At 34.7% G+C, this 71,300-nt stretch overlaps 6 protein-coding genes and 1 long non-coding RNA gene across 8 annotated transcripts; 6 read left to right on the top strand and 1 right to left on the bottom strand.

The window, feature by feature from the left end:
* Positions 1-9,394: 9,394 nt before the first annotated feature.
* LOC104114822 (bifunctional aspartokinase/homoserine dehydrogenase 1, chloroplastic-like) lies at positions 9,395-23,169 on the top strand. Its single transcript, XM_009625360.3, has 18 exons — positions 9,395-9,585; positions 10,534-10,592; positions 10,681-11,055; positions 11,531-11,619; positions 11,732-12,035; positions 12,225-12,277; positions 12,364-12,578; positions 12,708-12,795; positions 12,874-12,987; positions 14,366-14,464; positions 15,177-15,371; positions 16,688-16,770; positions 17,694-17,919; positions 18,233-18,378; positions 18,583-18,718; positions 20,328-20,411; positions 20,493-20,585; positions 22,580-23,169. Exons 1-18 carry the CDS (start codon positions 9,431-9,433, stop codon positions 22,823-22,825), a joined length of 2,760 nt encoding a protein of 919 aa, XP_009623655.1. The 5' UTR covers positions 9,395-9,430; the 3' UTR covers positions 22,826-23,169.
* Positions 23,170-25,959: 2,790 nt separating this feature from the next.
* LOC104114824 (protein PARTING DANCERS) lies at positions 25,960-29,331 on the bottom strand. Of its 2 annotated transcripts, none has more exons than XM_033660936.2 (8): positions 29,144-29,331; positions 27,973-28,097; positions 27,802-27,890; positions 27,631-27,726; positions 27,441-27,535; positions 27,327-27,367; positions 27,159-27,239; positions 25,960-26,431 (listed from the first exon to the last, which is right to left on the bottom strand). In XM_033660936.2, exons 1-8 carry the CDS (start codon positions 29,205-29,207, stop codon positions 26,282-26,284), a joined length of 741 nt encoding a protein of 246 aa, XP_033516827.1. In that variant the 5' UTR covers positions 29,208-29,331; the 3' UTR covers positions 25,960-26,281. The 2 variants fall into 2 exon arrangements, with proteins under 2 accessions (XP_033516827.1, XP_033516826.1); XM_033660935.2 differs by having other exon boundaries at positions 27,159-27,242; positions 29,144-29,326.
* A 618-nt stretch (positions 29,332-29,949) lies between these two features.
* On the top strand, positions 29,950-30,972 carry LOC138894710 (uncharacterized). The gene has a single exon (XM_070179438.1). It carries the CDS (start codon positions 29,950-29,952, stop codon positions 30,970-30,972), a length of 1,023 nt encoding a protein of 340 aa, XP_070035539.1.
* A 2,340-nt stretch (positions 30,973-33,312) lies between these two features.
* Positions 33,313-33,902, top strand: LOC138894711 (uncharacterized mitochondrial protein AtMg00820-like). Its single transcript, XM_070179439.1, has 2 exons — positions 33,313-33,626; positions 33,803-33,902. Exons 1-2 carry the CDS (start codon positions 33,313-33,315, stop codon positions 33,900-33,902), a joined length of 414 nt encoding a protein of 137 aa, XP_070035540.1.
* A 3,082-nt stretch (positions 33,903-36,984) lies between these two features.
* LOC104114825 (uncharacterized) lies at positions 36,985-45,744 on the top strand. Its single transcript, XM_009625363.4, has 7 exons — positions 36,985-37,631; positions 42,987-43,039; positions 43,437-43,529; positions 43,603-43,826; positions 44,408-44,474; positions 45,139-45,249; positions 45,402-45,744. The coding sequence occupies exons 1-7, from the start codon at positions 37,187-37,189 to the stop codon at positions 45,423-45,425; spliced, it is 1,017 nt and encodes a 338-aa protein (XP_009623658.1). The 5' UTR covers positions 36,985-37,186; the 3' UTR covers positions 45,426-45,744.
* A 5,313-nt stretch (positions 45,745-51,057) lies between these two features.
* LOC104114828 (transcription factor bHLH18-like) lies at positions 51,058-54,439 on the top strand. Its single transcript, XM_009625367.4, has 3 exons — positions 51,058-51,537; positions 52,422-52,814; positions 54,189-54,439. The coding sequence occupies exons 1-3, from the start codon at positions 51,103-51,105 to the stop codon at positions 54,282-54,284; spliced, it is 924 nt and encodes a 307-aa protein (XP_009623662.1). The 5' UTR covers positions 51,058-51,102; the 3' UTR covers positions 54,285-54,439.
* Positions 54,440-65,116: 10,677 nt separating this feature from the next.
* Positions 65,117-65,750, top strand: LOC138893407 (uncharacterized). Its single transcript, XR_011408833.1, has 2 exons — positions 65,117-65,244; positions 65,465-65,750. It is a non-coding gene; the product is annotated as an uncharacterized lncRNA (long non-coding RNA).
* The last annotated feature ends 5,550 nt before the right edge of the window (positions 65,751-71,300 follow it).

Consider the following 71,300-nt stretch of genomic DNA (forward strand, 5'->3'; position numbering starts at 1 on the left):
CTATAAGAAGTGGGATGGAGATAAAGTTACATTTTTGGTTTTGTACGTAGATGATATTTTGCTCATAGGAAATAATGTGAGCATGTTGAATTCAGTAAAGGAATGGTTGTCATCACGTTTCGATATGAAAGACTTGGGACAGGCGGCACATATCCTTGGGATCAAGCTTATGCGAGATCACAAGCGAGGGATATTAGGCTTATCCCAAGCACTTTATATTGACGCTATTCTCATCAGGTTTAGCATGCAAGATTCCAAGAAAGGTTTTCTCCCTTTTAGACATGGAATCTCTCTGTTGAAAGATCAGTTCCAAAAAATGACTGATGAGATAGAAAAGATGAAGGCAGTCCCTTATGCTTCTGTTGTAGGGAGTCTCATGTATGCTATGCTATGTACTAGACCTGATATCTGCTTTGCTGTTGGCATGATTAGTAGATTTCAGTCTAACCCTGGACGAGAACACTGGACTGCCGTTAAACATATAATCAAGTACTTGAAAAGGACTAGGAATTATATGTTGGTTTATCACTCAGGTGATCTTGCACCCATTGGCTATACTGATTCAGATTTTCAGTCATATAGAGATTCTAGAAAATCTACCTCAGAATATGTTTTTACCCTAGGAGGTGGAGCCATAAGTTGGAGGAGCATCAAGCTGTCAGGTGTTGCTGATTCCAACATGGAAGCTGAATATGTGGCTGCATCTGAGGCAGCTAAAAAGGATGTTTGGCTCGGAAACTTTCTAAAAGAGCTTAATGTAGTTCCTTCGGTTCAAGTACCGATTGTACTTTATTGTGACAATAGTGGTGCAGTTGCAAACTCGAAGGAACCAAGAAGCCATAAAAGAAGTAAGCATATTGAGCGTAAATATCACTTAATTCGAGACATAAATCAGAGAGGTGATGCAAGAGTGTTGAAGATTGCGTCAGAGGACAATTTGGCAGACTCGTTTACAAAGAGCTTGCCAGAGAAGATTTTTGGCAAGCATGTAGAAGGAATGGGTGTTAGAGTAGTAGACGCATGGTTATAAGTCTAAGTGGGAGATTGTTGGGATATACTGTTAACCATATGGTTTAGACATAGTATTTTATTTAATTCTTTATGGAACAATTATTTATTTAATTTATTCAATTCAATAAAGTACTTTTTTAAATAGATCATTTGTTACATGTGTGTCCTTTTAGTTATGTAGTAGACAATTTAGTGCATGGAGTTTTAGCTCATGCATAGAAGAGTAAATTATCGGTTCACATAATTAATAAACTATGTTCACAATCAAAGATATTATTGGACAAAATATCTTGATGATTGTAGCACAAGATTATAGTATAATTTGTCTTGATTATGGGAGTGGCTTTACGCCAATTTCTTGTGCTAGAGTGTATATTGAACGGACCAAGTAGAGAAAAGATATTTTTATACTGAATATATATAAAATATTTTCTCTAATTCATTAAAATGAGCTTATACTCCTAATCTTGATATAATTATTATGATCAATGTGATTTGTTTATTGTTTTGATTTATCAAAAGGTACAATTCTATTCAGAGTTAATGTATGCCTAATAGATTGGACAATAACGAATAACATTTGTAAAATAATAATTAGTTGATAGAATCTATGACTCGGTTTTGAGTTTGATGATACTCCTTTCATGTAAGCTTATAAGTTTTCATGTGAAAACCTGGCCGGTGGATTTTGTATCTGTCACATGAAATAGTTTAAGCGAAATTATAAAGGATTTAATTAGTTGATTAAATTAAATTTTCAGTGATTTAATTTAATTAACTGGTATTTGGGATCTTAACATGGGGAGTTAAAATAAGTGTTAGTGAATTTTTGAAATTCTTATTGAGGAGATCAATTGCAGTTTTTTAGTGGAATAAACTGCAATTAATTATAGTAAGAATTAATTCATGCAAAATTTTGAATTAATACTATAATTAGTATCCTCTTATTATTTCTGTGGTCCCTGCTATACCTAGTAAAAATCTGGACTTACCTGGGTAAAAAGTGACTTGGGAGAAAAGTCATCCGGTAGAGTTAGAGGTGCAAGTAGAATCCTATACGTTTTTGAGAGCCTTATTTTGGCTGAAAACGTGTCTACTTAAGGAAGACAATTTTCACCCAATAACTCACCTTTTAGAGTTGTATTGTTCTTGCCCACTCAAAGCATATCCGTCCAAGGTATTACGAGGATCATAGCAGAAGACTGCAGCCCTGGATTCTTGCTGTGTGAAGAACCTTTGCAACGATTTCAAGAGATCAGTGCTTCTAATCTAGCAATTACATCATTGTCTAGTTTACATGTATTTGATGTCTGGTTTATATGCTTGTTTCGTTGCGCATGTTCTAACAGATAGTTCTTTCAATCACCAAAATACACAGCCAACTAAACATTTCCAACAAAAAGAGAATATGAACGATTCAATCGCACAGTTATAGAAGTATAACAACCAAATCAGAACAACGAGCTAATAATACCTTGTGTTTCACGAGGGGTGGGACACGAAGAAGCTTGATTCTTGTCAAACTTACAATAGAATAATCATAGAGAAAAACATTTAGATTTTGATTGGGAGATTAGTAAGCAATGGCAAAAGAGAGAACTTTTTACAAAGACTGGCCCGGATATAGACAGCTCAACTAAATGAAATATGGTCGTGCGAAATTGTTATGACCTCCCAACTCACAATTATTATCTTTTCAAGCTTTGTGCTTGTCCCTTTTCAACCAGATCTATCATTAATAATTTCCTCCTATTAACATAAAAGAATTGTGAAAAAACATAAGCCCTTATTTAGTTATTTTGTTCCGCTATAATTTACATGAAAACCCGTAATAGCAAGGATTCCCAAAGAGAGGTTGAGATAGGATGTTAATGTCTTTGCTATGAATAAAGAAAATGAACAATGGTATTGAAATGTGTAAGAAAGCACCATACTAAGACTCAGATAAATCATTAAATTAATGTTTCTTTGCTATAATTATCACTAAAATTGATGCAAAACAGTATTGTAATAACATAAGCTTGAAGAAATTACAAACTTGTCATCATAGTTACTGGGAGAGGCAGAGGCCGGGGTAGGGCCAGAGTTCCTGCTAGGGGCCGCACTGTTACAGCAGAGGTGGAGCATCCACGGGAGCTCGTGACCATGCCAGGGCAATTTGCAGCAGACCCACCTATGGACCAGGTATTAGACGAGCATGTTGAGGCTCCAGTGCACACCCAGCAAAATTTTCCCATCTTTCGACCCTTCGCCGCCAGAATCAGACCAAAACTCCTCCAAACTTCTCGCCTTTCCACTTTTAATTTTGAATTTTCCAGAAAACCCACTTCACTTTTACCATCAAATTCCCCGAATTTCCCATCTTTCGACCGTTTACTGCCGGTATCAGAACAGTGGCGGAGCCACTCATTGGCTAGGGGAGTCAATTGACACTCCGTCGGGAAATTATACCGCGTAGATAGGTTAAATATTTTATTTTTATGTATATATATTATGTGTTGACTTCCCTAACTTTTTCATATGCTTATTTATTTATATTTTGACTCTCCTTAGGGATAATTCTCAAAGTTTCCCCTTTCGACTTCATGATACTTCAATTTCTTCAAAATCTACTTGTAATTTTGAGGAAGGGAAAGAATGATTGTTGGACGAAGTTACCTCAAATTTTTGCAAGCAGATATTCCAGTTTTATGACTTTTGGAAGATAATTAACATTTCTTTTTATCATTGCAAGTCGAGTCAAGAAATTAAGCAGAAAAAGGAACCTTTTTTTTTCCTCTTCATCCATCACACGTAAATCAAAGAGATTAAAGTATTTAACGAATTAAGGGTGTTTTATAATCAATATAGCATATATTAAAAGATCAATTTATTCAACAGTCAAGAATATTCATAAGAACAGCATTTCTATCATATTTTAATTAATTATAGTGTAGTTTATTTGCTTGTTAATTTAGTATTATCCCGCAAGTGACCGACGAGGAAACTGTAGAGCAATATATGAAATAAAAATAAAATTAGTGTTAAGAAGACATAGGAATTACGAATAGTACATTGTTTTTTTTTGCTTCTTTATCATTAAAGACGTACCCAAACATCTTTTGTAAATTTCAAAAGCAGATATTCGAAAAAGAAGAATAAGGTTTTTGTTTTTACCCATACATGTATTTAAGATCCTACAAAGAAATATTGATGTCATCGCCCCCTATCTCCATCGTAGCAGTGATTTAGCTAAACTTAGCCTAACATCACTTCATAGGGAACGAACCTGTAATTTTACATAAATACTTAATTTTGTTTCTGATAGAAAACGGCATCCACGTCTCAGAAAAAATCTTAGGGATTGTTGGCGGAATCTTCAATTCGATTCGAATGGCATGAAAGTTTGGTTTGAGTTCTTGCCATTCATTTATGGGCAGCTAGCTACTTCAGTAACAACTATTTCAATTTGTTGGGCTTAGTTTGAGCCGGTAAATTTTTTAGAAAGAAATAAACTTTTTTTTTAAATATATTATAATATTTGTGTGGTTATAACACTTTTAAAATTTGTAACTTTATACGTGTTATAATATTTGTGTGACTATAAAATTATTTATTAAAGGAATATGTTATATATAATTGTACGGATGAGAGTCCGATTTGTCTCTCTACTATCATAAATAGACCTTATTTACCCTCCGTTTAAAAATTTTATCAAAAATATCCTTACCGTTAAACATTAGGTTCATATTTATCTCTTACATGTTAAAACATGCTACATTTGTCCTTCGTTATACTTTAGGATCATATTTACCCATCTACTCTTCAAAAAGGGTTACATTTGTCATTCGTTATACTTTCTTGACATATTTATCCTTACAATTATACTTCAGGATCATATTTGCCCCTCATCCGTTAGATCGTCATGTCCCACCTTTGTTTTCCTACATGGCGCCTATGTGGATTTCTTTTTCTTCCAATTTAAATATGGTCACATATTTAAGATAATTTTACCCGCCCACCTAATTTAATTAAGACACACTAACTAAAATAAATGAAAATCATAATTCCCAATCCCCTCCAACCCTCCCCCCACTCGTCCATCTCTCTTCTCCGAGTCAGCTCCATATTTTTCGGAGAGCGAGAAAATTTTGGATAGTGAGTGAACGAAACTATAGTGTTATCTCTAATTGATTTATTTAATTATTTCACATTTGTCTATGTTAATTTGTTTCCTTTTAATACTTAGAAGTTAGGAGACATGAATCACTCAATGTCACTCAATGATGTTTTGAAGTGTTTGTAGAGATAAAACTATGTAAAGTCTAAACTGGGTCAATTGACCATGATTGATCCACGAAAAGCAATTTCTTGATACGACATTTATGAAGATTGTGCGAAATACAATAGTTATAGCAACGACAACATATTGACAAACAATAACCTATCTAATACAACTCACAATTATTACAGTAACCAAAGTAAATTACGAGAAGTTGCACAACAATGGAATTAATGAAGTCTTATTTAAATTAGGTGGACATGTTAAATTATCTTAAATAGGTGATCATATTTAAATTGAAAGAAAAAGAAATCCACATAGGCGCCATGTAGGAAAACAAAGATGGGACATGGCGATCTAACGGATGAGGGGCAAATATGATCCTAAAGTATAATTGTATGGATAAATATGTCAAAAAAGTATAACGAAAGGCAAACGTAACCCTTTTTGAAGAATAGAGGGGTAAATATGATCCTAAAATATAACGAAGGGCAAATGTAACATGTTTTAACGTGTAAGGGGTAAATATGAACCTAATGTATAACAGTAAGGATATTTTTAATAAAAATTTTAAACAGAGAGTAAATAAAGTCTATTTATGATAGTAGAGGGGCAAATCAAACCCTTATCCGATAATTGTATAAGAAATAGTGAGAAACAAAATGGAAGGGAATATGAAATTGACTCATATATTCATTTGGGGGTTTAACCATCTGGTATCGAGAACTCATTAGCGCAACTAATTTAAATTTGCAGCGTGTAAATGACCTATTTAAAGAAAAAATACTTCATACCAAAAACTGGGTAAGAGTTGAGAAATTCATCCATCCTACAACATTTCTTGGCAGTTAGTAACACCAACCCAACATCTATGAAATTATGATTCCTTTAGCCTAAGTATTGAATAATTAACTAGAATAGCAACTCATTTCAGCAATAAACTCAAAATAGCCTCACTTTTTCTAAACTGCCAGATTTAACTCTTCTAAACAATTTAACTTTACTTAGCCAAACCTTAAACCATCATTTTTCTCTCTCTCAGGCGTTGAATCCTCTCTCTCCCTTAATTTAGGATTTTATTTTTTTATTAATTGTTAGCATATCTCTCACTGCTCGATCAAAATTACATCTTTTCCTTCACCTGTCAGCTAATATTTCTCTCTTGAATAATTTAGGCATCATATACATACTTTTTGCTTATTGATTTTGATTGAGCGAGAGATAAAAAAAACATGGAGGCTTTTTCATCTAAAAATTATGAAAGTGGAAGGTCCTAAAAAATGGAGAAACGACCGTGCTAGAGGTTCAGGTGGTTTGTAAAGGCATATTTCCCATTCTTTCTGTTTGGTAGTTTTGATTATTCTCGGTATTTCTTCTTCGTCACGTTCTCCGATGTTCAGCTGTTCGTTATATAATTAGTGTATAAGTATTGTAATATGTATATTAAGAGGATAGACAGAAAAAAATTATTATATTGTGTAATTAGTTATAAGCCCTGTATAATATATATATATTTTAATATAAGAGGAGAGAGAGAAAAAAAGTTGTTTCTATATTTTGTAATCAGTGTATACTCACTGTATAATGTATGTATAATCAGTGCATATATATTAAATTATTTGTTATACACTGTTTTATGCATTTTTTATATACTAGTATATAGGGTACGCGCGTACTTCCGCTTAATGAGTATAAAACTTTAAAAGAATTATATAAATTTTATATTAAAGATTTTGTTCGAGTTATTATAAATAATATATATATATATATATATATATATATATATATATATATATATATATAATAATTACATATCTTAATAATTTAATTACTCAATAAAATAAGACACTCCGCCCAACAGAAATCTAATATTTTTCTATACATATGCGATATTTCTCTATTTTCAATTTGTACATGAGCTTATTTTTATTTTAGCACTCCTATTAGGCGTGTGCATAGGCCGGGTTAGTTCAAATTTTTAATTACCAAACCAAATCAATGATGTCGGATTTTTAAATCTATAAATCAAACCAAAACAAAGTCAGGTTTTTAAAGTGGCAACAAGGCTGCAGAATTTGAAAAACCCCAAGCATAATGGTGGGGGAGTAATTAGAAACATAATGGGGATTTGGGTAAGAGGGTACATAGGGAAAGTCAAAGTGTTCAAATACCCCCATTATGAGCTAACAACTTTTTTTGCAAGGCCTGAAAATGGCATCATTAAACAATCTAGTGCCCTTGGAGGCCACCTTGAACTCAACAGAAGTAGTACAATGCATGAATAAAGGTTATTTGATATATGATCCCTTAATTTGTGAATGTAGGTCTCTCCTAGGAGTGCTGGGCCATCCACTAATAAACCACATAGTCAGAGAGGCAAATAAAGCGGCGAACAAGCTAGCAGCAGAAGCAGGGAAGCAGTTGAATGAAGGAATCAACTTTTTGGTAGTTCCTCCCGTGTTTGTCAATGAAGCACTATGGGCGACACCCTAGGAACTATTTTTGAAAGAAACAGTAATATTTGTAATATTGTAAATATAGATTTGGACTACTCACTGTTTGGTACAATGGACGCAACTCCTCAACTGCCCAATGTAAGAACAAGTTTAAATTAGTACTCCTATTATAATATAGTATCCTCTCGACCAAAAAAAAAGTTACAGAAATAATGAATTAATATGTGGCTAGTACTTAAAAAGTAACTATAAATAAAATCGAAGACATGTTGTAAACCTGTAATACTACTTGTAAAATAAAAAAATTGTAGTGTGGAATCTTGAAATTTAATTGTATATTAGCCAGACGTAACTTTATGACTATCGAATTTGCAGCAACTGTGCTCAGTACTGCAACTAAATTAAAGGAAGAATGGTATGAAATAGAAAATAATATTTGATTACAAATTCAAGGCGTATAATTTGCATTTCAAAAATTAAGTCAAGGTTAGATTTATGTAAGGTAGCCGATGAAATAATTGAGATCTATGCAAACTGCATGAATATTATTATCATAAAAAAATGAACAACAAAAAATATATTATTATCTGATTATTTTTGCATAAAATTAAAAAATACTGCTAACTATCAGTCGAACCAATCCCACCACTGAACCTACGTGTTGAAAAGTAAAGCAATTCGAAAAAGTAATTTTAAAAAATAATACTCCTCCATTCTATGTGTTATTTTTTTCTTTTTAATTTGTTAAAAAAAAATATCATACTTACTTAATTTTAATTTTTTTTATTTTATTCGTAATGAAATAATTTATTACTATAAGAATATTTATAATTTATGAACACAATTTTATTTAAACTTTGTACTTAATCAAATAGGCAGGATGAAAGGAATGGTATTTGTTTAATAGCTTGCTTGGATGGTTGTTATGCCTCGTTTCATAATGTACCGTATAATATTATATTGTATTGTACTGTATTATTTTGATGTATACAATATTTGGATAGATTCACGCGTCCTCCCTCCGCCTCGGCCGCCATGGTGAAACACCGATAGACTATATACTCGCCACCTGGCAAATCTTGCTTGACACAATTGTCACACGAGTATCCATCCACGTCAGCAAAAATATCCCATTGGGACCCACCATGGCACGTGACGGCCACGCTGAACTCAGCTGGCTCGAAACACGTCAGCACCCTCTTGATCAACGGCTCAAGCCCAATGGACCCGAGGTCTAACCCCATGGCTTCATAGCTGGCATAACTATCATGCATCAACAATATGAAAAATAAACTTGTAATATTATAAAAAAAAAAAGTAAGTTACAAGGTAGAATTACTATATAAAAATGTAGGATAAATGATAAGATAGAATTATTTAATAATAAGAAAGGACAAGATAATATAAAAAGAAGATAATGACACGATCACATCAAATCAATCATTTTAATAATATAATATAATAAAATTTAAATAATAATTAAAACAAATAATTATATTTAAAATAACAACTCGATATCCTACAACTAAGTAACAACCATAGGGGCGGGGGTTGGTCCAAGTGTAAAACAGTAGGTAATTAAGTAGAGCCGCCAAATATTTTAACAGAGAGAGAGAGGGAGAGGGAGTGAGAGAGAAGTATATATAGTGACCCACTCACTGTGGTACTTGTCACACTCATTTTTTCTCAATCAACAAAAACAATGGCGTTATCATCCTCCATTTCGCCATGTTATTCATGTAAACTCTTCTCTAACCCATCCTTGTCACATTTGAAGGCCAAGGGGAAGGAAATGGCTACCCTTAACAGGACACATCCATTTTCACTCCTGCAACTGCATTGCTCTTCTTTTCTCAAGTAAACTTCGCTATTTCTATTTTTCTTTTTCAACTCTCTAATGTATTTGGGGGTGCTAACTTTACGTCTATTTATGTTAGTGTTTATATATATATATTCTCTGTCACATTTATGAATTATCAACATTTTAGAGAAAAAGGTCCAAATGAAGTATCTTAATTTTTAACTTTGTTATATTTTGGGGCTTCTCCACTACAGTATTTCTTTTCCAAGGTCTATCAGAAAGAGAACCCTACTTGTAGGATTGCACTGAGTTTTTTCTTGTTGTTGATACCTTTGCTATTAGCAATTCTTGCCCTTAAACTTAATGGAGCTCCAGCATCGACTGGGGAGCTGTAGTTATCATGTGTCAAAAATTCTTTGGAAAAACTACCAAATTTATCCCTCTAATTTTGACTATACTTTAAAATTACCCTGTTACACTTCAGTTAAAAGTTTTTATTTGTTTTTTTGAAGCTTTTCGGAAGTTTTTTAGGCTTCAAGATTACACTTTGTAATATTGTATATGAACATGTTTATGGAATTATTGCTATATGAAGTGATCCATATTTTCATCCAACTAATGAGAAGTGTTACAAAAATTGTGTCAACAAGCTAATTAGTTGTCTCAACAGTAATCTTATTAAGGTCTGAGGTATCTAAGGCATGAGAATGGACATATTCAATTATCCTAATTCCATGTTCCATATGTGATAGTACAAAGATTTGTTTTTTGTGACGTAGAACCAAGATTTTGCTTGGGCATATTCTTGAGTCCAGAGCAACTGATGAATAATAACCTGTTTCCTTTTCAACTATCATACAATTGTGAGGTGATCACACGATTCAACCGTGAGTAATGGGTATCCCACGATATGATTGCCAATTTTTCTTTTTATTTTGAGAAATTTCTTATAGCTTAATGTTTTCTATACTGCTAAAGCCTTTCTTTGTTTTAATGATTTTTAGTTCAAAATGGGAAAGAGGAGAGTTGAAGTTCGGCATACGTGCTGCTGTTACAAGTGAAGGTTAATATATGTTGAAACCTTAAATATCATCCTTGTGTGATTTTCTTCAGTTATTGATTTCCCATTCTCCCATTTGATGTTTTGGCAGAATACTTATTGGATGGAGCTATAGAAAATTCTCAGCTTCCTAGAGGTGACAGCTGGTCTGTTCATAAATTTGGTGGTACCTGTGTGGGAACCTCTGAAAGAATTCGCAATGTTGCTAATGTAATAATTCAGGACCAATCAGAAAGAAAGTTGGTGGTTGTGTCTGCAATGTCAAAAGTCACAGATATGATGTATGATCTGATTCAAAAGGCCCGGTCACGAGATGACTCGTACCTAACTGCATTGGATGCTGTACTAGAAAAACACAAAGTAACTGCTATTGATCTACTTGATGGGGATGAGCTTGCTAGTTTCTTATCTCGTCTTCATCATGACATCAACAACCTAAAAGCCATGCTCCGTGCAATATATATTGGTAGATTGTGCTTTCCCTCCTTATTTGTAGAATGTCTCAACAAAAACACTTGCCAGAGCCTCTGTGCTCATAAATATGGAAAAAACAATAGAAAAAGAACTTATTAACAGGGACTACTCGCGGAAAACTCCATTGTCAGATATTCTTAATTTTTTGTATAATATTTGAAAGGAAACAAGATTCTGTTGGAGTATTTTGAATTGTCTTTTCCCTCCACTACTTTGCATGCGGGTAAGAAGGACACCGAATGGTGCAATATGGTCTTTGCTTCATTCTCTGGTTATTGTCAGAGCTGTAGTTATGAAGCTAATGTTGGCCTAATGGTCATTCTTCAGTCTCTTGTTTTTGCTAGAACTTAATTGTATCCATGCTAAAGTTCCTTCAGTTGACAAGTTTTTTCCTGAAGTATCTGAATTTGAACCAAACCTCTTTCTTTTGCTTTCAACTGACACAAAATAGCTTAATTGTATTGCAGCTGGTCATGCAACAGAATCTTTCTCTGATTTTGTTGCTGGGCATGGGGAGTTATGGTCTGCTCAGTTGTTGTCATCCGTTGTCAGAATGGTGATTCTCACATTGATCTCTTCCGGTCTTAAGAAAGCTTTGTATCTGCTAGTTATGCAAATTAAAATTTTGTATGTTTATGATGCAAATTTTCAAATTCCTATATTTGCAGAATGGTGTAGAGTCTAAATGGATGGACACAAGAGAGGTGCTCATTGTGAACCCAACGAGCTCTAATCAAGTTGATCCAGATTATCTAAAGTCAGGGGAAAGACTTGAGAAATGGTACTCTAAGAATCCATCAATGACTATCATCGCAACTGGTTTTATAGCTAGCACTCCCCAAAATATTCCCACCACTTTGAAAAGGGATGGAAGTGATTTCTCTGCAGCTATCATGGGGGCATTGTTTAAAGCACGCCAAGTCACAATTTGGACAGATGTTGATGGTGTCTATAGTGCTGATCCAAGAAAAGGTTTTCCTCACTCATTGCATGCTTTTCCCGATCTGAAACATATTAAGACGTGCCCCTAGCTAAATATTATATCAAGTATTATTGTTCTCTATTTGTTGCTCAAATATTCCCTTTTACTTTTAAATCAATGATGAACTTCCACAATGAAGTTTACGATGATTGCCAGCTAAAACAATACTACATTTGCAGTAAGTGAGGCGGTAATACTGAAGACACTATCTTATCAAGAGGCGTGGGAAATGGTGAAGTCGTGATTCTATGTGATTGCTGAAGTTAACAAGAACTGTCATGGGCACTTTCTAATATCAAATTTCTCATCTTTTTGCAGTCATATTTCGGTGCAAATGTCTTGCATCCACGGACAATTGTTCCAGTGATGCAATATGACATTCCGATTGTTATAAAAAATATCTTTAACCTCGCTGCACCTGGAACAATGATCTGCCGATCCACTGATAATGAATATGAGGATGGACAGAGATCAGTATTCCCGGTCAAAGGATTTGCAACAATTGACAATCTGGCTCTAGTGAATGTTGAGGGGTAGGACTATTAGTTTACTTGTCAAAAAGAAATGTGGAGGATTAGGACTGCACTGGATCCAGTCATACTGTTTGTTATAACAATATTCACAAATTTCTTTGTTTACACAAAGTCGGTTACCTTCTGCAGAACCGGAATGACTGGTGTTCCTGGTACAGCTAGTGATATTTTTGCTGCAGTAAAAGATGTTGGTGCTAACGTAATCATGATATCCCAGGTAAATTAATTCTTTGATATCGGGTTAAACTTATGATGCTTATAACTTCATGACATAGAATTAAGTGCTATGATACAGGCTAGTAGTGAGCATTCAGTGTGCTTTGCTGTGCCTGAAAAAGAAGTGAAAGCTGTTGCTGATGTTTTAGAGTCTAGGTTTGGTCAGGCTTTGAGTGCCGGGCGCCTTTCTCAGGTATTCTGCCTTTTCTGATTCGTTTGTATAGTTAATTATAAAGGTTGTGGATCTGCATAAGCAAAAGGAAAAAAAAGCAGGAATGATGTTATATTGAGTTCTTGTCACCATCTTATAGTTAACATTTTGCATGTATTGCGCCTTCTGTTTCCTGATTGCGGTTGCAAGGTCAACCCTATTGCGATACGCTCTGCTATACTTGTTATCTTATAACATGTTTCTTTTAGATGTTGTATAAGATCAGAATGGCAAACAGAAAAATACATAATAAAGATGTGTTGTGACAAAGCGTCAGAAGTTGTTTCTGAGGAGACTTTAGGGCATATGTTGATGATCAGTACGCATCATGTAGCTCAGAGTTATAGGGATAATGAGTTGTATACTTAAGAAGAATTCCACAAAAAGTTATGGTGCTAATTATATGGGAAAGAGCAGAAAAACACTTATTGTGATTGAGCCTTTATCTCCATCCAAGATAGAACATCCGTGAAAGTTGTTCCTCTTGTTGCACCAAACAAGTTAGGTAACTAGCAGATCTGAAAAGACGGCTTTTGGGGCTGTAGATTCCAGTTTTTCCAACTTAAAACTTGAGAAGCTCAATCAAGAAAGCTTAAGATAGTAAAGTCGTATTAGTCTAGTGGTGGTTAGATGCACATAAGAAAGGAATGACTGGAACAACAGCCTTTAGGGTGCTGATGAGCATTGAGCAGTGATGTAATCATTAAATTCTGCTTGATGCTGCTATAATGAAGACAGGATGATCGGGCAATTGAAAACAAAGAGAGGATCTTGAAATCATGAACTGTGTGAAACTTAGATTTGCAGAAAAGAGGAGGAGAAATGAGGAAAAGTATGGTAATTACTTTCAGATCCCATAGACATCTCAGAAATGAACGCGTGGCAGTACTGCTACATTTTGTCTGGGCTAATTCTTGTAAAAACTTTGCCATCATATGTAAACACTCCATAGGTATTTCCATCTTAAAATACTATACAAGTAAAGGCAACCAGGAAAGAAACTAATCTTGCACATGATACTGCTTCACCAAACCTCCCTCTGTTAAAGGCATAGCTTAGACAAATAAGGAAACTCAGAACTCTTTCCATTTGTTAGAATCTCAAAACTTTCCGCCAGTTTTGGTGTAGGTTTTTATGAAATTTGAACTTGGTTTTGGGGCAGTGTGATGTGCTTCTTTCTATATACTTAACGAAAATTAGTTGTTGGATCTTGGGTACAGTTAATCGTAATTTCAGATATCGTATTTAGCTTATTGATTTCTGCTTCTCTGTGTCACTTACTTGGTGTTTTAACATTATTTTCATCTACCCTATTAAGAACTTCTTTGATCACCATGATAATGGCTTCATTTCTTCCCAGATTTCGGTGATTCCGAACTGTAGCATTTTGGCTGCTGTTGGTCAGAGAATGGCAAGCACTCCTGGAGTTTGTGCTACATTTTTTAGTGCACTTGCTAAGGTTTGGTAATTTTCAGTCTTTTTAAATTGAAAAAAGAGAAATTTATATACTGTATATAGGTGTGTCTTGTGTAGAGTTAAGTGGTAAATTTTCAAACCACATTAAATTCTAAAAAAGGGTTTATGTTTGACTATTTGTTTGGTTGTATCTTCTGTGGAGTTAATGTTCTCCTGCTTTTCATCTACAGTTATTTTCCGACTGTTATGAATGCTTAGATCTATGCCATATGGATTCTCTAATTACCATATCAATCAATCAACTACTCCTTTAGATTACCAAATTAGTTGAGGTCCACTACATTGATCTCTTTATCCATTCCACTCTATAGGGCCGATTTCATTTGAATACTTCACCGTTAGAGGATTATGATATTTTGACTACTTTTACGTAGGTTGTCAACCTACTGCAACCCTTTTTCCTTTGTGCAGGTTTGGTACCAGCTATGTGAAGCTCACATAGGTGGGTTTCTTAGCTAACTACCATACTGTTCTTGTTAGTATGTAAATTGGTTTTCAGTTTTTATGAGCTTTTAACTTGGCTTTGATTGCTGCTGCTTTTGGCAACTTGTATGATGCTTTTCATCAAAAAAGGACATGATAAAAGTCAATCGAGAGTCATAGAAAGATGACGAGGGGAATATGAGTATAGAATTCAACTTCTTCTAGTTACTTGAATTTCATAAGAACTTCAAGATTCAACACTTCATTTGCAGGCTAATATCAATATCCGTGCTATAGCTCAAGGTTGCTCAGAGTACAACGTCACTGTAGTTGTTAAACGTGAAGACTGTGTGAGGGCTTTACGTGCTGCGCACTCAAGATTTTATTTGTCAAGAACTACTATTGCTGTGGGCATTATTGGACCAGGGTTGATAGGGGGTACTTTGCTAGACCAGCTCAAGGATCAGGTCTGTCAATTCAAGTTAATGCTATTTCGATCTCTATATTTTGTTTTCTCTACACCTATTGAACTTTAAATATGCTTTCTTCTATTGGGTATCATTTATTATCTCCTATTAAAGTCACAAGTTAAATTTAGAAGAGCATATTAATATTTCCCACCCTTCCAAATTTAAATAGTTGTAGTCTTATCCTTCACAATTTGAAAGGTAGATTTTCTGAGCAAAGTATGCAGTCATCTCCAGGCAAAGCCTAAGTTCAATTTCACAATCTTTTAGAGTCATCACACTGGTAAAACGTTCAGGATATAATTAGGTGTCCCCTTCAACTTTTAATTACCACTTATAATGGATAAATGAATTATTTGAACTGTCCTTGCTGCTAGAAATTCATTTACATTTTGCCATCTTGCATTTGTATTTCCCTGTTTTATATGATATATGATGTTTGTCGGCTATTCTGATTCTTTGCCTGTATCATGGATCATCTCCTTGTAATGTAAGAACTTTCCTCTGTTGCCACATTCTTTTTTGTCACTAGTGGTATAAACCAAGTACACAGAATACTGGAATTTTTGCACTCATATTCTTTCGCCGTGTAAATAATGCTAACTTGGATGCTTAACCACTTATTGCTGTCAAAGGGATGCACTATAATTCGTGATGCATTCCGATTCTTCCTTAAAAAAGGAAAAGGAGAAAAGGAAAACAAAGAATATCAGCTAACATGCTTAATCCCTAATTTGTTGGGTTCCTTGTATCTGCTCTGATATATTCAGGTATCTCTCATTCCAATTCTTAGTAGTCATTTTAAAGACGAATTAGGGTTCACTAAAGCTAGTGGTTCTCCAGATCTCAGACTTATCCACCGACTGATAACTAGTCTCTGACCACAGGGTATATGAAAATGAAATGAACTGTAAAATCAGAAATAATAATTTCAGGATATATAAAGCATGGTTTTTGTGGGTTAAATTGTGGAAGTTTAAGAAACTCTTTATTACCACCCTTGCATTGCTTAGTGCATACCCAGTAGTCCATAAGTATATCATTTTATCAAGTTGTTTATGTATTGATTGGAGTTCAGTGTTGAATTTTTGTGCTCTCGTTTTTTCCTGATAGCTCTAGCGTCTTGCTTGGTAAAGTTGATTATAATTTCAGATACTTTATTGCTGTAATATGATGATTGTTCTTGATGTTCGGGAAACAATGTTCTTAATAATTGTTTTCTTTTCTGTTTAATGATGAAAAAAAAATAGTTTTTGGCAAGTGTTCAATGAAATTCTTGTAACAGACACTTTAACACCTTTTGTTTTCATTGGCAGACAGCTATCTTAAAGGAAAAGTTCAACATTGACTTGCGTGTGATGGGTATAATTGGAATAGATTCAATGATATTGAGCGGCTCGTAAGTCTTGAAAATCCATCTTTCTTCTAAACTCAGTCATGTATATCGGACAGATGCGTTCTTTAGCCGCTTTGAATTTTTCGATTGAGTCTTTTTCTGCTTAGAATGAAGAAAAAAACAATAAAGTGCAAAAAGTCAGAGAAACTTAAGCTAAGGTTTTTAAAATTGCTATTCTAATGGACAACTATCTGAATCTGTTGAATCATTGTAGAGATAATTATTTTTCTTTCAACTTATGAATTTCCAAGTAACTTTACCTGTAGGGATAAATCTTCTTTGAGTGACAAAGGGGATGTTAGTCATAGAAACTGGAATGGAGGGTGGACTTGCTAATTGGAAACTTTTGATTTGAATTTCTTTTATAAAATTAACAATTGCATTTGAGTAGAATAGTACACTGTATGAAATCATTGGAAATGAGGGAGAGTGCCAATCATTCTCTCTCACATTAACCTGCTATATTTATTCCCTCTCTTCCCGTCCTTTAAGCTGATTCCATGTCCTCTTTGGTTATAGCCTGTTCCAATGCGACCAAGGAACTTCTAAGTTTTCTTTTGTGCTGCTGATTTTTATGAGTTAGAGGTTCAATCAGTGTCAATCTTCTGTTAGTCATGGTAGATCTTCTAATGAGATTGAAAAATTAAAGATATTTGTTCTTGACGATGAATGAGATTGAAAAATTAAAGTTAATGAGGAACTTAATTTCTGGTCTCTCCTTCTCCCAAATTTTCACTATCACCTATCCAATGTTCATTACATCGTTCTTGCTATAGAACTTGTCAACTAGCTACTATGTTGAAAGCTTTGTGTTCCAAAAGCCACACTAGCCTTTACAGCTGGTTACTGCTGCTTTTTGTCATTTAGATATTATTGAACTGTCTTCAGGGGTCTTGATGACTAGACATTCTTGTTAATGTTCATAGGGGTATCGATTTGTCAAGATGGAAAGAGCTACTAAGTCAAAACGGAGAAATGCCCGACTTGAATAAGTTTGTTCAGCATGTGGGTGAAAATCATTTCATCCCAAACAGTGTTTTGGTGGATTGCACTGCAGACTCTCATATCGCAAGCCAATACTATGACTGGTTGCACAGAGGCATCCATGTGGTTACCCCAAATAAAAAGGCTAATTCAGGACCACTTGACCAGGTTGCTAATTATTTTCATGTTTGATTTTCTTTTCATCTGAAAAGTGCTTAACATTTGTGAACTTTCTGGAAAAAAACACTTTGATCAACTGCAATCGTCAAATTTTCATCATTTCCTAATTATATTTTGCTTTCCACGTCTTTCCAGTCCATCGAAGATGGGAAAAATGTCAGCCTTTTTAAAACTGTTGTTTTATTTCTAATTGGAAAATACCTCAAAACAAGACAAGCAAGGCATCGATAATTATATAAGTAGCTGGTAAAGGACGCTTGTCGTACCTTTTCATTGCATATATTCCTTCTATTTTTTCCAGTACTTGAAGATGAGAGCTCTACAACGACAATCATATACGCATTACTTCTATGAAGCTACTGTTGGAGCTGGTCTACCAATCATTAGCACCTTACGTGGTCTTCTTGAAACTGGGGACAAGATTTTGCGGATTGAGGGTATTTTTAGGTTGGTATCACTGATATGAAGGATCGAGATTATACATTTTCTGGTATTGGATAAATTTCATCTATCCTAAGTGGCAAATTGGTGAAATGACGCTATCGTTTTCTTCGCTACCACATGCACCAAGGAGGGCAAAATTTTCTCTCTAATTCGATTTCTTTGCATTCATTTCCTACATTTATTCTTTTCTTTCTCTTTTTTTGGCAGTGGAACTCTGAGTTACATATTCAATAACTTCATGGGGACAAAAGCTTTTAGCCAAGTGGTGAAGGAGGCGAAAGAGGCGGGTTATACTGAACCAGATCCGAGGGATGACCTAGCCGGGACAGATGTTGCCAGAAAGGTATTTGCTGATAAGTTTCGTTCATTGCTATAAGTGTTAACCCAACACGAGATCTCATTTTCAGTTTCAATATGTTTACTGCTTTAGTTTAGTGTTTGCATGAAGCTGAAATTAATATTTGGAAGCGCCAGTTTTGATTTAAATTCCAACTATGACTTAGGGGTGGCAAAAGTGGCCCAAACCCATTTGACCCGCCCAAGTTTTAATGGGTTGGGTATGAGCTACTTTAATGATGGGCTAAGTTTGGGCACAACCCAATTAAACCCATTTAATTTCAGTAGCCCAAATCAGCCCATGATTTTCAGTCCAAACTGACCTATGAATAGCAATTGCCCTTTAGTGCTTCTAAGGGTGTGTTTTTCTTGAAAAATATTTTCCTAGAAAATGAGTGATTTTCTCACTTAATTTTACATGTTTGGTTGGTGAGTGGAAAACTTTTTCCAAAAAATATTTTTTAGTGTTTGGTTAGGGAGTCGAAAATAATTTTCTATGCTACTCTCCTCAACCCCCCTCCACCCAAATCCCCATTCAAGAATTCAATTATTCTTTTGAAAATTAACACAAACTCAAAGAAACAAATGTGCTGCTTTACTTTTTCACACAAGAAAAACTTTAAAAATTGAGCTTCATAACTGAAAAGAAAATACTCTTTTTCTTTTTGAAACAAACGTACACTTTCTATGATATGAAAAGAAAATACTCTTTTTGTTGAAATAAAAGAAAATACTTTTTCTACAGTATGAAAAGAAAGTACTCATTTTGTGAAAAAGAAACTATTTTTTCTACGTCATAAAAAGAAAATACTCTATCTACAAACATGAAAAGAAAGTACTCTAAATAATATTTCTATTTAGGGAGGGGTGGGAGGTTTGGGGGTAGGGTTGGGGTGGTGGGAGGTGGGTGGAAAGTTCTATTTTTACTATTTTTTATTATTCTGATCTTTGTTAGTATTATAAGATAAAAAACTATCAAATAAAGTCCTAAAAATCTTAATTGAGGATAACCATTAGGCATGAATTGATATTTATTCCAAAAGAATACAGGGAAAAAAAATCATCATCATAAACCATTCCAGAATGATATTTACGAAAAATGAAACTAAAAATCATTGATATATATATATATATATATATATATATATATATATATATATATATATGAGAATATTTTATATATGCTTGTTCAAAAATTAAGAATATTGCAAAGATTTGGGTCAATTTGGGGGGGGTTGGGTTACAACTCATTGTTTAACCCGTCTTAATCCAAGTGAATTTTGGGCAGGGTTGGGCAATGACCCATTTAATGAGTTAAACCATCTTGACCGCCCAAATACAGTCCAAACAGCCCATTTGCCACCCCTACTATGACTTAGTGTTGCAAAACAGCATCTGTCAATTTACTTCTATCCTGGTCCCACCTTGATGTGTTTGCTAACTTGTGCAGATTTACCTTTCATCATAGAAATAAAGACATTTTATTTTGAGTTTGCTGGTTCCCCTGCCAATTTGCTCTCTTAAATAGATCCACAAGAAAACCAACATCCTGGGAATTGATGCTACACAAATCACGGCTTAATGACTTCTTAATAAGCAATAACTTCCTGATCCAGGTGATAATTCTTGCTAGAGAAAGTGGATTAGAGCTAGAGCTTTCAGATATCCCAGTTCAGAGCCTTGTCCCCGAACCATTAAGGGTGAGTGCTTAGCTTATACATGCAACATTAGTTGGAAAGGTATTTTGTTCTCTGTGAAGTGATATTTGGTGTTTTTTTCAGGCTACTGCATCTGCCGAGGACTTTTTGCTGCAGCTGCCACAATTTGATCAAGAGTTGTCTAAACAGAGGCAAGAGGCCGAAGATGCGGGGGAAGTGAGTATTCCGAATTTATAAAATTAAGCTTGAGTGTTGTGATAGTAATGTTGTCTGAATGAACCCTGCTATACTCCCTCCATCGAAGTTGATGTTTTCTATACCTTTTTAGACCGCTGAAGTTTAATTTAATTTTCCTAAGCATGCAAGTTTTAAAATTAGTTTGGGTCGATGCATAGTTGATTGATATGTTGATTGATGCAAGCTTTCGCTTATATAGCAATTTAAAGTCCACTTTTACAATTCGTCTGGAATTTTCCTCAATATTTTGAGCAACCAAATGTAACTTTTTACGTTCTGCATATTGCCCCATTTCATGTCAAACAATAAAATTCCAAGCATCATCTTAGTACCTTTGCCAAGTAACATGAAACATTTAAGGGAAAAGGGCCAAATATATCCTTCTACTTTCGGATATCGTCTACATTTAACCTCTGTTATACTATCCGGCCAAATTTACCCCTACCGTTATACTATCTCGCCAAATTTACCCCTACCATCAACAAACTTTTAAAATTACCCCTTGATTTGTTAAGTAATCCAAAATCTCTCAATTTTCTTTTATTTAAATCACTTGTTGTTCTTCTTGCTCCGCTATTTTCAGAAATTACTATTGATGTGAATGCTAAAGGTACTAGACTATAAAAATTATTCATGGATTTTTTAATTACCAATGCACCCACTTCTCTTGTGATAATGGGTTTGGAATTGGTTTAAAATTTTATTTATTTTCAATCATATACACACAGTAGAGTTCAGTGGGTCTTATTTATTGTGTATTATATGCAATTGATCATCATATATGTATATGTATATTCGAATATATATTGTTATTATCTGGTTAGTATAGACTTCGATCAATTAACTTAAGAGAGTATAATGCGTAGGAATTTGATTAAAGCAAAGTTGAATTCGACAATGTAAAGTCTACAAGGAACTTCAACTTCTATCACTAATACTTGCAAAGTCTCCATACCTTTAGTGCAACGAATTCATTAAAGTTGGGATGTTGTAAATACTTTTGGAATTTAGACAAGCTACCTAATTTTGATTTTTAATATACTTTGTTTACTAACCGTTGTATTATTTTAATATTTCTTTCTCTTATTTTTTTCCATTTAAGAAAGTAGGAAAATGCCAATTATTTCGAAAATAGTGGATAAAAAAGAAGAATAAAGTGACTTAATTAAAATGATTTGGGAGATTCTTGGTCACCTGACGGACTAAGAAGTAATTTTTAAAAGTTTGCTGATGGTAGGGGAAAATTTGGCCGGATAGTATAACGGTAAGGGTAAATTTGGCCGGATAGTATAACGGAGGTTAAATGTAGACAATATCCGAAAGTAGATGGGTATATTTGGCCCTTTTCCCAATATTTAATTTTGCATAGGAGTAATATAATATATAGGAACCACAACCCTTAGTATCCCAGTGTGGAAGAGTTGTTCATTTTGCTCAATTAAATCTTGTATGGGAACATCACTGATTTGTTTAGTGACTGGTTATGAACCGGATTACCCATTTAGGGTAAAACATTTTAATTATTGACCGCTGATATGATTTCAATCTTTTTTATTCTTGTTTGCCAAATAACTGACTGCTCTGTTTGTGTGCATTTGAGAGAGAAAGAGAGAGAGAGACCGGGGGGGTCTTTTTGATCGAACTCTATGTGATAAACTGATAGATACTCAATGCAATAGAATCTTTTTGCATCTGGGGACTTCTCTACTAGTAATGTCAAGCACTATCTTAATGCATGGCAATGCTCCGTAACAAAATACGCTTACTTCCCAAAAATAGATTCTTTGAAGTCTTTGTGAAGCATGCTAAGAGAAGTTTTGATTTATGAAGTGTGCTTCATTTCTTTTGGAGTAGGTCACAAGCATCAACTCTATGTTGTCTCAATCCAGTTTAGCTGCAGAACATGTGTAATGCTTATATTTCCGTACTTGTATTTATGCTTATCCATCTTCAAAATGTGGATATACATGAAGGTCTTGAGGTACGTTGGAGCAGTGGATGTTGTCAATGGCAAAGGCACTGTTGAATTGCGGAGATACAATAAGGAACATCCATTTGCGCAACTCTCTGGATCGGACAACATAATTGCATTCACTACTGAAAGATATTGTAAGCAACCCCTAATAGTGCGTGGTCCAGGGGCTGGAGCAGAAGTGACAGCCGGTGGAATATTCAGTGATATATTGCGACTTGCCTCATATCTTGGTGCTCCTTCATAATTCATGGACCGCAAACCAGTATCCTGCTTTGCCCCATACTCCTATAATTCCGCGTTTCGTTCAGTCATCCCCTGCTCCTGGTAGCAGTTATAGAGTTAAATGATTACTTCATAATGTAATTTTTAGCAACTGATAGTGTTGTTCACTTTGTAACACGGCTCTTCACTTCTATTGGAGAGTTCATAGGTTGCTTATTTAGGAATAACTCTGATACTACTAAAGCTGTATACTGGTCCATGATAGAAATATCCTGTACCCGTAGAGGATATACCTGTTAGTTAAGCAGGTTGCTGGTGTATGTCAATGCAATTAATTATTTAAGGCATTGTTTCCTTTTGTGTGTTTGTGTGGGCGCGCGATTAATTATTTAAGGCGTTGTTTCCTTTTGTGTGTTTGTGTGGGTGCGCGCGCGCCCAATGTTGATCAGTGACGGAGTCAAGATTTTCATTAAGGGGGGTCAAAATATAAAGAAATAAACTCACCTGAAGTCAAGTGGTGTCATTATATAGTATATATACATATTTTGAAAAAAATTACCGAGTTAAACAGTATAATTTTCCGACGAAGGGGTGTCAGTTGACACCGCTTGGGTGCATGCGGCTCCGCCACTGCTGTTGATTATTACGCATCTTTGCATTCTTTTGCTTCATAACTTGTCGCGAGACTTTCTTATGGAGCTTTCTAGATACTGATTACCGTTCTTGTTTGTTATTTAAAAAAGGCAGAATAACTTAGTATATCCTCGTACTTGTCACTTTTGTCATCCCGGTCCCTATACTCAAACACTTTGTCAAGTTAACACTTTTACTTGTTGATACACAATATACTAAACCCCTCTGCTCACTGATATTAATATCCAAGTCAGGTAAAATATTACACATCATTTTTTATTTTCATATTGTACAACGCCACCCCCGCCTCCCCCAAAAGAATCTCTTCTTCCATTTTCACGGCAGCATCAATGGCAAGCCGTTGTTACAACACCGATCAAAGACGAGATAACATTAGCCCAAGTCCCAACCATACACCCCAGCATAATCACACACAAACCTATCTCCTGCAATATTCAGATCTCTCTCCCTCTCATTAAAAGAGGACCAACAACCCCTATTAAGGTCACCACATGACCACTCTGAATACAAACAATAGAAATAAAGGGATAATGAAATTGTAAGCAATGCAGCAAACAACAATGGGGGATACGAGTATACGACGGTACACTGTGATGGTGCTTACGACAAAGGAACAGTAGAGACATGATGGTGGCTACGAATGAATTGCTTAAATTTGATGGTAGGTTTATAAATGAATTGGTAAATTGATGGTGGATTCAGCGAATTGATTGAAATTGATGGTTATTGAAATAAGGTAATTGTAGTCGACATCAAATTGTTAAATAAATTTTGTGAACGAAATGGTGTTGGACAGAAGAATGAATGGATTGGTATTGTATATGACGGGAAGAAGCTTCAAATTGATTTGAGTTTGGTTTGGTTTTGTGCTTGGTGGGTTGTGGGGAGGCGCAGAAACTAGAAAAGAATGGGGCAGGGGAGGAGATATTTTGTTTAACATTACTTTTCTTTTCTTTTCAATTTTTTTTTTTTTTTAAATAAATTTTATTGTAGTAATTTCATCAAATTTGATGCATTAACTCGCTTTTGAGAGCGTGTAAGCACGCAAATTATCCGACACACTAAAATAAATGTCATATAAGCTCGGTTAACTGTTAGAAGGGTTTAAAACACTTTGATCAAGTGTCAAACCCGAACAAGTAGAAGTGCATGTCACGCTATTCTGCCTTTAAAAAATAAGTGACCGAGGAGAATTAATCTATTTAAGACCAATAACTTTTTTGTTTGGAGGAATGAATTTTTCAAAGGGCACCATTACGGGGTTCGTCGGTCAGTACGGTACGGTATTTAGTTATTTCGGTTCGATATTTTCGGTATTCACTTTCTTAAAATGCTATACTGATACCATACCTAATTATATTCAGTATGGTTCGATTTTTCTCCTTCCAGTTTCGGTTTATTCAGTTCGGTAATTTCGAGTTATTCGGCTTGAATATTAACTAATGCATAGAGTCATAGACCGCAATATTCTTAATTAAAGTAATAAATGAAAACGTTCTAAATTCACCAGACTGTTGGCAAAATCTTTGTCCAAAACCATCAAGTATCGACTAAGAGAAAAAAGGTACATAAAAGAATACATTTAATCATTGGAAATATCATTTCATTTGCTTACAATTAATTGTTAAAATTAGAGAATCCAACATATGCAACAATAATACAAGAGTAACGAAGTAAGAAATACTCCAAAACCGTTGAAATATTACATTAAACTGCTTGGCAACCTAGAGAGTAAGAATTAGAATCTGCATCTTACCTTGTTCCTCCATTTTCCTAAAGAAGTACATGGGCTTTACTGCCAACCTCAATATGAATGCGAAAGAAAAGTATTGTGTAACTTAGTATGATAATCAATAATATCTGTAATGTGTAATTTAGTATATATTTCGGTACGGTATCGGTATTTCGATATTATTTTTTAAAATATCAAATATCATACCTAATGCTAAATTATTTTAAAAACTTAAACCAAATACCAAAATATCAAATACCATATACCAAAATTTTCTATTTCGGTACGGTAATTCGTATTTTCCATATTATGAACAGCCCTGGGCACCACTACCTTGTTTTAATATTCCTATATTTTACTGTCTTTCCTTCCTATGCCTGGTCTAGAACGGAGAATTAACTACGTGTATAATTTTATTTGACGTGCTTTCTGTTCTGTTCTGTCTGAAAAATATTCACATACTCTATCCTAGTAGTAATTTTTAATTTCTATTTTTGAGTGATGAAAGCGTAATTGCAATTTTACAGACAAACATCCAAGCCAAATACACTTGTTCTTCAAAAACATGCTGGAAAGTAAGCAATGAGTCCTTTCTATCATTCTTTAAGTCATGCACTGAGTTATAATTGTTAAAATATCATTACAAATTGTGGAGGTGACTCTTGATAAAGGAATTCACATGGGGTTTCAGAATTTTACCCCTTCAAAAGAAGAGAACCAAAAGTTCAGCAGTTTTCCTTTGCAGATGATCATTCAGTATCATGGGAAACTTAATCATAAATGCTGGAGACCTGTCACTAAAACCAGGTTTTTCGTGGGATTTAACCATACAAAGGACGAGAAATTCCGACAAGAAACACAGAAGAAACCAAACATCAACATAGAGATTACAGATGCAATTCTGATCTTCTTTAATGGACTTCAGTAAAACTTGGAGCAACTTACACAAATATTTAATCATATTTCCGTAAGCAAGAGAAGAAAGTTTTGAAGAGCCTTCTGATTTCTATTCATTCGACTTCCACCTGTTTTTGAGATATCTAAAGTCACTTCTGCAGGGTGCATGACTCTGAATGCTCTAGAATTAATAACTCAGCCAATTTTGGGACCCAGATAAAACTTTGGATCCCTGAAAAACCTTGTGATTGTCTCAGCTGTCGTGGGTGAGAGGTCAGTCGTTTCCAGAATGTACTCCTTTGATGACTTAGCTATTGCTTCAATTGAACCAATAGTTTGATAAAGCTGAAACAGACAAAAGAAGACAAAGAAGTGACTACAACTGTCTGGATAGATAAATGCGTGTAATTGATAATACGACGCTGTCATCCTTTAAAGCACACATTATAAACAAGAAAAGGTGCCATGATTTTGGTATGTCATAGGAATATATATGCAAAATAGAAGTGACAAGAAGGATCATTAGTGGGAAAGCTTGCAGTATGATGTGTTCATTCATGTATCAGCATCATGTGAAAATGCAGCAACATTAATTACTTTCAGGCTTTTGCATCAGAATCTGTAAGACAGACAGGAAGACAGGTGTTTCAAAAACTAAATACTTTATTTGACCCACAATTGTGATTTATTTCAAAGGTTGTCATAACTCAAACCTCATTAGTCAAGTAATACAGGTTGCATGTCTCGCGCCTGGATGGTACAGATATTGTAGAATCCTCGATTTGGCTCAGGCTTTTCATACAAAGTAAATGACCACATAGCTAAAATGACATCTTCGATTTTGTTGACCTAAAACTGACCCTACAGTCCGCAAGCAAACATATGGAAGAGAACTCTGAAATTGCCAAATTACTGTGGTTCAACATATGAGTGATAGATTGAGACAAAAGGTGATACTATGATTCTTTACAAACTTACAGGTAATCGAGAAAGGGATTCGCTATAATAAGGTTTTTATCATGGTACAAGACATCCGATGGACCATAGATGGGAAAAGCATTAAATAAAATACCACATTTGCATCATGGCTGTCAACACCAGGGATTGATGTAACCACTTGTTGGTAAATCTCCATTGCCTGTACTGATTTTTCCTTCTAACAGCAAGGCAGAATGTCTCAGGTTCACAAGAAAACACCTGGCTATCAGTCAGAAGACTGGAAAACTATTCAACCCTTTACCTCAGCTTTTAATTTTGCCAATACACCCTGTCGTTTGCACACTGCAACAGATACTTTTGGCAGTAAATATACAATTAAGTTTCTTTTGTTCAGCTTGGAGAATTGATATCTTACCCCCACGAGCATGTGCTATCTTCACAATTTTTTCAAAGCCCATCTCAAAGTCTTGCACAGGAACAAATGTTGGCCCTCCAGGTTGCACTACATACCTTCAAGAAAATCAAGAGATTATCCAAGTGCTTCATATTACGCCACACCTTGATATAGAGATTACAGATAGAAGGCGAAGTTAGATTTGACTCACTTGAAATAGGAGTGTATGAAAGAATCATTCTGTTCCTTTGAAGAAAGGGTGATAACCACATAGAAGCTTGCAAACTGCTCCTTCACTTTCTCAGCTCTATATCAAGTCACAAACTTATCAATTTTTGATAAAGTGCAAAATTGGATTTTGAGAGATATAGGGCACGTTTACTTTCTAAAGATAGATTCCTTGTCGACGACATCCCAATTGGTCACAAACATGAAAGCAACCGACAAACCGCCAAAGATAAAGATAAAATCCTGTGAATAGGAAATGTTATTACTGCCATTTGCAAAAGAAAGACTTTATATGAAGACCACCACAGCTGAAAAGAGTAGTTACTGGTGCAATTGGAAGAATATTTAAACGGAAAGAACTTTCATTGAGAAAGCGAGAGATGAAATTGAGAAAGGACGGGTTCTGTGCATCTCTCCATGTGCTACTCATCACACAAACGCCATTGCTACCTGCAAGAGTTGATGATCGATGGTAACGTAAGACATTTACTTTCAAAGTGCAGTGTGATTGATCCTTACAGTTAAAATAGCAATCTAGAACAGTTAAAACATCTGGAAATATTATTTGTCAAAAATAATCTACAAATATTGTTCCCTAGGGATAAGAAATGCAAAAACCTTGCAAGAACTTATTTGTGAAATACATATTCTCCTTAACATCAGAGACAGTTGAAGTATAGATATTTTTTACATGGAACGAGCAAGTAAGCAAATAAAGGTTTCCTTCAGGACATGAGAACTGTAGATCTTGATCATTCAAAGAGAAGAATAAGCAAATGAAGACATTCAAGCAATTTGCTTATATAAACTGTTAAAATATTTTTCCTCTAAACAATTAAGCATAAACATTGATGCTAATGTTCAATACAACAACATCCTAACATATACTAAGACAAAAACTTCTAAAATGCAACTTAAGGCGGTTTATAATTATACATGCATCAAGTAATGCCTAAAACACATTTTTATATTTATCAAGCCTCTTAATCTGCATATCACAAGTTCAAAATTCACCATGTACAAAGTGAATATAACCTTACAGATCATTGGAGATTTAAAAATTAAAGTTTGATCCACCACTTTTCGAACTAAATATATCAGATACGTACAATAAATATAATATGGCAGTTTTTGAACTTTCATAACAGGAACTATACATTCACGTTTTCGAGATGTATTTAAGTTATTCTAGTAAAATTGACAAAAAAAAAAAGCATCAAAATTGAGTTATTACTCAGGAATTCTACTTTGAATACGTTAAATCAAATTCGAAAATTCGAAACTAAGTAAATCACAGACGTATTTCATTCAAAATTCGAACAAAAACAGAGGAAAAAAAAACTAAAATTCGTCATAACAAAAAAGTCAGTTATCATTCTTCAGACTTAGCACATCAAAATTTCAAAATTATACGAATAGCTATTTTTAAGCAAAACAAATTACTGCTCCATTTTACACATATATTGTAAAAGAGTTCGAGGAAATGAGAAAAATACATAAAGTCGGTAAGCTTGTAGTATTTGATAATGGCATCGAACCGCCGAATCCTCCTTGACTCATCGCTGCTCTTATGGAGAATGATGCGTTTCTGTTTGAGTTCGTAAGCTGGCTTATATATATAGTCCTCCATCCTCCGAATTTTGGGCCATTTGGGCTGAGGGTAAATGGGCCTGGGCTATACTTCGGTCCAGCCCCGAATGTTGAGATATGTATTTATTTTGGGAAGATAGCAGACTCCACTACTGCACTGTATGAGTCAGTTAGTTAGGTAGTTAGTTATGCTTCCGATAGTTAGTTAGTTAGTTACAGATAGTTAGTTACATTTCCGGTAGTTAGTTGCAGTTTTTGCTTTCCACTTGCCTAGTCCAGCTGTGTCCAGCTGTCAGTGTGTATATATAGGAGTCGGGTACTTATAATTGTTGAGGATTTCATTTTATTCATAGCTCCATTTTCTGGAAGCTTCCCAGATCTCTCTCTCTCTCACACCTCCTCTGTTTTTCCTCCATTAGAGCTTAGAGTTAAGCTCAAGTTTCACGTCTGATAATTGCTCATTCTCGTCATGGTATCAGAGCCTTGCGCTCACTGTTCTCTCGTGTTTTATTGATACTCGATCATGGACTACTCGATACTGATCAGTTGCTGAGATCTAGGGCTCATTTAATTGTGAATTCAACTCAAAATCAAAGTTCATCTGCCTGTTGTCCTTCTACAAAATTGTTGTATTAGTTTGATTGTGCTGTGATAGTTTTGTTCTTTTTTTGTTGTTGATTGAATTATGTTTGTTAAGTAATTGCTTGAAGTTATGGCTGGAGATCAAGCTCCTTTAGATGATTCAACCACCGCAAGCTACACAAATTCACAAACTGCTATGGATTCGACCAATCCGTTATACATGCATCCTTCAGAGAATGTTGGATCTATGCTGGTTCCATTGGCCTTCGATGGATCTGGTTACAGGTCTTGGAAGAGAGGAGTTTTAAGAGCACTATCTGTGAAGAACAAAACAGGATTCATAAATGGAAAACGCAAAAGGCCAGATCCAAATTCTCCCATGTTCAATCAATGGGAAAGATGTGATGATATGGTTACTTCGTGGATACTAAATTCATTGTCCAAAGATCTAGAAGATAGTCTACAATATGTGAAAGATGCTGAAGAACTATGGCAGGAGCTGGAGGACAGATATGATCAAACGAATGGAGCTAAATTATATCAATTACAAAAGGAAATCAATGACTTAACTCAGGGATCACTTGACATTACTGGATATTATACAAAGATGAAGAAGTTGTGGGAAGAACTCAGTACTTTGAATGCTAATGCACGTTGCACTTGCAACTGTACATGTGGAGCTAAGGCAAGTATGCATAAGGCAAAGCAAGATAGGAGGCTAATTCAATTTCTGACGGGACTAAATGAGTTATACACAATAGTGAGAGGCAGTATTCTTATGATGAACCCATTGCCTTCCTTAGCACAAGTCTTTTCCATCCTCATTCAAGAAGAAAAGCAAAGGGAGATGAGGCCACAGAGTCAACTGCTTATGGAGTCCACAACCTTAAATGCAGGTAGAGCTGGTAACAACAATTTCAGGAACACAAATGGAAATGGATATAACAACTTCAAAATGAACTATAATCAGCAGGCAAATAACAACACTGGGAGTAGTGTGTTTAGGGGGAGCTACCCTCAGAATAGATCTCGTTTGTACTGTGAGTTTTGCAAGAGGCCAGGGCATTCCAAGGACAAATGTTACAAGCTACATGGTTATCCACAAAACTCACCACAGAGTTCACAGCAGTCCAGATTCAATAAAGGCAAATGATATGCTGCAAATGTGTTTGTTTGGTGCACCAAGTGAAAGAGGAAACATTGAATATATTGAAGGCACTACTCTGGAGCAAGGTCGAGCAGTGCACAATTTGACAAATGAGCAATATGGGCAACTCCTCAGTATCCTGGAGAATTTTCAAGCCAATAACAATAGCAATGCAGGAGATCACTCTGGAAATGCCAATATAGCCAGTGGAGCTGTGAATTTTGCAGGTATAGTTGCTTGTTCTTCCTCTATTGAACCTAGATATCAATCATGTAAAGACTTTAAAACTGTTGCTCACACATGGATCTTAGATTCTGGAGCCACAAACCATATGACATTCAATAAATCTTCGCTAACCAACACCAAGACCTTGATGTATCCCTTTCTTGTTACCTTACCAAATGGCTATAAAGTGAAAGTAACCTTGATTGGTGACGTAGTTCTAAGTCCCAAATTTACCTTAAAAGGGTCCTCTTTGTACCTAGTTTCAAATTCAACCTGATTTCTGTACATTCCTTGACTGTACAATTATATTGCTTTGTCATATTCACTAAGTTTTCTTGCATACTTCTGCAGGCCCCTTCACTAAAGAGGCCTCTGGAGATTGGTAAGAGCAACAGTGGTCTATATCTCTTCTCTGATCTATGCAATAATAAATCCAATACATCTGTCTCCCCAGCTAATACTGTAACTCATGCTTGTAGTACTTCTAACCCTCCTAGTTCATTTACTACTGTTCCTAATAACATTTCTACTATTTCATTAGGCTCCAGTTCTAAAACTCATGATTCATCAGTGAATGTGGGTGATTCTACACACCTATGTAGTCATGTTAATGCTTTGAATACTAATAATAATGATGGTTGTTCTGTATGTTTTACTTCTTTGCATCAAAGGGATATTGTGGATCTTTTATCACACAACAGATTAGGCCATGTGCCTTTTGTCAAAATGAGGGGAATCCCATCAATACCATCCATTTTTTCCCCCAAACAGCCTTTTCTTTGCCACATTTGCCCAATGGCAAGGCAAACAAGATTACCCTTTCCAGAAAAAACCAACTCCATGACCAAAATATTTGAGTTACTACATGTTGACTTATGGGGCCCATACCATATCACAACTCATGATAACTATAAGTGCTTCATTACCCTTGTAGATGATTATAGCAGATTAACATGGATACATCTGCTGAGCTGCAAAAGTAATGCTTTACATGTCCTAAAAGGATTTGTTGCTATGATAGAAACTCAGTTTAATACTTCAGTAAAGGCCATAAGGACTGACAATGGTCTGGAATTCACAGGGTATGAAACCACTTCTTTCCTACAAGCTAAAGGGATTCTGCATCAAAGAACATGCCCTTATACACCCCAACAAAACGGGATAGTGGAAAGAAAACACAAATACCTACTAGAAACAGCCAGAGCCTTACTTTTCCAGTCCAAACTTCCTCTCAAATACTGGGGGGAGTGTATATTTACTTCTACATACCTAATAAACAGACTACCCTCCTCTTCACTTAAAAACAAATGTCCATTTGAGCTATTATACAATAAAAGGCCTACCTATTCACACATTAGAAGTTTTGGTTGCCTTTGTTTTCCCATAGTTCTCAAAACTCACAAAGATAAATTTGAACCTAGATCCACACCTCATGTGTTTGTGGGATATCTTTTTGGAACAAAAGGTTACAAAGTGCTAAATCTGGCCACTAACAAGATCCATGTATCTAGAGATGTTATTTTCCATGAGCATATTTTTCCCTTTTCCTTACCTTCTAGTTCTAAAACTTCAATTACTAATAATAATGTCATTCCCCAGAATGCTGGTATTCATTCTTCTGATGAAATAAATAATTTTGCTCCTACTTCAAGAAGATCAGGAAACATCCCTTAAAATGATGTTGACACTCCCTTCACTGATCATACCTCCATGAACACATAGTCACCTAACACCTCATGTAGTTCAACTGATCTGGGCATTGACTTATCTCTTTCTCATATCTCTGATGATACCAGAAACCTTTCCAGTAATGAGAACCAACAACCTTCACTGAATCCAACCACACAAAGACCTTCTAGGACACACAAAATAACTGCTTACCTAAAAGACTATGTAGTTGCACTTCCCAAATCACAACTTAACCATACTATTCCTTCTCCTAACACTACATCAACTGATAGCACACCATCCTTTTCATTCATCACATCTAGTTCAACTGCCCAACATATATCTCTTAATGTTTTAAGTCATGATAGTCAGTAATTGGTTACCAATATTTCATATGATTGTGAACCTGGTTCATATGAGGAAGCATCTCTAGACCCTGCGTGGCAAGCAACCATGACACGGGAATTTGAAACACTCTATGCAAACCATACTTGGGACCTTGTACCACTTTCAGCAGGGAAGAGAGCAATAGGCTGCAAATGGGTTTACAAAGTGAAGCACAAAGCAGATGGCACAGTAGAGAGGCTAAATGCCATATTGGTAGTGAAGAGCTACACTCAACAAGCAAGTGTAGACTATACAGAAACATTTTCTCCAGTCATAAAAATGACAACTGTGAGGGCCCTAATTGGTACAACAGTGATGAAAGGCTGGGAAATGTATCAACTTGATGTGAATAGTTTCTCCATGGAGATTTATATGAGGAGGTATATATGCAAGTTCCACAAGGCCTTATGGTGCACAAGTCTGACCTTGTGTGCAAATTGAATAAATCCTTGTATGGTTTGAAATAGGCAAGTAGGCAATAGTATGCCAAGTTGACTGAATCACTTTGTTCAAAAGGCTACACACATTCAATGTTAGACTATTCACTTTTTTCCAGAAAGAAGGGAAATTCAGTGGTTTTTGTAGCAGTTTATGTAGATGATGTTATACTAACTGGGACAGATACAGAGGAAATCTTTTCCCTAAAAGGTTCTTAGACAAAACATTCAAAATAAAGGATCTAGGCAAACTCCACTTTTTTCTGGGAATGGAAGTGATGTACACTATTGGTGATGTCCCGCTTACACAAAGGAAGTTTGTTTAAGACTTACTAAAATAGCATCATTGTCTGAGTTGCTCTCTAATGTCCTCACCTCTTAGACTCCTCAATCAAACTTAGAGCAGATGATGGGGTCTTACTAGATGACCCATCTCACTACAGAAAATTGATAGGAAAATTGAATTTTCTCACTAACACCCGACTCGATATTGCTTACAGTGTGTAGCATCTAAGCCAGTACATGCAGAGCTCAAGAGACACATATTTGAAAGTTGCCTTTCATATTCTAAGATATCTAAAAGGGAATCCCACTTTAGGACTATTTTTCTCCAGCACAAGAGACTACACAGTTAAAGCCTTTTGCGACTCAGATTGGGCAGCTTGCCTCGAGTCTAGAAGATCAGTATGTGGGTTTGTCATAATGCTTGGGAGTACCCCCATCAGCTGAAAATCCAAGAAGCAGTTGACTGTATCCCTGTCCTCAGCGGAAGCTGAATATAGATCAGCATGAAAGGCGGTGGGAGAACTGGTTTGGTTGTCCCAATTGCTTCAAGAGTTGACTGTCCCATTACAATTGCCAATACCAGTCTTTTGTGATAGCCAAGCCGCCATGCAAATAGCAAGAAATTCAGTGTTTCACGAGCGGACCAAACACATAGAAGTTGATTGTCATTTTGTGCGGGATAAGCTCAACAAAGGGCTTGTTGATCTACATTACATATCCACTCATAAACAATTGGCTGACATTTTTACTAAATCACTCACAGGGCTCAAACACTCATCTCTTCTTGGAAAGTTGGTTGTGAGTCCCTCTCCTCTAACTTGAGGGAGGGGTGTTGAGATATGTATTTATTTTGGAAAGATAGCAGACTGCACTACTGCACTGTATGAATCAGTTAGTTAGGTAGTTAGTTATGCTTCCGATAGTTAGTTAGTTAGTTAGAGATAGTTAGTTACATTTCCGGTAGTTAGTTGCAGTTTTTGCTTTCCACTTGCCCAGTCCAGCTGTGTCCAGCTAACAGTGTGTATATATAGGAGTAGGGTACTTGTAATTGTTGAGGATTTCATTTTATTCATAGTTCCATTTTCTGGAAGCTTCCCAGATGTCTCTCTCTCTCACACCTCCTCCGTTTTTCCTCCATTAGAGCTTAGAGTTAAGTTCAAGTTTCGCGTCTTATAATTGCTCATTCTCATCACACTAACCAACCATTTTTGGGGGAAATACACAAATAGTCATTCATATGGCTGCTATTTAGGGATTAGCCAGTATTTATTTTTCCTTAGAATTTGAACTAAAAATCTTAGTTTCAAGACTTTGTGTCCTGAAAAATTAAACTGATAAACTGAAATTCAGGATACATTGACTAATTCGTAGATAACAGCCCTCTAGAATGGCTACTTGGTGTTATTTCTATACCATTTTTGTGTACCTTTGTCCTACCTTGTTTGTTGGGCTTTTAAAATATTTGGTTAAATATAAAAAATATACATTTCTCAACTATTATTTTGAGGTCGGCTACGGTATGTAAATTTGTCTTGTTTTTGTCACTATTTGTCGAGCTTAATAATTAAATCAGAATGTTTAATTACGTAGCCACTAAAAGAATATCTCATTAAGGCAAAAAGAATGGAAACATATATATATATATATATATATATATATATATATATATATATATATATATATATATATATATATATATATATATATATATATACTGTTTCTAAGTCTAGAAATACAATCTTATTTAAAAATATTTTTAAATAGTGCAAACTTTTAATTTTTTTGATGGAATGTTATGCTTTTCAAGGAAAACTGGAGAGGAGTGGTAACAACTCAAGAAGAAAATCATAACGTAGTAGGCGTTTGGACATAAAAATTGTAAATTTTGAAAAAAGGTAGTATTTGAAGTTAAGTTAAAAATTGTTATTTGAAATTTGAAATTATGTTTGGACATGCATTTCACTTGAAAAAATGTTGTAGTTGTGTGAGTGAGAAAATTTTTGAAAATTTGAAAAAGTGATAAAAACCGCTTTTTGGTTTTTGAAAAACTCATTTTCAAAAAAATTTCAAAAACTTGCAAAATTTTCATCGACAAAAATATTTTTGAAAAAAAAATTAATTTTTTTATGGACAAACGGGGCATTATATATCGACTCCAAAGAAAATAGTAAGACAATTAAAAGCAAGCTATTAAAATGTTCAATAATAATAGTTGAATTATAATTAATTTGTAAAATTTATTATCCTGTTCGAACATAATATTTCATTATTTTATTCTTCTTTTCTAACAATAACAATAACAAGCTCACTATAATTTCACAAGTGAAATTTGGGAAGGATAGTATGTATGCAGCCTTAGACTATCGGTTCAAGTAAAGATGAAAAAGAAGCATTAATAATAAGCGGAAAAAACAACACGAAGATAATAAGAAAATCGAAGTGAAAGAAATAATAGGTACTAATAGAAACTTAAGAATAAAAAAATACAAGACTAACACTAATTCTTGACCTACATACTCTCCTATCAATCATGTCCTCGGTAAGTTGGAGCAGTATCATATCATGTTTAATCACCTCTCCCCAATATTTCTTTGGCCTACCTCTATCAGACCTACCAAGGCCAACCTTCGCACCTCCTTACTCGAGCATTTGTGTCTCTCCTCTTCACATGTCCATATCATCTTAATCTCGCTTTCCACATCCTGTCCTCCATGGGAGCCACTCCCACTTTATCCCGAATAATTTCATTCCTAATTTTATTCTATTTTTCTAAACAAAGTAAAAAATGACAAACAATGTTTTTATTTCCTCCCACTTGAAAAGTAAATTTGCTTCCTTTTTCCCCTTTTTCCGCCTTAAGGAAATTGAGCATTTCATTTAACTAAAAGAGTCTTGAGAAAAATATTCTGAGAATAAAGAGAGAAAAAACACGTGCTTCAACAAGAAACACAGATTTCATTCAATCACCAAAAGTCAATATCATTATTCCCCACATCACAAATCTTATACCGAATCAAAGCACAGAACCAATAGTAGATTCTACAATCTTCCATTCTTACATGGCACAACCAACACAAATTTCACAATCCGCAGATAGCAGTCCTCAAAAAACACTTTAAATGAACTCAAAACAACCTTAGCAAAAACAATCAAGAACAAAAAGAAGAGGAAATTCAAAAAGGAAGCAACTTTCCAGTCCCTTTAATTTATCATCTGAAATGCCCACCATTGATTTGAGCAGAACACCTCTATGTGTTACCCTTTTGCCTCCTTTTCAACAAGGAACCAATATTCAATTTTGCCTTTCAAATTCATCTGTTAATTCATTTCTGTATAGTTTTAAGCCCAAACGCTTTCATTTCTTGAAACCATGTTCTTCCCTAAGGGAAACCAAGAAACAGCAGACCCTTTTGAAAACACCAAATAAATCTCCCCAGAGCTTCAGGAAGCTGCTTAATTTGAACCCCAAAAATGATGATGATGATTATGAGAGTGAGAGTGAGAGGGATAGTGGATTAGGAGATGATGATAATACTGCTATTAAAGGTACCATTTTGGCTGGTCTTTTGATTGTGGGTGTGATTGGTGGATTTGGAACTGTTGGGTACATATACAAGGACCAGATCAATGCTTTCTTGAACCAGTTTTCTGGCTTTATTGAAGGTAATTTCATATGAATTTTCCTATTAGTTTTCCACCTTTAATGGCATAGCACCAGTATTTGAACCTTGTTATATTACCATTTACTTCAACAATTCTTGTTATTGTTCCTTCTTTTTTTAATTGATAAGTAACAATATTCTTGGTATTGGTGTTGTCTTTCCCTTAGTGGTTGTGGATATTAGGTGTTGGACACTAGGCACAACAACTAAAGTTGATCGTAACAGAAAATATATATGGATTGCATGAACCAATTAAAGTCTGAAGCTTGCAAAATTCCCAAGCACATCCCATTTAGCGGATAATGGTTCAGGGTATTAAGTTCGTCTGAGCTAATGAGCTTTTTTCAGCTGGTTTTGGTGCTAACAACAATAACAATAACAAATTTAGTTTGATACTACAGTGGGATCTTGGGAGGGTAATGTGTATACAGACATTACCCCTACATAGTAAGGGTAGAGAGCTTAGGAAAAGGTGAGAAGAAGAAGAAGGAAGAAGAAGAAGAAGAAAGATAAAAGAAAAAGAAGTAGTACCAAACAGTAACAACAGGAAATACGAATAATTGAAGCGAACAAAACAACCGGACCTAATAGAGATCTAAGAATATGAAAATACAAGAGGTAAGGAAAGGGAAAATTCTCGACTACCTACTAGCCTTCTACCTTAATTCTCGACCTCCACACTCTCCTATCAATGGTAATATCCTCAGTATGCCGAAGCAACGCCATGTCTTGCTTAGTCACCTTTTCCTAGTACTTCTTTGGCTTACCTCTACCTCTTCTCAAATCCGCCATGGACAACCTCTCACACCTCCTAATGTGCTCGAACCATCTCAGCCTCAACTCCCGCATCTTGTCCTCCACGGGGCCAGTCCCGCTTTGTCCTGAATAACTTCATTCCTGATCTTATCTCTCCTGGCATGCCCACACATACATCTCAGCATCATCATCCCTGCTACTTTCATCTTCTGGACATTGGAGTTCTTGACTGGCCAACACTCAGCCCCATTGAAAACAGAGAAGGTTCAAGATGTATATAAATACTTTCTCAAAATACTGATTGCTTGACATCTGGGATAAGCAAATGAACTTTCTTTGTAGGATACATGAAGCCCATTACGGTTATCAGAGAAGTACTAGTGTTTGAGGTGGAACACATTCTTATTTGAAGAATGTGAACAGTTACCTTAAACAGTTGTACAGTTTCAAAAGGTTGCCATCATTTAGAACAGATAAGTCATTCTGCTAATAACTGTTCAACAAAAAATTAATTTGAGTCAGGATCCTTTTAATTTTAATCCCAAACTCAAGTCCAAATCCAAGTTCATCTATGGTGAAAAATAAGTTTGTTTCCAATCTTCACATGAATGGCCAAGTATTACTAAGAGGAAACGAGTAGACTAGAGGAGGACAACCCGGTGCACAAAGCATCCCGCATTCACGCAGGGTCCGGGGAAGGGCCGCACTCCAAGGGGTTGTTGGGAATTAAACACAAAAGGAAAGTTGAGAGAGTATTTTGAAGTCTATCAAATTGCATAAGAAAAGCTACAGTAGAAGCCTTTTAAATAGGCTTACAACCAACTGACTTAAGCTAAAAATAAGCAACTAATAAACAAAGTGGATAAAATGCTCCCACTACTTCTACCATTATCATCCAACTAAATGATCATGCTAATTAACAGAACAAGTACTAACTTTACAGATGCTAAAAACTAGGAGCTAAATAAGCTGTCACTTTGAAGCATTAATCAACAGGGGTGTGATGTATACAGCCTACCCTAATACAAGCATTAGTGCCTGTTTCCACTGTTCGAACCCGTGACCTATAGGTCAAACGAATACAACTTTACCGTTGCTCCAAGGCTCTCCCGTCAAATGAGTGGACTAACTCTTAAATATTATCCCTCATCTGCATTTCTTACTTGGGATTCTTGTAATTGAACGCATTACGAATGTTTAGTTGGGCGACTTGTTATGATAGTCAGACACCTTTCGCTGCCACTTTATAGCTCTATCTAAATCAAGGGCAAGACAATTGTAATGAGGAATGAACGTAAAGTGAAGATAGAAAGCCATTATTGGTTTGCTTAAACTGTGAAAGATCCAAAAAGATATGGAATATCTGTTATTGCATTTTGAACTTCATCGAGCATAATAGTGAAAGTGATAGTTTTTAAATACTCCTGGAAACCTGTCAATCCTGTCTGAGTTAATGGTTTCCCTGGTAGTTGAGAGTTTTGTTTTACTGAATGATGATAAGCTTCTACTTGAAAATGTTAAATGAAAACAATCATCCATTTTACTGTAGGGCTCTTGGCTTTCGAATCTTATCTTTTGTTAGCTCCAACTTTGAAGCAACAAAGACCTTAACTCTAGAATGATACACTGACCATTTTTGTATCCTATACTAGACGGTATTCTTGTCTTGGATAGAATGAGCCTATTAAGCGAATTTCTACCTTTTGCCCTCTTCCCTTTCCAACCTCCCCTTCTTGCCAAGTGTTACTGCTTGCCAATTCAAGGTTTCTATATCTTCGTTGGCCTGTTTGAAATGTTGTCTTCTTAGTGGTTTTTGGTGCTAGTTTGATTCATAATAATCTGATAATCTCTGTGTCACGACCCAAAATCCCAATCTGTCGTGATGGCGCCTATCTCGATACTAGGCAATTCGATAATCTCGATAAACCACAATTTCTCTTAATTGAAAATACAATAATTTAATACAATACAAAATCCCATAAATACTGATACGAACACTCCCCAAAACCTAGTGTCACTGAGTACATGAGCATCTAATATGGATACAAATCTAGAACATAAGGTCTATAATAGTCTAAGACCAAAATACAGTAAACAAGGAGATAGGGAAAGAGAGACAAGGTCTGCGAAACACGGCATCTACCTCTGAATCTCCTGAAAATCAACTGCGCGAAATGATCAACACCCGCTATGTCCGGGAACACCTGGATCTGCACACGAAGTGCATGGTATAGTATGAGTACAACCAACTCAGCAAGTAACAATAATAACTAAGGAACTTAAGATAATGACGAGCTACACAGTTACAATTCACTTTCAGTAATTCCAGCAAAGAATATACATGCTTTCAAATCCGGCAGTTTAAGTCAAATTAATTTTTATACAGTTCAATTTCATGTAATCCGGATATAAAATCTTTCAGACATTTCACAACAATGACGGATAGCAATCAAGTGCAATAACAAATGCAAAGCAAGAACAACCTCTCAGGCAACAGTCACTCAATTCATCACTCGGCTCTCAGCCCTCAGCACTCACACTCAATGGGTACCCGCGCTCACTGAGAGTGTACAGACTGCGGAGGGGCTCCTACAGCCCAAGCGCCATAATCTGCACGGACAACTCACGTGCTATAATATCCTGCACGGACAACTCACGTGCCATAATATCCTTACCTCACCGACATGCCCTCGGCCTTACTAAGTCCTCAACCTTTCTAGTCTCTCGGGCTCTCAGAAATCACAAAGATCAGCCCAAACAAAGATAACATAATGCATCGACAAATATCAAGAAAGACTGAGGTATGATACGCAAGTAAAATCATGACTGGGCACAAGATAGAAATTAGCAATTAATTCAATAAGTACGTGCCCTCTGTGGGTTCCAACAGTACTATCACATAGGCTAAGCATGGTTTCTAACATGATTTATAGTCAAATTTCTTCAACACATAGAGAGCATATAGCTAACAACAAATTATTCAATTTTACAGTTTCACGGGACGGACCAAGTCACAATTCCCTCGGTGCACGCCCACACGCCCGTCACCTAGCATGTGCGTCACCTCCAAAATAATCACATGATACAAAATTCCGGGGTTTCATACCCTCAGGACCAGATTTAAAACTGTTACTTACCTCAGAGAGTGAAATTCTTTACTCTGCTATGCCTTTGCCTCGCAAATCGGCCTCCGAATGCCTCGAATCTAGTCACAAATAATTCGTTTCAGTCAATAAAATTTATTGGAATTAACTCCATAAGAAAATGCTAATTTTTCATAAAAATTCGAATTTTAGCTTAAAAATCGCCTGTGGGGCCCACGTCTCGGAACTCGACAAAAGTTACAAAATCCGAAAGCCCATTCAACCACGAGTCTAACCATACCAATTTTATCAAAATCCGACCCCAACTCGACCCTCAAATCTTCAATTTAAACTAAGAGGGTTTTCAAACTTTTCCAACTTAATTCACCAATTAAATGATAAAAACAACCATGGATTCGAACGCGACCACGGCTTCGCGAACGCGAAGCTTTACTAGCTCAGACCTTCGCGAATGCGACTGCCACCTCGCGAACGCGTAGAACAAGGACCCGGGGGTCCCCAATAGCCTCACTCCTCTTCGCGAACGCGACACCTCTCACGCGTTCGCGATGCACACACTGACCATACCTTCGCGTTCGCGTCCTCCCCTTCGCGGACACGAAGAACAAAACCTCACACTCAGAAAACACTCTTCGCGAAAAATCAGAAAAATGCAGCAGCATATATCAGCAACCTCACCAAGGCCAAAAATGATCCGTTAATCATCCAAAACTCACCCGAGCCCCTCGGGACCTCAACCAAATATACCAACAAGTCCTAAAATATCATACGGATTTAGTCGAACCCTCAAATCACCTCAAACAACGCTAAAACCATAAATTACACCCCAATTCAAGCCTAATGAATTTTGAAATTTCTAGTTTCTACGAACGACTCCGGAACCTATCAATTCACGTCCGATTGACCTCAAATTTTGCACACAAGTCATAAATAACATAACGGAGGTATTCAAATTTTCAGAATCGGATTCCGACCCCGATATCAAAAAGTCAACCTCCGGTCAAACTTTCCAAAAATTCAACTTACGGCATTTCAAGCCTAATTCCTCTATGGACCTCCAAATAATATTCCGGATACGCTTCTAAGCCCATAATCACCATACAGAGCTATTGGAATCATCAAAATTCAAATCCGAGGTCGTTTACACATAGGTCCATATCCGGTCCACTTTTCTAACTTAAATTTTCAATTATGAGACTAAGTGTCTCATTTCACTCCGAATTCCTTCCGGACCCGAACCCACTAACCCGGTAAGTCATAAAACAACTATAAAGCATAAATTGAGCAGTAAATGGGGGAATGGGGTTATAATACTCAAAACGACCGGCCGGGTCGTTACACTCTGCTCTGTAATTTAGTTTTGGATGGTCTTTTTTGAACAAAGCTGAGAGATCAAGAATGTTCTGAACTTTCATCAGTTTTATCACATGTAAAGTTTTTCTTTTAATTTTTATATAAAAGTAAATTCAGCTTGACTGAGGCTCCTCACACGGTAGGTTATGGAGCAGCTGGATACGCACTCTTCGTTGCAGTTTATGCTGGGTTAGAAGTAAGAACTATACTCTATTTTTTTGTTGGCTTAAAATCTTGCAAGAACTTCCAGCGAAGTACTTGTTAATGGCATACTGTTTTTTTGGTGTGGAAACACTAGTAACTTATTGGATGTATAATATGTTAGATGGTCCTTTCGCATCTTAAAGGTGGTGCTTGCCTAGTTTGTTTTTGGCTTAGAAGATGCTCATAGGATGCTGGCACTGTAAACTAAAATAAAGTAGCAAGATTTCATATTCTTATTATCACTGACAGGGATACCAATGTATTTTACACTTGCATTTTTGGGCTTTACTTGACCAATCTTCTAGTTCTTCCAAACATATTTAATGTCATGAGATGTCATTTTTCAGAGTTCCTACATTGAACTGACTTTCGCTGCAACGCCTTTGTAGATCCTTGCAATACCCGCTATTCCATTGACGATGTCAGCCGGTCTTTTATTCGGCTCCATAACTGGAACCATCATTGTGTCCATTAGTGGAACGGTAAGCTGTTCATTTGGTTCAATAGTGGCATGATGATGTAGAATAAGTTCTCAAAAGTTTGATATGCATTCAGGTGGCTGCTACTGTTGCGTTCTTGATTGCCAGATATTTTGCTCGTGAACGTATTCTTAAGCTGGTGGAAGGGAACAAGAAATTTCTTGCAATTGATAAAGCAATTGGAGAAAATGGTTTCAAAGTTGTTACCCTTCTCCGTTTGAGCCCTTTGCTTCCCTTTTCTCTTGGAAATTATCTATACGGGCTGACTTCGGTCAAGTTTGTGCCATATGTTTTAGGAAGGTTAACTCAGTTTTCTATGTTTACTTTTTTCTTCATCATTGGCTAATGTCAGATTTCTAATTTCGTTGTGCTTTCGACTCGTATTTCGCATAAACTACTTACTTTGCTATCTGGCTTTGGCTTTATTGGTTCAGAGAGGAAACCAAGTTACAGCAATATTATGATGTGTGCTATTTATCAATAGAATTAGCTAGCTGATTAACCGTGTTCAAACTATCTACTGAAGGATGAAAAAAGCAGTGTCAAGTTATTTACCGTTTTCTTTTTTCTCCATTTGTAAAGTGATACTGAGGTGTCAGTAACCGTCATCTTTGATCTCCCGTTGATGTTTAGAGTTCGCAAAATTTGTTGAAGAAAATTATTCTTTTATAGAACAGATCATAATCTTGTGGAAATAGCCTTTAATATACATTTCTTTATGTTGATAGAGGTATCATGTGAAGGTATTGCAATGCTCTAGCTACTGAAAAGTTGCAGCATGCGCCAACTTCATTTAAGGCATCAAAACTTTTTGCGTAGGACTGTCTTTTAACTTGTCTGGCATGCTCTTCATCTTGATAAAATCTTATCTTTGTATATAGTTGGCTAGGAATGCTTCCTGGAACATGGGCGTACGTGAGTGCAGGTGCATTTGGCCGCGCATTTATTGTGAGTTTTCCTTTTTTTTAAAAAAATCTTGTGCTCTTAGTTGTGAATCTTGTCCCTTCTTTTCGTCAGTCATGACTCTGTGATTCTATTTTCTCAATCCTGCAGTGGAAGTTGCAGATTCTTGTTAAGAGAAGTTGGCAAAGTAAATTTTGGTTGATAATAACTTTACATGGTGTTCACTTTCCAAATTATAGTAGTTTCTGTCTACTAGAAACAGTACAAACTGCTTTGTTGAATGACATAGTGCAAGTTGCAGTCTCTGTACAGACAAGGCATGTGTATGATTTATTCACGACAAGTTAACAGTAGTTGCATAATTAAGAACCAACTATTATGATTTGGTTTTAATACTCGAACGGGGAGAGGTTTTCTAATCCAGTCTGTAACTGAAGAAAACAAAAATGATGTTCTGGCCATCTGCGATCCAAACAAATTTTGACTTGTGCTATTTGGCAATGGTCTTTTTCCCTTCTGACAATGAAGTAGTTCTTCATCTGGTGCTAATTTGTGTTGGATTCAGATGTTGTAGTTCTTGGCCTTGCTATTCTCCGAAATTAATACCTTTTAAGTTCTATTCAGTTGGGAAGTTTCTGATTTACATCTTAGTGTGAAAAGGAAGTAAATCATTATAAACTCACTAGATCTTACTTTTCTTGATTTCCAGCAAGAGGAATCTAAAATTGGTCTAGGAGGAGGAAACCAACAGCTATTGACCCTTGGAATAGGTTTATTGTTTACAGCAGTTGCTGCAGCCTATGTAACACGGCTTGCTAAGGTAACACAGATCATTTCCGATCCTTTTACATTATACTCGTACTGAACTTATATTCGGATACTTGCATATGTTTAAGCATGCTTTTCCTCTTCTATCTTGAAAGGACGACTGGTATGGTTGATTGTAACTTGCTTGTTCTTTGTTGAATGCAGGATGCTATGAAGGATATTGAGTAGACAGCAGAATTAGTTTTGCCTTAACCAATTAGAGTTTACGTGCTCTTTGACAACAAGCACAACTGGCTAGTGTAAGTTGAGATATACATAGTTGATAAAATCAGATAGGAAAAGTTCAATTATTTTTAACTGTATAGTTTCCTTGTTCTGATGCTTCGTATGGAAGCGCCAGTTTGCTTATTTCCTCCTTTATCTTTCTCTTTTTCCCAACCCATTTCAGTAGAAACAGAATGAACATGAATCAAGAGAAGATTTTGACCCTTTAACTGTGCTGAATGTTCTTCTTCTGTGAATAAAATGCAAGGTATTCTATGTACTACACTACTAACCACTAAGTGCAATTGTATTTGTATCCATCAGCAGAACAAGACAGATATGTTCAGATTAGTGCAATTAGATCTACATTTCTGTAGAATAATGTTATAAAAAAACGAGCAGTAACTAATTAATTATGAGGAGAGAAACTGCAGAAACTTAGAAATTAACATCACACTAGTCAAAGGGAAATGATGGCATAAAAGGAATCATATAGCTTAGATTCTTATGTTATACTCAGTTATAGCAACACAAGACATGACCGGTGAGATTTTGCTATTCCTAGTCCCTTGCTATTTCACATTGTGTCATTATTTCCCGCAAGATTGACTCTATTTTTAGTGTCGTATTCTTAGATATCTGTTATTGCACGTATCTCCATTGGCGCCCATGTCTAATTACCTTGTTGCTATTGTCTGTTTATTGCTTTATTTTCACTTCTCTTGAGCCGAGGGTCTTTCGGAAACAACATCTCTACCGTCATAAGGTAGGGGTAAGGCTTGCGTACACTTTACCCTCCCCAGACCCCACATGGTTGATTTTTTGTTGTTGTTGTTGTACAATGGCGCTGACAAAGTGCTGTCTTTAATAACTGCCCAGTTTCGATTGGAATGTTCCTACTAAGCACATTTCTACGTTTTTATTCAGAAGTGGCACGATTTAAACTTTGTGGGTTCGACATTTAAGGTTTTTGGTATTGAACCTATTATATTTTTAAAGTTATGGGTTCATACTCACTATGTATTGTAATTTTTGTAAATCTTTACACTAAATTTATATTCTACGCGAAAAGTACTGGTTTCAGATGAATTCGGTACTATGACATTACATACGCTCCTGGTTATGTTAATGATAATAACAATAATCAATTTGAAATTGGAATGGGTGCATAATTCAACAACTTGACATTCAAGGGTATCGTTAGAAAATTTTCTCCCATAGGAATACAAAATTTGAGCTGGAAGTATATTGCGTAAAGCATTTACTGAAGGAATTTTATACGGTCTCAGTCGCCAGTGACAAAATTTACATAAAAAGGTAGGGTGCACCCGCGGCCTTTAAATTCACAAATTTATATTAAAGTTAAGGTGAACCGACCTTCAAATCCTAGGCTCACCTCTGAGCGTGAGTTCGATTAAACTGCAAAGAGATACCCCAAATAGAAGACTGCAAATTTTGTTCATGTCCTTTACAATTTTCTAAAATATTATACATCTAACTGTTTTATATATCCTCTATTTTCTAAAGATCTTTTTATATATATCTGCTAGTTGGGAGAACATCAATTTAAAATTAGAGGCATATCATCTGCTTCAAGTTGTTTAGGTCTTAATTATATCAGCAAATAATCCCTCTCTCTCTCTCTCTTTGTCCAAAGACTCCAAAGATACTAAAATTTTATAGTCAAAAGGAGTTGGTACATACACTTGTATAAATAAAAGACAAGCCTTATTGTAATGAAACGTTAATATTAACGATGATATAACAATAACACCAGGACATTAAGATATGAATTATAGATCTTGAGAAAGATCATCACAACCATATTCAGCTTAAGAATCAGAAATTTAAATAACCACTAGATTAAATCTCAAACGATGCCAAATCTTGGAAGAAGCTGACAAGTAATCTACATCCAGATATTATACATATGATAAACGTCATCTATGCAATTTTGTTAGCTTAACTAAATGTGTTTTTCAAAATTGAAGATTATTAATGCTGATAAATAGAATTGTTAACAATTTGCGAAAACAATTATAAGAGGGAAAACAAAAGATAGAATACTTTTTTGCATCCTCTAATACTTCCTCTACATTTCCTACAAAGTTTTTTTTTTCTTTCTTTTTCAGACGTGGATATATAATAAACCTAAGGGTAGGGGTGTACATGGGTCGGGTTGGTTCGGATTTTCTAATTACCAAACCAAACCAATTGTATCGGGTTATTAAATCTAAATACCAAACCAAACCAATAAAAGTCGGGTTTTTTAATCTCGTTTTTTTCGGGTTTTCGGGTTTTTTCGAATTTTTTTCCTATAAAGTCTTCATAGCACAAAATGTAAAATTTGTGCTGCAAATATTTCTTTAATCCTCGTAAGACAGAACTATATAAGGTATTTTTCAATAAAATAACAGAAATATGAGATGAGTCATGACATTGTACTAAAATATTCAACAATAAAGATAATAAAATCGCATAAAATAAATATTATTAATAAGCCATAATGAAAACAAATATAATTTAAAATTATGACTAATAAGTACTATTATTTGCATGACTAACCACTAAAAGAAAAATAAGTTATACATTTTATCTAAATCATGAAAAAACTAAAAAATAGATATCCAACACTATTTTCATTCATAGTACGATTGAATTGAATGTCTTTTATTAGCATTAGTATTGATTTGATTTTGATTTAGGATTTATTTGAGTTATACATTTATGGATTATAAAACTTATTGGAGCATCCAAAAGTTATAAGCACAAGCTTGAAATAATACGTTAAAAGATAAAACTATAAAAAAACTTAAGAAATATTTATCAACTACACTACCATAAATATTTTTATGTATTAAATATATTTAAAACTTATATACATATAATGTCGGGTTGGTTTGGTTTCGGTTTGACTCTTTTTAGTTAAAACCAAATCAAACCAAATATGGTCGAGTTTTTTTTTCCAATACCAAACCAAATCAAACCAAACCATAATCGGGTTTTTTTTCTCGGTTTGACTCAAATTATCGAGTTGGTACGGTTTGTCGGTTTCATTTGTACCCTACCTTAGAGCATACAACTTGGACAATGTGGCAAATTAAATTTTGACCATATAATCTCCTTCAAGTTGTTTAGTTCTTAATATCAACAAATAATCCTTAAGGGTAGATCTTTACTTTTAGTCACAAAGACATCAAATTTTCAAGTCAAAAGGAGTTGGTACTCTTAAAATTAAGGATAATCTAAGGATATCCCATACTGAAATGAAACGATAATCCGAGAAATGAATATATATTCACAATGATGCCAACTAATTAATTAATTATATATGACTTATGGAACCTGTGGAAATCATCACAACCATATTCAGATAATAAAAAAACAGATTAAACAAACCCAATAAATCTCAAAAAATGGAAAATCTTGGAAGAGATCCGAGAAAAAATACATCAAGATACTGTATATCTCTAAGCATCATCAATCTATTTTGATAGACCAACTGAATCTGTTTTTAAAATTGAAGATAACTGCTATTAACAATTTTTGTGAAAGATTAAGAGAGAAAACAAAAGGAACAAAAATAAAATAAAATAGGGAGCCAACTTTGAGGCAGCTTAAGAAATATAGTCTTATATTATTCTTCAATTTACTAATTTCACTTATTGTAGATAATTATATCTAATTAAATGATTGATCTAGTAGTATAATGTATACTCCCTCCGCTTCAAAAAGATTGTCTTAGTTTAACTTGATACAAACTTTAATAAATAAGGGAAGACTTTTGAGGTATACGGTCTTAAATAAGTCATAACATTTGTGTTGTTGTAAAACTTTTGAAACTTGTGGACTGAATCCTACCATAGCATTTGTGTGATTATAAATACTTATTATTAAAAAAATATTGAAAGGTACCAATCTTTTTTAAATAGACTAATAAGGAAATAGTAACAATCTGTTTGAAACAGATGGAATATATTTTTTACACGGTCAGTGTGCAGATGATAATACTCCATTAGTGTCAATTTATCTATCTTAATTCTTTTTTTTTTTTAAATTTGTTTAAAAAGGAACGCCACTTTTTTTAGATTTAAAACGTTTTTAGTTCCATCATTTTCATGTTACACTTATGCAAGGATTGTTAAATGGAGATTAGTAGTATCAAATTAATAATAATACAGAGATTATTGTTTTTCATCAAATATTTGATTCTTTGTATTGAAAATGAGATATGCACGGTGTTGAACTGATAATGATGGGTCTGAGAAAAGACAAAGGCTAATTTTATCTTTTAATCCAAATTATATATTTCAAACCAAGATAGGTACACTACTGTTGCTAAACCATTTGCATTATGAAAAATATCCTTGTATATAATTTATAACAAACCAATAATAAAAATAGGGAAACAGGCCAAATATACCCCTCTACTTTCAGATATTGTCTATATTTAACCTCCGTTATATTATCCAGCCAAATTTACCCCTACCGTTATACTATCGGGCCAAATTTATCCCTACAATCAGCAAACTTTTAAAAATTATCCCTCAGTCCGTCAGGTGACCCGGAATCTCCCAAATCATTTTAATTAAGTTACTGATTCTTCTTTTTGGTCCACTAATATCAAAATAATTGGCATTTACATGCTCTCTGAATTGGAGAAAAAAATAAGAGAAAAAATATTAAATAATACAACAGTTAATAAACAAAATATAGTTATTTGAAAAATCTAAATTAGGTAGCTTGTCTAAATTCTAAAAGTATTTACAACATCCCAATTTTAATGAATTCGTTGCACCAAATGTATGGAGACTTTGCAAGTATTAGTGATTGAAGTTGAAGTTCCTCGGAGACTTTACATTGTCGAATTCAACTTTACTTTAATCAAATGCCTACACATTGTGCACTCTTAAGTTAGTTGATCGAACTCTATACTAACCAGACAATGACAAAATATATTTGAATATAATACATGTACATACATGGTGATCGGCTGCATATAATTCACAATAAATAGACCCACTGAATTCTACCGTGTGTATATGGTTGAAAAAAAAAATTAAACCAATTCCAAACCCATCATTACAAGAAGAGAAGTGGGTGCATTGGTAATTAAAAATATTTATGAATAATTTATATAGTCTAGTCACTTTAGCATTCACATCAATAGTAATTTCTGAAAATAGTGGAACAAGAAGAACAATAAGTGATTTAAATAAAAGTAATTTGGGAGATTTTGGATTACTTAATACATCAAAGGGTAATTTTTAAATGTTTGCTGTTGATGCAGGTAAATTTGGCCGGATAGTATAACGGAGGTTAAATGTAAATTCGAAAGTAAAGGAGTATATTTGGGCCTTTTCCCATAAAAATATTTCCTCGCCTTTCATCCTCAACTATATATCTTTTTCAATCAGCATGTAAAGCAAGGAATTATTTCCTTCAACTTCTAATAAGGACGACACGCCATCCATAAGAAAAAGACTGTTCACACGTTAGGGTCAGTTTCTATATATAGTATATAAGAAAACAATTTATCCATTTTGAATTGGAAATGTACAGCTGAAAAAAATTCAAAGCTAGCGTTCGTTTTCTCTTGACAATATTTCTCTTTTTCTCTTCTACTTCTGTAAATTTAGCCATGGAAAATGCAAGCTTCAATAACCTTGAAAATACAGCTGGTGGAGAAGAACCTTTTGAATTTAAGAATTTACTCTCTGAAATGTTCACATCTTACCCTAATCAAAATCCCAGCAGTTCTTCATTAATGGAAATTCCGAAAATTGCTTTTTCTTCTTCTCCTAATTCCTCTACTTCTACTAATTCTTCTTCTTCTTCGCCTAACATTATTTCATTTGGAAATCCAGACTCTAATTTTCTAGGGGATGAATTAGATTATGATATGATATCTGAAAAGGTCATAAGCCAGTCTTCATCACCAACAACATCAATGCCTAAGAGGATTTGTAGAAGTCCTTTGCAATCTCAAGATCATCTTTTGGCTGAAAGGAAACGCCGAGAAAGATTTACACAACTTTTTGCTGTCTTGGCCAAAAGTATCCCTGATCTCAAGAAGGTATTTCTAATTTCAATAAAGTCTCTCTTTATAGGTTACTAGTACAACTAGGTTTAGGGTAGTTCTCTAGTGTCACGTTTTAATAGATATATGATTCTGCAGTCAGTTCTATTTGTAAACTAAACCAATCCATGCGTACAGGGTAAAGTAATACTTATATCTTAGAACTCATGATTTATGTTATTTCATGTTCTTGATAAATTTATGGGAGCCTTGAATCAACCGTAAAGTTATCTTCATGTGATATATAGGTCACAAATTCGAGCTGTGGAAGCAGTCACTAATGCTTGTATTAGGGTAGGCTGTCCACCTCATATCACTTGAGGTGCAGCCTTTCCTTGGACCCTACATGAATTTCATGCGAGATACTTTGTGCATCAGGCTACCCTTTTCATATTCTTAATAGATTAATACTCCATTGGATCTATGTTTTGAAATTGAGGAAGTTATTCCAAGCTTATAATCTTTGAGAAAAAAATTTGGAGAGAGTGGGGCTATTCCCTTTATTTTCACTGCTTTGCCTGTTCTTTTCTTCAATGGCATACTAATGAACACAAAATAAACAAGAAATACCAACTATAACTAAAAGTAACATAGTTTACTGCTTATTTTAAATTCTACCATCTCTATGGGTATATGTTGAAAGGGAGCATTGGAGTAAAAGTAAAGCTCTCTCCGTGATCTATATTGGTCACGAGTTCGAGTCGTAGAATCAGTCACTGATACTTGCATTAGGGTAGGCTGACTACATCACACCCCCTCAGTGTGCGATCATGTGAACGCGGAATGATTCGTACATTGGGCTGGCTTTTATTTTATTTATTTTATGGGATATATGGCTAACCTAACACTTGAAGTATCTTTTGTAATATTTGCTTGATCAGTTGGACAAAGCTTCAATTCTTGAAGATTCAATCAAGTACATAGGAGAACTTCAAGGACGTGTTAGGGCTTTAGAGGAAGCTGGGACGACAAAGAGTAGAAACTTGATTGAATCAACTTCCACAGTACAAAAACAATATTCTTTTGCTGCTACTACATCTGATGACAACTCTATTCTTGCTAAGAATTTTGATGAATCCAAACCTGATCAGAATGATATCAAGGTTCAAATTCTAGATAAGAATGTACTCATAGGAATCCATTGCAGTAAAGAAATGCGGAGTATTTTCACAATAATTGCTGGAATAATGGAAAAGCTACATCTTACTATTCACCACATTAGAGTTACACCATCCAACCATATTGCTCTTCATTATATCTCCGTTCTTGCTGAGGTAATTTCTCACTGTTTATTTTGTTTGTAGCTATCAAAACGTGATTTTATATATTCCAAATTTCCAATGAAGACATTTCACTTTTATATATATTAGCCTTTCTTCGACTGACTAGGTGAGTCTTTAATTATTTTGTGGTTATGCAGATTAAACCTTTCTTATTCGAACACAGTAATATAGGCAAGGAAAAAAAAGAATTTTATATTTAAAAAAAGTAGTTTTCTAATTAACTTTTAAAGCTTTGATTTTTCTCATAGGGTATTAAGTAATCGAATATTTCTTTTGTGGAGAGTAGGGGTGTACGTAAGTCGGGTTGGTTCGGATTTTTTAATTACCAAATCAAACCAATGGTGTCGGATTTTTAAATCTATAAACCAAACCAACAAAGTCGGGTTTTTCAATCTCGATTTGGGGGGGGGGGTTTCGGGTTTTTTTCCCAGTAAAGTCTTCACAGCACAAAATATGTAACTTGTGCTATAAATATTTCTTTAGTCCTAGTAAGAGACAATTATATAATGTATTTTACAAAAAAATAACACAATAATATGAGATAAGTCATAGCATTATACTAAAATATTCAATAACAAGGATAATAAAATTGCATAAAACAAATAATTAATTGGCATTAATAAAAATTAACATAATCTAAAAATACTATATATGCCATTTAGTTTTGTGTTGTACAGTTTTACAACTTGATAATAACATTTCTTTATTTACCCCAAAAAAATAATACTATATAGGTCATGCTGAAATAAGTACAACTAATAAGTACTATTAATTACATAACTAAGCACTAAAGAAAAAGATAAACTAAGTTATGCATTTTCATTATAAATCAATGCAAAAACTAAAAAAATAGATATTGATCCAACACTATCATCATTCCTAGTGTTGAATTGAATTTCTTTTGTTAGCATTAGTATTGATTTGAACTTTGTTTGAGTTACTACATTTATTGGCTATAAAATTTATTTACCATTCAAGAATGTTAAGTCCAAACTTGAAACAATACGTTAAAAGATAAAATTGTGAAAAAGTTTAAGAAATATTTATAAATTACATTACAATAAATATTTTTATGAAAAATTATATAAATGTACTATCAGGTTGATTTAGTTTCGGTTTGATCTTTTTTAGTTAAAATCAAACCAAACCAATTTCCAATACCAAACCAAACCATAATTGGGGATTTTTTTCTTCTGATTTGACTGGATTATCGGTTTGGTACGGTTTATCGGGTTTCTTTGTACATCCCAGTGGAAAGGCAATACTTTGTCAAATTATATTACATGATAACCAAAATGGCTTTGCTAAAGTTGTCAAGCCTCAAATGAACTACTAATATATATGACATTCAATTCGTTCTTGCAGATTGATCAAAATGTTGATATTAGAGTGCAGGATGTTGAAAACGCATTCAAGTTTGCTCTTCCTAGTACATCAAATATGCCAGGCTTGGCGGACTAATCGGACTTTCCAAACATTCTCTTATGTTCAATTTAGTTACTCTATATTCGATTTTGTTTGAAATTAGGAGAATAATTGGACCCGAATTCATGCTTTGTACTGCAGTTGCCTTTTGAGCCAAGAATGTTGTTGTACGGACATATTGTTGAGCAATAAAATTTCTTGAGCGATTAACGGTTCTTCGAGCTTCTTAGACCAATGTTATTTATAGCCTGTTTGGTTTAGCTTTAAAAAAAAAGCTTTTCTGATAATTAAAAGAATTTTATTTACTAAAGCAGTATGTACAGGGTTTAAAACAAAATTGGTGAAACTCAAAAAAGTTTCAATTTGTGCTTGGTTTAGCTAGCATCAATTTGTGCTTGGTTTCCAAAAGTGCTTACGAGTAAAGGCAACTATATTTTTCAGCTTTTGCTTTCCTACAAGCTTGACCAAAAGCCTCAACTATATAAATTATAAACGCTTCTTTTACATATAAAGCACTTTGAGTAGCATCAGGTTCAATATATCCTATTCAATTACTCTCTCCGTCTCATATTAGCTATCGTGCTTTCTAAACATAGTTATTTCAAAATAGTTGTCATTCTAGAAGTTCAAAACAATATTTTTCCCATTTTCCTTAATAATAATAATTCAAGATGGAGATACCACATAAATAGAACAAATATTCAATAAAGAGATATTATATCATAAGACGACGTAAATAAGGGTGAAATGTCTAACCATCCTCCTAATTAATATTTTTTAAGGGGCGTGTAAAATAGAAACATGACAGATAATTTGAGACGGAGGGAATACGTGGGACTGGGATATCATGATGCTAATGTAACAACCTTGCTAGTATTAATATTAGCACCAAACTTGTCTGTTATCACACTACATCAGTAGGAAGCAATAGAGATGCACCTTTTGACTTTGTCTTGTTAATAAGTTCTGTTGCCTCCCCAAGCAAGTACTCCCATTAATTGGAGGACCAACCATTTGCATCAAATACTTAATTAATGGTAGACACAGCGGCTCGGATTCTTGGTTAAGCGGCTAGGGTTTTTGGATAGGATTGATTTTTGTTGTAAAATAAGAATAGTAATTGTGGGTGTCTAGTTAATATGAAAATTACTTGGAGACCAATCCAATTTATTTAGGAGCAATCAATTACTTTGGTATCAAATTGTTTACTTCGGGGACAAAATTGATTTTTGCTCACAAATTTTCAGAAACCACTATTGTTTAGTAGTTATTAACTTCCTATAGCTATTATGCATATACATAATTACTTATTATAGCTACTATTCAATTATTACGGTAGTATATTCGTTGTATTTGCACTGCTGTATTCATGAATACAGCAGCAAAAAACGCCTAAAAATCAGGGTAGTCCAGTTGTACGCGCATGTATTCATATGTATTCGCGCCATGTATTCATGAATACAGTAGCAAAAAGCGCCTAAAATCAGGGCAATCCAGCTGTACGCGCATGTATTCACATGTATTCGCGCTACTGTAATCATGAATACAACAATAAAAAACGTCTAAAATCAGGGCAGTCGAGCTATACGCGCATGTATTCACATGTATGCGTGCCATTTATTCATGAATTCAGTAACAAAAAGCGCCTAAAATCAGGGCAGTCCAGCTGTACGTGCATGTATTCACATGTATTCACGCTGCTGTATTCATGAATACATCAGTAAAAAGCACCTAAAATTAGGGCAGTCCAGCTGTATGCGCATGTATTCACATGTATTCATGAATACAGTAACGACAATCACCTTAAAAATAGGTATGTCCAGTTGTCTAAGAGAGAGAAAAAATATAAATAGCGTATTTCATGCATTATTTCATTCCTCAATGATAGTATATATCATAAATACTTATTTTGCTATAAAATATAAAAGGTAGCTATCGAAAATAATATTTTAAAATAATTTTAATTTATAATAAATAAGATGTATATAAGAGGTAAAATTTCCTAAATAAAATAGGCTTCTCACCTCATTTGTAAGTAGGGGTGTACATAAACCGAGTTGGTTTGGGTTTTATCAAACTAAACCAAACCAAATATATCGTTTTGGATTGGTTCGGTTTTGTCGATTTTTTCGGGTTTCTCGAATGTTTTTATTACATGAATATTATTTCAATTTTGCTTTGTTAAAGTTGTAGATAAAGTTTTGAGAAGTGAATATGTATTTAGTAAAAATTAAAAAAAAATGACAAACATATTTTCTATTAATATATTCTTATGAGAGTATTTTTTTAGAAGCACATGATAGTTATTTTCTTAGTCGTCTCACAATAATCTTGATGTACGCTATTAAGGTTAGCCGAATTTAATAATTAAACATAAAAATCAATATGAGACCTACATAGTGATATATTATATTTAATTTTAAAATTAACAAAATACCATTTTAAATTCAAACAAGATATAAGAATTAAATAGATCTTGAAAGAACAAAGAGATTGACGCATTTCATGCACTTGATAAGAAAGTGATGATACAATCCATCATTTTAAATGAATAAAAAATGGATGCACTTCAACTATTAAATATTACATCCCATGAGATGAACACCCCTATTTGTAAGACAACAAAAATTGTTTTAAGATTCTTGTCAATTGTCTTGTTTCAATTTCATTTTAATGATAACTTTCTATTATTTTATAACATTATTGGTTTGTTATTCTGTTTTCCAGAAAATGAAACAAAGATTTTTGGAAAAAGCAAATCAAACTTCTGTTTACTAAAGTACGACTAGTGCTTCTCCTAATTATCAACTCTGCCTCACTCGCCAAGCGTTATAGCCAAGTGGCATGAGTGAAAGTTTTCGACTCAATAGGTTCGAATTTAATAACCATTATGTTGGGCTAAAATGGTCCCACGAATACTTCTAAAAAATGACGTAATATTATTCATTTTGAGTTAAACCCTCATCGATTTTTTCAAAAAATTTCACAGATCTATACATTTTATATATAAGTTTTCAGTCAGTTCAGTTACCAATGTTAAATTTTGTTCCACACCCACAGCGTTACCTATTTTTTCCTTCTCTAATCCCCATTGCAAGGAACTTATAAAACATACTGCCTCACTCTGTCACTCACGTGCAAAATGCATAAACTAAACGAAGTTACGATCTACAGAATTCAAACATATAAACGGTAGATTCAGTGTTTCACCAAAAACAATAAAACTCCTCATCTATTTTTTCTTGAAGAAACAAATTCTGATTAATTTATATCCTTTTCAAAATCTGTCTTTAGTATCACCAAGCACCATGAATTTTATAGTACTAATTTGACCACGTTTTTTGGAATCGTTTGTCCACGTTACTATTATTCACCACCTGCTCAAAATGAAGCTTTACGCCACAACCTCAAGTACAAAATATATTGTACAATAATTTCTTGGGAAAAGAAACTTGTATTACTCCTATGTAGTGTCTATTAAATAACCTAGAAGAAAGCGTGCTTAGTTCTTAGAGATCCACATTTATAGCTTGGTTAGCTAACTGGATAAATCAACTTATTTTGAAAAATATTTTTTCTTAAAATTGCTTTTGAAAAAAAATATTTTTGGAGAGAAACAATTTATGTTTGGCTAATTATTCTAAAAAATACTTTTGAGCAATAATTAAATTACGAATAAAGATATGAATAGATTTACTTAATAGTTAATATTATAAGTAAATAAATAATCTTAAAAATTTATTATTACATGCAATTATTAAAGTTTTTCATTTTATTTAAATAAAATATAAAAATAAAATTTAAAAGTACTTAATTCTTTTAATATAAACTAAATATATTAAAAATTATTCAACAAATATAAAAATATTAACCCCTAAAGTCACTCTATATTAGAAAGCTATCTTAAAAATAATAAAAAATATTTATACATTAATATTCTAAGTATTAGGTTTAACGGTTATTTTGATATATATTATATTTTGTTAAGGGTATTTTTGGTAAGAAAAAAAATTAAAACTGCTTCTCCTTCTGTTCTTGGGAAAAAAATATTTTTTACTTTTGACCTTTTGAGAAACTTGACGAAACATGCAATCAGTCTAATCATAATAAGCTAATAATATCCGAACCGTTAATCCCTACAAATACAATAGTTTGAGTTGCTATCAGTCTATGGCTTTTGTTGGACTTGCGTGATGTGTCAAATCATAATAAGCTAATAATATCAGAAACATTGATCCCTGCAAATACAATAGTTTGAGTTGTCTAGTTTTCAAGATTAAATTTTATCATTTTGCTTTTTGAAAGATGTTTTAATTGAATGTGCGAAGTCTAATCAACCTTAGATTTTCTTTTAATAACATAATTTCGAGATAGTCGGGTTCATGAGATTGGTCTTTTCTCTTTCCAATTTGAATGGTTATGAAAATGTATAGAAGAAATTATGGCTTAAGTATTTTGAATCTTTTTTCCAAGGTTAGATAAAACCAGTTCTACTTAATGATCATTGACTAGCTAGCAATTTAATGAATGGATGAAAATTTGATAAACGGTGCCAAATGGCCAACTAAGCAATATATAATCAAATTTGAAGAAAATATTCTGCACAAATACTTTTAGCCGAGTTCTAGCAAAAAATATTTAAAAATATTTATTAAAAACAATAAAATAAAACTAAATGCTAATCCATTACCTTTACACCGGTCTCCTTTACCTCCAAGTTGTCCTAACCAACAACTATAAAAATAAAATATGAATTTAAGTTATATTGGTTGATGAAATAAAGATTTCTTTATTAGTGAATTTAACCTTTAATATCAGGTTAATTATAATTTTAATTACCAGATCACCAATTAATATTTATTAAAAGAGTTACATGTAATTACCTTATTAATTATGTAATTACCTAATAAGTTCCTATCTTCCCTACAGTGCATGCTCTTACCTTCTGTTTTAAAAGGCAGAATTGGGACTCGACCGGGGCTCGCCCACGGGTGGAACACTCGTAAAACACCTCTGGGCTTATGTGTGGAGCTTAGTTCCGTGAGATTTACGCAACTGTGTGTAACTAACATTGTAAATCCTCAAATTTTTTTAATAAATCGTTGACTATTCAAAATTACTTTTTTATTAACCATAAATCATTAAATTGGGAATATTTTATGTCATAATTAAAACAAAAATTATTACACGTTATCCACTAAAGACTATTATGATAGTAAATTTTAAATAAATCTTTCATTTAAAAGTATTTATTTATTAACTTTTGTTATGTCTTTATTATATAATAGTCCATAATTTTTTTATAATTATTTTCCTAAATATTGTTTTTCACGTTTACAAGATACAATACTTATTAATTTAATAGCTCAGTATTAGCTAGTAACTATTTACAAATAATTAGTTATCATGGTATAGTATGGTAAATTATGTGTCACTTTATTAACTTGTTGAAACTTAAAAATAAATGATGCTAGAGAATCATATTTAAATTATAAATTATATTTTTATATAAATTCTCTTTCAAATAGAAAGCATTAAATAAAAGGAGTATTTTAAAAAGATATCAAATTACAATATTGAAATTCTTTTAAGATTCATTACTCCCTAAGAGATACATGTAAGATTTCACATCGAATACATTACTTTTGATGTTTGAGTTGTAACGACATTGCAACTAATTTGCATATATATGTAATACTTTTCGTATTATTCATAGTTGAAGTATAATTTATAAATATTTTAATAGACTACTTGTTATAATTTTGTGATTTTAATGTAATTTTTATTATTTTCTTATACTATCTTAAAATTCTTGAAATTAGTAAAATTTAAAGATCCGTGAGACTTATGCCCATGTCTCAAGGCTTACGCCTCGCCTCATCAGAGGTAAAACACCTCGCCTCATGCCCTGCCTTTTAAAACATTGCTCTTCACCAAGTCGAATAGATCAATTAAAATAGATTTAAAAAAATTACAAACCAAAGATGGAGGATTTTGGGAGGGCAGGGAGAAAATTGCGATTATGATACTTAAAAGACTTGAAAAGAAGAACAATTTTATAACAATAAAAGATCTGTGATGAACTCAATGCGGATTAAACCAAAGATTTCGAACGAATTTACATATTATGCAAGGGCTTTTTTGTTAGAATTGGTTTTTTGTTGTAAAATAAGAATAGTACTTGTGGATGTCTAGTTAATATGAAAATTACTAGGTGTCACACCTCCTTTTTTCCGAGGGGATAGGGGATAGGGGATAGGGGAGTTTTTCCAATTAAAGTGACATAAATCGAAATGAGATTATTTATTGATTCAGAGTCGCCACTTGAGATAATTTATGGTGTCCCAAGTCACCGGCTTATTTTAAATCCCAAATCGAGGAAATTTGACTCTATTTATGGTCTGCGAACACAGGAGACCGGGTAAGGAATTCTGTTAACCCGGGAGAAGGTGTTAGGCATTCCCGGATTTCGTGGTTTTAGCACGGTCGCTCAACTATTAATAATTGGCCCAACTATCTGACTTATTATATATTTAAAACCTATTGTGCTTTTCAGCCTCCTGACCGCTTTTAATTATTTATGGAGTTTGTTTGAACAAGTCGCGATGTCGTACACTTATCATTTTGGCACACGTCGCAAACCGCGCCACATGAAATGCACCCGCGATTTACGATATGCTTATTTTAATTATTATTAGAAGTTGTGGTCGGGTCACATAAAATGCACGCCCGAATGGGATTTATGTATCGTGACCATGTCACGGAAACCGTACCCATGGCCACGATGATTCATTATTAATCGCGCCTAAAGCAAGCTATGATGTTCGATAAGTTATTCTTATTTCTATTAATTTACAAGAGATAAAATAACCTTTTCAATTACTTTGAGCCTTAAAAAGATCAAATTATTTTGCCCAAGTTTAATTTTCCAAAAAAAAACGATCACTCCATGGCCAAAACAATTGAATAGCCAAACTTACTACTTGAAAGGTTAAGCCAGCTTATACCTAAACCAAATGAACTTAAAAGCTTCATTCTCAAAAGATACCATATGACCCATTAACGGATAAATTAGCTCCTAATTATCAATTGCCAAGCATGAATTTTTCTTCTAAATCTAACACCCACTGTATACCAAAAATCAACCACTTAAGCAATAAACTAGCAAAGCTCAATGATAGGATGGAACAAAAGTTAATAAGAGAATTATTTTAATCTCACAAATCACATAAAGACAAAATCATATATCCATGAACTTAGTATTCAATTAAATACACATCGGAAGAAAGGAACCTCAATGGCAGCCGCTGAGAAGAATACTGAACAAAAGAGCGAAGACTGTCGAACCGGACCTCAGAGCGGCGAGCGGCGACCTCGAAGCCTACCGGTAAAACTCGAAACTCAACAGTGGTTCTGTGTTGAGACGCAGCTGATTTTGGGTGGTTTTGACAGAGTTTTCTGCTGCGTTTTTACTGCTGGAAATTCGCAGATTTGGATGACGTTTTGCTGGTGTTTTTTACTGCGTTTGGTGTTTGTTTGTTGGAGTTTTTGGTGTGAAAACATGGCTGTTTTTGGGTGATCTTCATGGGTGATGGGGGCTGGACTTGAAGGTTGTTTTTAGGGACGAAAATGGCCGGTTTTCATGGAGATTTGAAGGTCGCTTTACTTCTGCATTTTGGGGACTGATTTTTTAGGTTATTTGTGGTGATTTTGAGAGTGGTTTAATGGAGGGTGGTGTGTGATTTTCTCTAATTTTCAGAGCTGTTTATGGCTACTTCATGGAGCCGCTACTTTGAGGAAGGAGAAGCAGTCCCCTTTTCTCTCGTTTCTCCTCTGTATATTTTTAGATCTCAGGTGCTTTGTTTTTTTGTGTAGGTTGCGGCTGCTGGTTCTTTTTTTGTGTCTGAAGTGGGGGAATTAGCCTAGGGTTTTTGGGTGTTAATTTGGTTTTTATATAGTAGTGAGGAGTGAGTATTGACCTTTGGATGAAAGTAGATCAATGACTATGATTAAGGGAGGGGTTTGATGGTGAGAAAAGGGTTTGGGCTAAAAGAGATTGGGAAGAATAGGCCTTTGTCTTGCTGGGTCACCAAAATACGAAAATGAGCTCCCAATTGGCCCAAATTCAATTCTTACTCATTGAGCAAAAAATAAAAATAAAAATACTAATACTATCAAAATATACTAATTAATACAAAAACTATTTTTTGGTATTTTCAAATAATAATAAAAATAATATCTTTCTAAAAATGCCTAATACCTAAATTAAATAGAGAAAATGAAACTATTTTTGTATTTTTTTCAATTTTTATGCTTTAAAAAATAGAATTAAAATTAATAATAAAGTGAAATCCAATAGAAATAAACTCAAATAAATATTCTAAAAAATACTAGGACTATTAAAGGTAATTCTAATGTGTGGGTCAAAAATTACGTGCTTACAGCTGCCCATCTTTGCTTGGAAACACAAAGTATTTTTGAGCAAAGAAACAAGTTAGGGACGTAATTAATTTCTGACCCGACACTTATTCAAAAAGATTGTGACCGAGCCCTGGTATCTGAGCTGCCTACATATCCTTGGCTAAAAAGGAATCAGGCCACGTGTAGTTCAGAAGTGATGGAGTGTGTGGAGAGGATGAGAGAGTCGAGTGAGATACCGTTCCGTCGAGGTTTCGGTCCGCGATCCTGTTATTACATCAAAATCAAAAATAAAAAAGACTAACTAAGCCTGTCAGCTATGAGTTACAAGATTCCTATCTATAAGTCTTCTGGAGCTTGATCTTGAGTCTTGAATGGTTCTTCATGCAGACTTTTGATTTGAACTTTGATGCTTGCTAGTTGCAGGTGCAGATTCATCTCTTCAGCTTCTTCGGATCAAGACGGGGCATGCAAAGCTTACGACTTCAGTCATGTCTTGAGCAGCCCATATCTTTTCATCTGCTTCTGCATTTTGAATTGACTTTTTTTCTTTTATTCTGGATTGAGACTTCTTCTTTGGTCATCTCGAACTGTCGACTTGCATTCTTGAGGCGAGCTTCTGTACTTCTAACTTGAATTGAATTCTGAAATAACTTCCCTCGTTCTTCAGGTGGACGCCTGCATTTGACTTGAAATGTGAAATGAATTCCCTCGTTCTCCAGGTGGGCGCTTGCTAATGACTTGAAAATTGAAACAAATTCCCTCATTCTCTAGGTGGGCGCCTGCCGCTAACTTAAAACTTGAAATGAATTTCCTCGTTCTCCAGGTGGGCGCCTGCTAATGACTTGAAAATTGAAACAAATTCCCTCATTCTCCAGGTGGGCGCCTGCCACTAACTTAAAACTTGAAATGAATTCCCTCGTTCTCCAGGTGGGCGCCTGATGCTGACTTAAAACTTGAAATAAATTCCCTCATTCTCCAGGTGGGCGCTTGATGACTTAAAACTTGAAATAAATTCCCTCATTCTCCAGGTGGGCGCCTGCTGACTTTAAAAACTTGAAATAAATTCCCTCGTTTTTCAGGTGGGTGCCTGATGTTGACTTAACACGTGAAATGAATTCTCTCGTTCTCCAGGTGGGCGCCTGATGTTGACTTAAAACTTGAAATAAATTCCATCATTCTCCAGGTGGGTGCCTGATGTTGACTTAACACTTGAAATGAATTCCCTCGTTCTCCAGGTGGGAGCCTGATGTTAACTTAAAACTTGAAGTAAATTCTCTCGTTCTCCAGGTGGGCGCCTTATGACTTAAAACTTGAAATAAATTCCCTCATTCTCCAGGTGGGCGCCTGCTAACTTAAAAACTTGAAATAAATTCCCTCGTTCTCCAGGTGGGTGCCTGATGACTTAAAACTTGAAATAAATTCCCTCGTTCTCCAGGTGAGCGGCTGATGACTTAAAACTTGAAATAAATTCCCTCGTTTTTCAGGTGGGTGCCTGATGACTTAAAACTTGAAATAAATCCCCTCGTTCTCCAGGTGGGCGCCTGATGACTTAAACTTGAAATGAATTCCCTCGTTCTCCAGGTGGGCGCCTGATGTTGACTTAAAACTTAAAATAAATTCCCTCATTCTCCAGGTGGGTGCCTGATATTGACTTAACACTTGAAATGAATTCCCTCGTTCTCCAGGTGGGCACCTGATACTACAATAAAATAGACAAAACAAAAGAAACTTTTCTGCCCCAGTTTGCACTAGGAAGATTTGTGAGTTATTAGCAGAACTATAAATCACTTATGCTATTGATAAATGATGCAATGATGAGAGTAAAATTGAAGACTCAACTAGGATATGCGTCTCCTAAAGAAATAAAAATCTGAAAAACCCATACTAGGAAGTGCGTCTCCTAAATTTGAGATTGAGCTTGCGGAAAACTATAAAATAAGCTTGACTAAACTAAAATCTGACCCTATTCTCTAGGCGGGACCCCTGATTTCAAGAAAATTAAAGATTGATAACTTAAGAAAACTAAAAATTGACCTTTTTTTAAATCCAGACTTCCCTTTTTTTAAACTTATTATCCTAGGAGAAAATTCATCAAACTAGATTTTTTTTATGGTATCTTAGGCGAAAGATTCATCAGACTAAGATTTTGATCCTAGGAGAAAATTCATCAGATTAGGTCCTCTTTTTTTTTTTTAATCTAAGGAGAAAGATTCATCAGACTAAGATTTTGATCCTAGGAGAAAATTCACCAGACTAGGTCTCTTTTTTTTTTCTTTTTTTGTTTTTTTTGGTATCTTAAGAGAAAGATTCATCAGACTAAGATTTCTATCCTAGGAGAAAATTCATCAAACTAGGTCTTTTTTCTTTTTTCCTTTTTTTTGGTATCTTAGGAAAAAGATTCATCAGACTAAGATTTCTATCTTAGGAGAAAATTCATCAGACTAGATTTAGGAGAAAGATTCATCAGACTAAGATTTTGATCCTAGGAGAAAGTTCATCAGACTAGGTCTTCTATTTTAGGAGAAAGATTCATCAGACTAAGATTTCGATCCTAGGAGAAAGTTCATCAGACTAGGTCTTTTTTTTTGCATCTTAGGAGAAAGATTCATCAGACTAAGATTTCTATCCTAGGAGAAAGATTCATCAGACTAGGTCTTCTATCCTAGGAGAAAGATTCATCAGACTAAGATTTCGATCCTAGGAGAAAATTCATCAGACTAGGTCTTTTTTGTTATCTTAGGAGAAGGATTCATCAGACTAAGATTTCTATCCTAGAAAAAAATGCATCAGACTAGGTTTTCTATCTTAGGAGAAAAATTCATCAGACTAAGATTTTTATTTGGAGAAAATCCATCAGACTAGGACTTTTTATCCTAGGAGGAAAAATGTGAAGAGCAATGGCAATATTTTATGCACACTAGCAAGACAAATAAAGGCAAAGATTTGAGAAACTTCCCTTTGTCGGCTCTTCACTTCTCTTTTTTCTTTTTTTTCTTTTGAACCACTTTCCTTGCACTGCTTTGTTCCTGTTTCAAACAAAGAAAATTTTGTCAGTTTTAAAAGTGGTGGTCGGTTTGTGGCCTTGAGTCTTGGGCAGCTTGGCTTTTGCTCAATCAGCTTGAGTCGGTTTCAAGAGACTTTTTGCTTTACATCAACCCTGATCATTTCACACCCAGTACCATTTGTATTTGTGGCTCAATCAGCCTTATCCCAACTGGAGATCTTTGCTTAGGTGACCTTTTCAATGTCTTGAATGTCTTTCTACTTTTTGAGCAATTTGTCTGTTAGAGAGAATCACCAATTATCTTTTCTTGCGCCCAGTAGGTTGACAAGAGTCTTTTGGGGGCAAACATTTTCACGAACCCTCAAGGCATGTTGATAGTAATGACTAAGTGTGCTGACCAAATTTACTTTGTACAACTGAAAAGCTGGTAGCAGATTTTGAAATCTTTTCTTGCTTGTTTTGACAAGGACTGACTCAGAGTGAAGGACACAATGATGCAAAAAAATAAGTATTAACAAGAAATGCCCCTGTCGGAAGGAAAGAAAGAAGAATTTTTTTTTCTTTTCTTTTTTCTTTTTATTTTGCGGTAGCTAGCCTTAATGATCATGACATGCATTTTGGACTTAACAGTCTGATCTATCAAACTGACCAAATCTTCCCTTTTACCATTCTTATGACTTTGAAGCCGGGCTTGTTCTTGCCAATCCTTTGCATCAACTTCATGACTCACTTTCGACAAGTAGTGCCCCGAGGGATTTTCACCAACAAGCCTCTCTCATTTATTTATCTCTGCTTACTGTCGCCTTACAGTGCCCGTGAGGGTTTTCACTAGTAAGACTCTCATTTTTTTCTTCTTTATTTTTCTTTTTCTTTTGCTTTCTAGTGTAAGCAAATTTACAGTGTTCTATGCGTGTGACAACTGTTGCTCATTGCATGCGTCTCTTGGCATTCTTGAAGGCATATCGGGAGGTCTTTATTTGGAAGATTTTTGGAGAGGGTTGGAAAGAAGGGTCGGCGTGGAGGCTCTAAGTAGACTCAATATGATGGGTTGTACACTTTACAACTCTTGGAATCGACTCTTTCAAAAGTGAAATAAAATTTTTGCCCCAGTTTCTGATATTGGGGATTTTTGTATTTTTTTCTTTCTTTTTTTTCTTCTCTTTCTTTTTTTTTCTTTTTTTTTTTTGAATTCTTATTTGGTTGGACCGAACCGTGTAAGGCTGCCTACGTATCCCTTTTTTAAAGGAATCAGGTCTAACGTAGTTCAAACATCTGACCTAACTTTTTTTTCATCTTTCTTTCTTTTTCTTTTTCTTTGTCTTCTTTTTTTCTTTTTTTTTCTTCTCTTTTTTTTTTTTTTTAAACAAGTTGCCCCAGCTTTTATTTTCTGGGGGCATGGACCTTTGACTGTTCTTTTTTTTTTTTTTTCACTTGAATTTTCTAAGAGTTGCCCCAGTATGTACTCTTGGTGTATGGACTATTTTTTTTGGACTTTTAACTCTAAACTTGATTCCAAAAGAGGGTGGTCAAAGAAAATAACACAGGCTCAAAAAGGGTAACAAAGGGTATAAAGTGTTTGGGTAGCAGAAAAAGGGCCTTCCAGCCTCGAGAATGCCAATCTTGTTAGCCCTTCACAATCACGACATTGATGGACATGCTGCTTTCTGGGTCTCTTTTCAGTGCAAAGTTGTATGAGCAATACTTTCCTCGCAGTGAATGACTCTTGTCAATTTAGGTGACTTTTTCTTGGATTTTATCTTGATGTAGAAGATGCATTTTGCCACTAAACTGATCCATTTCAAGTTGTCTGAAATACACCTTCTTTTGAAAACACTTTTTGTCTTTTAGTGCTAAACAGACTTCAACCCGTTCGATCATCCTTAAGCCCGATCTTCTTAATGATTCAAAAGGTAGAGATCCTTAACTTCCATGAGCCTGACTGCTTTGGTTCCATGAAAACTTGGCTCATATTTATTTTTCAAAAGTTTCATGTCTATATTCATCTTCAAAAGTGTCTCTATCTCACGTTATCCAATTCAAGACTAAATCAGTTTTATAAGGTCTGGCTAAAATTTCCGCATGCATGTCATGTCACTAGAACTAGCGTGAAAAGAACTATGCACAAAATGGACACAAAATGACTGACTGCTTTTTTTTTTAATAGAATAAAGGATAGAAGGGTCCGATAGCACAAAAAGAAGAAGAAAATAAGACAAAATAAACTACCATGACTCCTCCCTGTCTAAAAGAGGAGTGACTTTTCAGTTGCTAAGCGACATCTTAGCCACAAATTTGCACATCAGTACTACTACGGCATTCAACCTTTTTATTCCTTCTGATTCAGCACTCAAATTTTGACTTTTTGATCAAAACATTCCCAATATTGGTTGCCGGATTTCAGGACTGACGACATGTGAAATTTCAAAGCAACTCATTTACTAAAAGACTTGGAAGAATTCTCATGTCTCCCCATCATCAAATTATCCCGAGCAGGCCATGTCTTATTTCTCAAATCTGGTAAAGTCAATCCCACATTTGCCACTATTTTTTTATTTTTCACCGCCAACTTGCCTACTTGCCTTTTCGTGATTTTGGATCAACAACAGTGGTCCTTGTTCCATTGGTTGAGAAGATGCTTTTATTTCCGAGGGATCCTGGACTCGCCATTGCAAACCAACAAACCGACCACCTTAAACTAGGTTTTATTTCAAAACAACAAACATGTTAGAATGAACACTCTTTTTTTCTTTTTCTTTTTCTTGTCACTTTTTTCTTTTTTTTTCAAAATCATTCAATCGAACCTGATGTGGGTTGCCTACGTATCATGTTGGAACATGAATCAGATCTTGCGTAGTTCGGAAAGATCATAAATAAAGTAAATAAACTAACTCTTTTTGAATTTTGATTGTTTTTTTAATTTCCGAAAGAAAGACTTATAAAGAAGAAAGAAAATATTTTTGGAATTTGATTTTTTTTTCTAATTTTTTTTCGAAAGAAGGACTTCTACATAAGAAAGAAAAATATTTTTTGGCTTTTGATGTTTTGGTTTTTGTTTTTAAGATTTTTGGGAGAAAGACTTTCTAAAAAAAGGTAAAAAATATTTTTTTGGATTTTGATTTCATTTGTTTTCTTTTTCTAATGAAAGACTCCTACAAAATAAAATATGTTTTGGTTTAAAAAGTTTCTTTTTTTATTTGTTTGGGATTTTCTAAAGAAAAACTCCTAAAGAAGGAATTAAAGAAAAATATTTTTGGATTTTAAAAAAAATAGGGGCCGTAACCGATTAGGTTTGCCTACGTATCTCACATCCGGTGAGAATCAGACCCGCGTAGTTCTTCCAATTTTGATGCACAGAAAAATATGATTTGTTTTGAAATGATTCTCCTTTTTTTTTTTGAAATTTCAACAGAGTAACGGGATTTTAGAATACCGGGATTATCAAAACCAGGCGTTTTTCTATCCTACCTCACTCTTTGGTTTTTCACTTCTATTGTTTTTTTTTTTTGATTTTTTTTTTCTAACTCAAGAAGCCGGTCAACATACAAGCCAAGCAAATTAATGCACAAGTAGCACGTAAAGAATGCATCAGAATGGTCCTTTAATTTTGGGTACACCTATTCTAGACGGATCTAACCCCTGTGTTGAGTCCCCTAAGTCAAATGCACGTGATGAAATCAAATGTACCTACTAGGGATCCGGCATTAGGCTGTGTTATTCTAAGTTTAAATCCTGGGTGTATTGTTCTAGACCTGGCTTACCCGAGCGGACAACTCGAGCCGGGGGGAGGGGGGAGGGGAAGCGAGGCAGTGTACCGGGAATACAGAAGCTTCACCGGCTTTGCAACTTGTCCGAACCTCGTTCTAAAATTAGGATATGACTCTAACAGAAAAGAAGCGACGCGAAGCGCACGCTTCCCAGAAGATTTAGAAGACTCAGAGAGAAGAAGGGTTTCGTAGCAGTTTATATACAATTCACACAATATCAAAGCGATAAAAAAAATGGCATTTAGCACATTAGGCTCAAATACGTAAAAATAAGACAATCATGAAAGCCAATCATAACAGCTATTCTAAGCTCGAATTCTGAACCCTGAACCAGATATTCTGGGTTCTTGTCTCCAGCAGAATCGCCAGAGCTGTCACACCTCCTTTTTCCCCAGGGGATAGGGGATAGGGGGAGTTTTTCCAATTAAAGTGACATAAATCGAAATGAGATTGTTTATTGATTCAGAGTCGCCACTTGAGATAATTTATGGTGTCCCAAGTCACCAGTTTATTTTAAATCCCAAATCGAGGAAATTTGACTCTATTTATGGTCTGCGAACACAGGAGACCGGGTAAGAAATTCTGTTAACCCGGGAGAACGTGTTAGGCATTTCCGGATTCCGTGGTTTTAGCACGGTCGCTCAACTATTAATAATTGGCCCAATTATCTGACTTATTACATATTTAAAACCTATTATGCTTTTTAGCCTTTTGACCGCTTTTAATTATTTATGGAGTTTGTTTGAACAAGTCGCGATGTCATACACTTGTCATTTTGGCACACGTCGCAAATCGCGCCACATGAAATGGACCCGCAATTTACGACATGCTTATTTTAATTATTATTAGAAGTTGTAGTCGGGTCACATAAAATGCACGCCCGAATGGGATTTACGTATCTGGACCATGCCACGGGAACCGTACCCATGGCCACGATGATTCATTATTAATCGCGCCTAAAGCAAGCTACGATGTTCGATAAGTTATTCTTATTTCTATTAATTTACAAGAGATAAAATAACCTTTTCAATTACTTTGAGCCTTAAAAAGATCAAATTATTTCACCCAAGTTTAATTTTCCAAAAAAAAAACGATCACTCCATGGCCAAAACAATTGAATAGCCAAACTTACTACTTGAAAGGTTAAGCCAGCTTCTACCTAAACCAAATGAACTTAAAAGCTTCATTCTCAAAAGATACCATATGTCCCATTAATGGATAAATTAGCTCCTAATTATCAATTGCCAAGCATGAATTTTTTTTCTAAATCTAACACCCACTGTGTACCAAAAATCAACCACTTAAGCAATAAACCAGCAAAGCTCAATGATAGGATGGAACAAAAGTTAATAAGAGAATTATTTTAATCTCACAAATCACATAAAGACAAAATCATATATCCATAAACTTAGTATTCAATTAAATGCACATCGGAAGAAAGGAACCTCAATGGCAGCCGCTAAAAGAATACTGAACAAAAGAGCGAAGACCGTCGAACCGGACCTCAGAGCGGCGAGCGGCGACCTCGAAGCCTACCGGTAAAACTCGAAACTCAACAGTGGTTCGGTGTTGAGACACAGCTAATTTTGGGTGATTTTGACAGAGTTTTCTGCTGCGTTTTTACTGCTGGAAATTCGCAGATTTGGATGACGTTTTGCTGGTATTTTTTTACTGCGTTTGGTGTTTGTTTGTTGGAGTTTTTGGTATGGAAACAAGGCTGTTTTTGGGTGATCTTCATGGGTGATGGGGGCTGGACTTGAAGGTTGTTTTTAGGGACGAAAATGGCCGGTTTTCATGGAGATTTGAAGGTCACTTTACTTCTGCATTTTGGGGACTGATTTCAGGTTATTTGTGGTGATTTGG

Source organism: Nicotiana tomentosiformis, chromosome 6 (genome assembly GCF_000390325.3).
Source record: "Nicotiana tomentosiformis chromosome 6, ASM39032v3, whole genome shotgun sequence".
Classification (NCBI taxonomy): Eukaryota; Viridiplantae; Streptophyta; class Magnoliopsida; order Solanales; family Solanaceae; genus Nicotiana; species Nicotiana tomentosiformis.

What these genes read in the sequence shown, in the direction of transcription:
- LOC104114822 (XM_009625360.3), top strand. Translation starts at nt 9,431, where the DNA reads ATGGCGTTATCATCCTCCATTTCGCCATGTTATTCATGTAAACTCTTC. An exon ending in CGGATTGAGGGTATTTTTAG is followed by an intron (nt 18,379 to 18,582) that starts GTTGGTATCACT and finishes TTTTTTTGGCAG; the next exon opens with TGGAACTCTGAGTTACATAT. An exon ending in GGACAGATGTTGCCAGAAAG is followed by an intron (nt 18,719 to 20,327) that starts GTATTTGCTGAT and finishes TTCCTGATCCAG; the next exon opens with GTGATAATTCTTGCTAGAGA.
- LOC104114824 (XM_033660935.2), bottom strand. Translation starts at nt 29,207, where the DNA reads ATGAGTCAAGGAGGATTCGGCGGTTCGATGCCATTATCAAATACTACA. An exon ending in GATAGCACATGCTCGTGGGG is followed by an intron (nt 27,368 to 27,440) that starts GTAAGATATCAA and finishes TATCTGTTGCAG; the next exon opens with TGTGCAAACGACAGGGTGTA. An exon ending in ACAGCCATGATGCAAATGTG is followed by an intron (nt 26,432 to 27,158) that starts GTATTTTATTTA and finishes TGTCTGTTTCAG; the next exon opens with CTTTATCAAACTATTGGTTC.
- LOC138894710 (XM_070179438.1), top strand. Translation starts at nt 29,950, where the DNA reads ATGGCTGGAGATCAAGCTCCTTTAGATGATTCAACCACCGCAAGCTAC.
- LOC138894711 (XM_070179439.1), top strand. Translation starts at nt 33,313, where the DNA reads ATGACACGGGAATTTGAAACACTCTATGCAAACCATACTTGGGACCTT. An exon ending in ATGGAGATTTATATGAGGAG is followed by an intron (nt 33,627 to 33,802) that starts GTATATATGCAA and finishes ACTTTTTTCCAG; the next exon opens with AAAGAAGGGAAATTCAGTGG.
- LOC104114825 (XM_009625363.4), top strand. Translation starts at nt 37,187, where the DNA reads ATGCCCACCATTGATTTGAGCAGAACACCTCTATGTGTTACCCTTTTG. An exon ending in CAGTTTATGCTGGGTTAGAA is followed by an intron (nt 43,040 to 43,436) that starts GTAAGAACTATA and finishes ACGCCTTTGTAG; the next exon opens with ATCCTTGCAATACCCGCTAT. An exon ending in TTGTGTCCATTAGTGGAACG is followed by an intron (nt 43,530 to 43,602) that starts GTAAGCTGTTCA and finishes ATATGCATTCAG; the next exon opens with GTGGCTGCTACTGTTGCGTT.
- LOC104114828 (XM_009625367.4), top strand. Translation starts at nt 51,103, where the DNA reads ATGGAAAATGCAAGCTTCAATAACCTTGAAAATACAGCTGGTGGAGAA. An exon ending in GTATCCCTGATCTCAAGAAG is followed by an intron (nt 51,538 to 52,421) that starts GTATTTCTAATT and finishes TTGCTTGATCAG; the next exon opens with TTGGACAAAGCTTCAATTCT. An exon ending in ATATCTCCGTTCTTGCTGAG is followed by an intron (nt 52,815 to 54,188) that starts GTAATTTCTCAC and finishes TCGTTCTTGCAG; the next exon opens with ATTGATCAAAATGTTGATAT.